This window comes from Lathyrus oleraceus, chromosome 4, assembly GCF_024323335.1.
Source record: "Lathyrus oleraceus cultivar Zhongwan6 chromosome 4, CAAS_Psat_ZW6_1.0, whole genome shotgun sequence".
Lineage (NCBI taxonomy): Eukaryota > Viridiplantae > Streptophyta > Magnoliopsida > Fabales > Fabaceae > Lathyrus > Lathyrus oleraceus.
The window spans coordinates 104,882,181-104,954,269 of record NC_066582.1 but is presented as its reverse complement, the minus strand read 5'-3'; positions in this window follow the sequence as shown (position 1 = coordinate 104,954,269).

Genomic DNA, 72,089 nt, shown 5'->3' with positions numbered 1-72,089 from the left:
CTCCGTTGCTTCACTTTCCAGGATTATCAGTTAGCACCCACTCTGCACCCACTCTTGAGGAGTATTCTATTCTGTTGAATGTCCCGGTCCAGTATCAGGTTCCTTTCTTGGATGTTCCAAAGGAGGTTGATTTCAGGGTTGTTGCCAGAGCTCTTCATTTGAGTATCAAGGAATTGAGTGACAATTGGAAGTCGAGTGGTGATGTGGTGGGTTTACCTTTGAAGTATTTGCTGAGAATGGCTAGAGAGGAAGCAAAGAAGGGGAATTGGGAAGCTTTTCATGCTCAGTTGGCTATCATGATCTATGGGATTGTCTTGTTCCCGAGTATGCCTAACTTTGTGGACTTTGCTGCTGTCACTATCTTCATTGGAGGAAACCCGGTTCCTACTTTGTTAGCTGACACTTACTATGTTATTCACAGTAGGCATGGTAAGGGTGGAGCTATCAGATGTTGTCTCCCATTGTTGCTCAGATGGTTCTTGTCTCTCCTGCCAGTCAGTGGACCTTTCGTGGATGCTCAGAGCACCCATAAGTGGACTCAGAGGGTTATGTCTCTTACCTCTTATGATATCAGGTGGCAATCTTACCGGATGGATGTGCGTAATGTCATCATGAGTTGTGGAGAGTTTCGTAATGTGCCACTTATAGGGACTAAGGGTTGCATCAATTACAATCCAGTTCTTTCTCTTCGCCAGTTAGGGTTTGTGATGAATGGAAGACCACTTGACGCTGAGATAGCCGAGAGTGTGTACTTTGAGAAGCGAAGTGACCCTGCTAGATTGGAGCAAGTAGGAAGAGCTTGGAAGACCATTGGTGTCAAGGATGGAGCTGTTCTGGGGAAGAAGTTTGCAGTTGCTATGCCTGACTACATTGAGTGGGTCAAGAGTAGAGTTGAGACTTTGTTGTTGCCCTATGATAGGATGGAGCCGTTGCAAGAGCAACCACCTTTGATCCTTGCTGAGAGCATACCTGCTGAGCAGTACAAGCAAGCCTTGATGGAGAATCGTCGGTTGAAGGAGAAGGAACAAGATACCCAGATGGAGCTCTATAAAGCCAAAGCTGATAAGTTGAACTTGGCTCATCAACTCAAAGGCATACAAGGTGAAGATGTTAGCAGATTGAAAGGCAAGAAGAGATCCTATGAGGAGATGGAGACCTTGTTGAATGCAGAACACCGGGAATGCTTGAGGTTGCAGAGAGCTGAAGTCAGTTATCAGAAGAAGATAAGAGACTTGGAGAAGCAACTCAGAGACAAAGACATCCAACTGAAGAAGGAAGTTGACTTGAGACATGCATCAGAGAACCAGCTTGGAGGAGAAGTTGTGGAGCTCAGAAGACAACTGAAGGAGAAGCTCACCCCTCTACCAGAATGTTCAGAATGTGACCTGTTGATAGACCAGTGTCAATACCTGAAGACGCTCATTCCTGGAGGACATCTTTCCTAGCTTGTATCTGTTGTTTATGTTGAGAATCACCTCCAGGCTTATTGGATGGGATTCATTATTGTACTCTGATCATTTGAATCTTTGTTGTATGATCCTTGTTGCTCATATCTATAAGGTTGGTTGTTGATGTTTCACCTTGTGCTCACTATCTTGTGTATGTCGCTTCTTTGATTGTATTGCAGGTTGCCATTTCTTGAAAGATGAATCAGGCTCTCGAATGCCTGAGAAATGAACATATCATGTGCATCATACGCATCATTAGCATCATACACATATCATTTTGCATTGCAGGTGTTCTTGCTCGAGACTTCTCACTCTGGTTCCTGTGTTTAGGCAGGATAGCCGATCAACGTCCGTGCCGCTACGCAACCAGACTGAATCAACAGAGGAACATGGACCAAGTTCAGGCAGAGTTGGCTGAGATGAGGGCTAACATGGCTCAATTCATGACCATGATGCAAGGGGTCGTTCAAGGGCAAGAGGAGCTGCGTGCCTTAGCCCAGAGACAAGAAGCTGTACTCCCACCTCCTAGTCGTGCTTCACCAGTGGGTGCACCTGTGACCGATAATGCTGCTGTTGTTGCTCCCGTCAATGATTATGCCGTGGGAGATAATTTGAGGGGTATTCGGATTAATGGACAACCTCTTGCTGTAGAGACTGTTAATGCCAGAGCTACCCGGGCTCCAGTTCGCCATCCTGCTCCGTTGGTTGACAGGCAGGAAGACATGTTCACACTGCTCAGTGAGGATGACGAGGTTGTAAGAGTTGAAGAGAGGGATCGGAAGGTTGATGCCCTAGCTGAGAAGATCAGAGCCATGGAGTGTCAGAACTCTTTGGGGTTTGATGTTACCAATATGGGTCTGGTGGAAGGGTTGAGAATCCCTTACAAATTCAAAGCACCCTCATTTGACAAATACAACGGTACTTCTTGTCCTCGCACCCATGTGCAGGCGTACTATCGAAAGATTTCTGCTTATACAGACAATGAAAAGATGTGGATGTACTTCTTCCAGGATAGCTTGTTTGGAGCTTCCTTGGATTGGTACATGGAGCTGAAAAGAGAATCTATTCGAAATTGGAGGGATCTGGGTGAAGCCTTCTTGAGGCAGTACAAACATAATATGGACATGGCGCCGAGCCGGACTCAGTTGCAGAGTCTATGTCAGAAATCAGGTGAGAGTTTCAAGGAGTACGCCCAGAGGTGGCGTGAATTGGCCGCAAGAGTGCAACCCCCTATGCTGGAAAGGGAATTGACCGATATGTTCATCAGTACATTGCAAGGCGTATTCATGGACCGGATGGGGAGCTGCCCATTCGGTAGTTTCTCTGACGTTGTGATTTATGGAGAAAGGACAGAGAGCCTGATTAAAGCCGGGAAGATTCAGGATGCTGGTTCCTCATCTTCAAAGAAACCATTTGCTGGGGCACCCAGAAGAAGAGAGGGTGAAACCAATGCTGTGCAACACAGGAGAAGTACAAACAGGGGTCAATATCGCCAGGTTGCCGCTGTAACCATTCCAGCACCTCAACCTCGTCAACAACAACAACAGAGGGTTCAACAACAACAACAACAACAACAACAACGTCCGTATCAGCCTAGACAAAGAATGTCGGATCGTCGTTTCGACCCGTTGCCGATGACCTACGCTGAGTTGTTGCCTGAACTGCTCAGATTGGGGTTTGTAGAGTTGCGTACTATGGCTCCGTTGACAAAAATACCACCTGGGTATGATGCCAACGTACGTTGTGATTTCCATTCTGGTGCACCAGGGAACCATATTGAGAATTGTCGGGCTTTTCATCATAAGGTCAAAGACTTAATTGACGCCAAAACTATCAATTTTGCTCCTGTGCCTAATGTTGTTAACAACCTTATGCCTCAACATGGTGCGCATAGGGTGAACAATATGGAGGGTGATAAAGCTGAAGACTTGGTAATTGATGTTGGAGATGTTCAGACTTCATTACTGGTTGTGAAGGGTCGTCTGTTGAATGGGGGCGTATTCCCGGGCTGTGATCAGAACTGTTCAGATTGTGTTCATTCAAAGAATGGGTGTATGCAGATGAGGGCTGGTATCCAGATATTGATTGACGAGGGCTGTCTACAGTTTGCTCGCGTTGTTAAAGATCGTGGGGTGGTGTCAACTGTCACCATTTATTTCAAACCGTCCAAGGGACGTGGCCAGAGAGCTGTCAGTGCGCCTACAACTGTTGGTACTCCTGTTACCATTTCTGCTTCAGTAATCGTCAGTGCTCCCACTACTATTGGTGCTTCAGGAAGAAGGGCTGTTGAGAATAGTAGGGTTGTACCGTAGAAGTATGATAATGCTTACCGCAACAACCGAAGGGCTGAAAGTTAGATCAGGCCAGTGAATCAGTCTCCGGTGACTATTGGAATGCCAGCTAGAACTCCTGTGATTGCAAGTCCAGTTGTGGACAATGTTGGGGGACCAGGAGGTTTCACAAGGAGTGGTCGTCTGTTTGCACCACAACCATTGAGGGATAACAATGCCGAGGCTCTCGCCAAGGCTAAGGCTAAGCAAGCGGTGGTTGATGAAGAATCTGCTCAGAAAGAAGCACTTGAGGGTTCGTTTGAGAAAGATGTGGAGGAGTTTATGAAGATTATAAAGAAGAGTGACTACAAGATTGTAGATCAGCTAAATCAGACTCCGTCCAAGATTTCTATACTCTCGTTGCTTCTTACGCCGGAAGGTCGCAATCATAACAAGGCTCTGCATATCACTATGGAGTGCAAAGGCTCAGTATTATCACACGTGTTGGTGGATACTGGCTCGTCTTTGAATGTGCTGCCTAAGAAGACTTTATGCAAGATTGATGTGGAAGGGGTTGTCCTTACTCCGAGCGATCTGATTGTTCGTGCTTTTGATGGATCCAAACGGTCTGTTTTTGGTGAAGTCACATTGCCGGTGAAGATTGGCCCGGAGGTGTTCAGTATTGTCTTCTATGTGATGGACATCCAACCAGCATATAGTTGCTTATTGGGGCGTCCATGGATACACGCAGCTGGGGCAGTTTCGTCAACTCTCCATCAAAAACTGAAGTATGTCTGGAACGGTCAGATTGTGACTATGTGCGGTGAAGAAGACATTCTGGTGAGTCACCTATCCTCTTTCAAGTATGTAGAGGTGGATGGCGAGATCCATGAAACTTTATGCCATGCATTCGAGACCGTTGCTATTGAGAGAGTGGCTTTTGCTGAGCAGAAGAAGCCAAGTGCCTCAATTGCATCGTACAAGCAGGCAGTGGAGGTTGTAAACTCTGGTAAGGCAGAAGGCTGGGGCAAGATGGTGGATTTGCCTGTCAAAGAAGATAAGTTCGGTATTGGTTATCAACCTCCGCAGGCGGAGCAGATTGAGCAGATAGGGCCGAGTACCTTTACCAGCGTCGGGCTGATGAATCATGGTGATATCTTTGCAACCAGTAGTGAAGACTGTGACAGTAATTGTGATCTGAACAACTGGGTTCGCCCGTGTGCACCAGGGGAGTCGATCAACAACTGGACGGTAGAAGATGTGGTCCAAGTTACTCTTCAAACAGAGTAATTTTCTTTTGTTTTTCATTTTGCACAAAACCCTACGTTCTGCTCAAGGCGTAGTGGTTCATTGTAGGGCCTCATCATGCTTTTCAATGATATCATTAATAAAGGACGTTTTGCAAACAATTTTGTGATCCCTGTCTTTCTGTTTTTGTTTTTGTTTTTGTGGCAAGGAAGAAGTTCAGAAGCATGTGGATGCGGGTTTTCTGTCAGTAACGACGTATCCCCCGTGGGTGGCCAACATCGTTCCCGTGCCGAAGAAGGATGGCAAAGTCCGGATGTGTGTCGATTACCGAGATTTGAACAGAGCGAGTCCGAAAGATGATTTCCCATTACCTCACATTGATGTATTGGTTGATAATACGGCTCAATCCTCGGTTTTCTCTTTCATGGATGGTTTCTCTGGATATAATCAGATTAAGATGGCGCCAGAGGACATGGAAAAGACGACATTCATTACACCTTGGGGCACGTTCTGCTATAAGGTGATGCCATTTGGGCTGAAGAATGTCGGTGCTACCTATCAGAGGGCTATGACGACTCTCTTTCATCACATGATGCACAAAGAGATTGAAGTGTACGTGGATGATATGATTGCGAAGTCGCAGACAAAAGAGGAGCACCTGGTAAATTTGCAGAAGTTGTTTGACAGACTGAGAAAGTTCAAACTGAGGCTGAATCCGAACAAGTGTACGTTTGGGGTGAGATCCGGGAAGCTGTTGGGCTTCATTGTCAGTGAGAAAGGGATTGAGGTTGATCCAGCAAAAGTCAAAGCTATACAAGAGATGCCTGAACCGAAAACAGAGAAGCAGGTTCGTGGGTTTTTAGGGAGATTGAACTACATTGCACGGTTTGTATCTCACCTAACTGCCACGTGTGAACCGATATTCAAATTGCTAAGAAAGAATCAAGCAATCAGGTGGAATGACGATTGTCAGAAAGCTTTTGACAAGATAAAAGAGTATTTGCAGAAACCTCCAATCCTCATACCTCCAGTTCCTGGGAGGCCTCTGATAATGTACCTATCAGTGACTAAGAACTCGATGGGGTGTGTATTGGGACAACATGACGAGTCTGGTCGAAAAGAGCATGCCATATACTACCTTAGCAAAAAGTTTACCGACTGTGAAATAAAATATTCACAGCTCGAGAAAACTTGTTGTGCTTTGGCCTGGGCTGCTCGCCGACTGAGGCAGTATATGTTGAACCATACCACTTTGTTGATTTCTAAGATGGATCCAGTGAAGTACATCTTTGAGAAGCCGACTCTCACTGGACGTGTTGCCCGTTGGCAGATGATCTTAACAGAGTATGATATCTAGTACACGTCGCAGAAGGCCATCAAAGGTAGTATTCTGTCAGACTACCTTGCCGAGCAACCGATTGATGATTATCAGCCGATGATGTTTGAATTCCCTGATGAAGACATCATGTATCTGAAGATGAAAGATTGTGAAGAGCCTCTTGTCGAGGAAGGACCGGATCCTGATGACAAGTGGACACTGATGTTTGATGGGGCTGTGAATATGAACGGTAACGGTGTTGGGGCCGTGCTTATCAATCCAAAAGGTGCACATATACCTTTTTCTGCCAGGCTGATTTTTGGTGTAACCAACAACGAGGCCGAGTATGAGGCTTGTATCATGGGGATAGAAGAAGCCATCGATTTAAGGATCAAAACTCTTGACATTTATGGAGATTCCGCTCTAGTGATTAACCAGGTCAATGGAGATTGGAATACCAATCAGCCGCATTTGATTCCTTACAGAGATTACACCAGAAGGATACTGACATTCTTCAAGAAGGTGAAGTTGTATCATGTCCCCCGGGATGAGAATCAGATGGCTGATGCTTTGGCTACTTTGTCTTCTATGATCAAAGTTCATTGGTGGAATCATGTGCCACATGTTGCGGTGAACCGACTCGAGAGGCCTGCGTATGTGTTTGCAGCCGAGTCTGTTGTTGATGAAAAACCGTGGTACTATGATATCAAGAACTTCCTCAAGAGCCAGGAGTATCCTGAAGGTGCGTCGAGGAATGATAAGAAAACCCTGAGAAGGCTAGCTGGAAGCTTTTATTTGAATCAGGATGACGTGTTGTACAAGAGAAACTTTGACATGGTTCTGCTCAGATGCGTGGATAGACACGAAGCAGACATGTTGATGCAGGAAGTGCATGAAGGATCTTTTGGTACCCATGCTGGTGGTCATGCAATGTCTAAGAAATTGTTGAGAGCCGGTTATTATTGGATGACTATGGAATCCGATTGTTTCAAGTACGCTCGGAAGTGCCATAAGTGTCAAATCTATGCTGATAAGGTGCATGTACCACCAAGCCCTCTGAATGTCATGAATTCGCCTTGGCCGTTCGCGATGTGGGGCATCGATATGATTGGGAAGATTGAGCCTACTGCTTCGAACGGACATCGCTTCATCCTGGTTGCGATTGACTACTTCACCAAGTGGGTGGAAGCAGCTTCCTATGCTAATGTTACCAAACAAGTGGTTGTCCGGTTCATTAAGAAGGAAATCATCTGTCGTTATGGAGTTCCTGAGAGAATCATCACTGATAATGGTTCGAATCTCAATAACAAGATGATGAAAGAGCTTTGCAAAGATTTCAAGATTGAACATCACAATTCTTCTCCTTACAGACCGAAGATGAATGGTGTTGTAGAGGCGGCAAACAAGAATATTAAGAAGATTGTGCAGAAGATGGTCGTGAAGTACAAGGATTGGCATGACATGCTGCCTTTCGCTTTGCATGGGTACCGTACCTCAGTACGTACGTCGACCGGGGCAACCCCTTACTCCCTTGTGTATGGTATGGAAGCAGTCCTACTAGTTGAAGTGGAGATTCCTTCTCTGAGATTCCTGTTGGATGTCAAGCTTGACGAAACCGAGTGGATTCGAACGAGGTTTAACGAGTTGAGCCTTATCGAAGAGAGGCGGTTAGCAGCTGTGTGCCATGGGCAGTTGTATCAGAGAAGGATGAAGAGAGCATTTGATCAAAAAGTGCGTCCTCGAAGCTATCAGACTAGTGATTTAGTTTTGAAGAGGATCCTTCCTCCCGGTACAGATAACACGGGCAAGTGGACTCCTAATTATGAAGGTCCATACGTTGTGAAGAAGGTTTTCTCTGGTGGAGCCTTGATGCTTACAACTATGGATGGTGAAGATTTCCCGTCCCCTGTTAACTCAGATGTAGTCAAAAAATACTTCGCATAAATTGACCCGTTGGACAAAAAGAATAAAAAGAGTCCAGGAAAAAAAGGGCATCCCGGCGAACCAAAAAAAAAGAGAAAAGGTTCGGGCAAAAGTTAGGGATAAAAAGTGAAAAGAATTTGTACACCCGGTAAGTCGAAAACCCGCAAGGGCGGCTTAGGCAAAAATGGGTATCCCGGTGGATTGAAAACCCGAAAGGGCGATCCAGGCAAAAGAGGGATTAAAGCGAAGACTACAATCTGAGTTATCTGTACTTCATCGCGCTTTATCGTCTACCATCTCGAAGGGTATGATCGGTCCAGTCGTTCTTCTCAGAAAGCAAGGACTGGGAGAAAATTGATGATCTGTGAGTCATAACAGAATTGGGAAATAGTGGATGTCGTGTTTACATTGCCATTAGGATAGATTTTTCCTTTTGTGCGCAATTACCTCTTTCTAGGAATTGCTTCCCGATGTATTCGCCTTTCCAGGCCCATTTTCAATCAATAAAAGTCGTTATTCAGATAAATTGCTCTCTTGTTTTTATTTTTACTATTTTGTTTGCAAAAACGTCCGAATTTTTGATAAACATTGCATATAAAAACGTGAAGGCTGGACAATAACGTGCAGAAGGATAAAACATTTGAAAATCATTTTGAATGTTGAGGACACTTGAGCGTATCTTGTCCATGCAACCCCCTGGGGGAATATATGTCGTGCTGTTTTGCAGGTTGTTACCTTCGGTTCTTGGCTGAAGCAGAAAAGCCATGGTTCGTTCAGGGATGTTGTCAGCACTGTCCAGTAGTGCAAGAGGATGGGGATGTTCCCAGCAGGTGAAGCAAGCTTAAGGCTTGTCTCCAGCATAGTCAAGATCAGGGATTCCCCGGTAAGCTTGATTGAGGATGTTTCCCCAAGCAAGTCTGAAGGTTATCAGAACTATTCTCCCCTACAGAGACGTCCGTGAATGGTGTCCCTCAGTAGCAGGTCCAAAGGCTATTCTATCCCCGGCAGGTCTAAAGTTTTAACTCCCCGGTAGGCCTGGAGGTGGTTTATCCCCAGCTAGTCTGAAAGCTGCCAAGTTCCCCACTGAGTCTGAAGATTTTTAATCCCCACCGAGTTGGAAGGATGTTGTATCCCCAGCGGAGGTGTCAGTGAGTAGTTTTATTCCCCAGCAGTCTGGTTGGAAGTACTGCTGTCCCCAGCGTGGTCGTGAACGCTTTTCCCCGGAAGGTTTGTGGATGCCTATCCCCAGCATGGTCTGGTATGTTACTTCCCTAACAGAGTTATGCCTTTCCCCATCAGGGTGTGGAATGTTTTCCCTTAGCGGATCTCCCTAACAGAGGGTTTGTGTTGATAGTTTTCCCCAGCAAGTTCCCCGAGTGGATCAGGTTCGGCGAAAATTATCTCCAGCAGAGTTTATCCTACCTGTGGATTGGCAGCCCTCCCCAGTAAAGTCGCCATTGGTTGTTTCCCTAGCAGAATCCCCGAGTGGATTGGATTCGGTGAAGGTGGTCCCCGGTGGGATCTATTCTCTCTCCAACAGCAATGCTATTCCTCAGCATGAGTGAGAAGTCGGTGCTTTTCCCCACAGAGCATATTCCTCAGACAAAGTCTCCCCACAGAGTTGGAGAAGCTATCAGTTTGTGTGCTCGGCAGAGCAATCTGTTTGCTCCTCAGCAGGAGTTTCTATCATTTGCATCTTGCATGTAGTAATCATTGCATCCTCAAAACGCGTAGCATTTCCATTCAATATGGAGCATTGCGCCATAGAAAAATTCAAACATATGCATTCATGTGTTAAACCTAATCAGACCATATCCCCGGCAGAGGCGGATCGTTGTTCAACACCTGTAGGGCACATTTGCTACAATTGCTCCCGACACATTCAGGATTGATAACCCCCCAGAGAGGTTTATTTCCTCACGCGTCCGTGAAAGGAAAGCTTGATTCTCCCCAGTGAGATCCCCAGAAAGTGTTTAGTCTTGCCTTGACATATTGAAGACGTCGTTCTTGTGATACCGGTAAGTGTCATGTTTGTACCCGGGTGTGTTCTTTTTTTGTGTCGGTAAACACCATTGTTTCGGTGTCGATAAACATCGAGTCCCATTCCAGTCATCGGTAAATGTCTGGTCACCTTTCTTTGATGTCGGTAAACATCATCTTTCGATGTCGGTAAACATCGAGTCTCATTCCAGTCATTTGTGGATGTCTGGTCGGCCCTTTATTGATGTCGGTAAACATCATATTTCGATGTGTGTAGCATCTATCTCTTTCCCCAGTTCATCCGCTGATGTCTGGTCACCTCTCCGTTGGTGTCGATAAACGTTGAGTTTTTCCTATTCGTCCGTCGACGTATAGTTGTATCCCTTTCCCATTCATCCGTTGATGCCTGGTCACCTCTCCGTTGGTGTCGATAAACTTCGAGTTTTTCCCATGCGTCCGTTGACGTATGGTTGTATATCTTTTCTTTCCCCCAGGTCATCCGCTGATGTCTGGTCACCTCTCCGTTGGTGTCGATAAACATTGAGTTTTTCCCAGTTCGTCCGTTGACGTCTGGTTGTATATCTTTTCTTTCCCCCAGGTCATCCGTTGATGTCTGGTCGTCTTTTGTTGGTGTCGGTAAACATCATCTTTCAATGTCGGTAAACATCGAGTCCCATCCCAGTCATCGGTAAATGTCTGGTTGTTCCCCAGCCAAAGATCCCCAGTAGAGTCGTTGGTAAACGTCCTGTCTAGGTTTCCGGTTGCAAGTACCTTTTTTCCTTCCCTAGTGAAGTGTTCACCTCTCCGTTGGTGTCGATAAACGTCGAGCTTCTCCCGTTCGTCCGTTGACGTCTGGTCGAGTCTTTCCCAGTCATTCGTTAATGTCTGGTCACCTCTCCGTTGGTGTCGATAAACGTCGAGCTTCTCCCGTTCGTCTGTTGACGTCTGGTCGAGTCTTTCCCAGTCATTCGTTAATGTCTGGTCACCTCTCCGTTGGTGTCGATAAACGTCGAGCTTCTCCCGTTCGTCCGTTGACGTCTGGTCGAGTCTTTCCTTTGATAAAAATCAAAATCCCCAGTAGAGTCGTCGGTAAACGTCTTGTCTGGTTACTGTTGCAAATGTCCTGTTCTTGATCCTCGCAGAGTGCAAATTTCTACGGTTCTTGGTATTCAATCCCTGTTTACCTTGAAGGTCTGACAGTCGTTGCTCTCATCCGTTCAGGTTCCCAGTTGATTGAATAGGGGCAGTTGTAGCACCTCAAATTTGCACCTCCCATTTGTATATACATTTCATTTTTAGGTCATTAACATTGCATTGTCATTGCATAGTCCATTACATCTCATCAGGCAAGACTGGTCAGGAGATTCAACTGTGCAAGGCAACCAGAGCATTTTTCATGAGATCAAAGCCCTAGGGTGGTTCCAATGAGCTTACATGTCCCAAGGATCACTTTGAAGTAGTTTGGCCAAGTGTTGAAGGCTCGGAATTCATCAGTGCATGTGCAAATCATCTGAGGCCCACAAAAGTCAACAGAAGTCAACTGCACAGTCCACCATGGATTTGAAGGTGGGAAGTGGTTAGAGAGGCCTCATTCATGTGTAAACAAGTCTCATTTGACATCTCAAACACCAACATTGAAGGATTTGAAGTCAGATCAAGACTTTCCAAAAATAGCAGGAGACCTGTAATTTGAACTTTCCAAAAATGGAAAGGTTTTGGACCAACTTCAACTCAAGATTACATCACCAATAAAGCTTCAAATGAAATTTTGTCCAACATGAAAGTTGAAGATCTTTCTCTCCCATTTCCAAAAAGTCCAAGATCATGGATTTCTCATGTGTGGTTGAGGAGATATGGTCCAATCATGGCAAAGTGTGGTTCAAACTTCAAATGAGCATAACTTTCAAACCAAAACTCCAATTTGAGTGGTTCTTTTTGCACTTTGATCCTTGTAACATGTATTTTCCAAGCATACTATCACTTGGCATGAAATCTCATTGCATGGTCATTGGTGCATTCATGAAGATTTTTTGGGAAAAATTTCATAAACTCATTTTGGTTGAACATATGCATACCAAACCAATTTCAAACCTTGCATGGGATGTTTTTAAGTGGGTTTTGGTCCAGAACATGCACTGTTCACGTGCATGAAGGTGCATGAAGTAGAAAATGCATTTTTTCACTTACACCTTAAAAGTGATTAACCTCATTTGCATTTGCCCTAAACCTTTCTTAAACATGATTAGCATGGAGTATATATGCTTAATCATAATTGTTTTGATCAGAATCATCAATTCTAGATCTAGAATCACCAAATTCTCAAAATTTTCTCTCACTTTTTTTTTGCAAAATTCTTCAAACACAAGCACTTTTCATTGATCCATTCATTATCATGAAGCATAATTGAGCACTTTTGGACGTGGAAGCAGAGGAAATCGTGGCTGTTTGAGCTAGGTGCAAAGAGTGAAGCATTCATGGCAGTTGGAGATTCAGCTGAATTCATGAGCATTTGAGCTTCCATTTCATCATCATTCATCTCAAGAAGCATATTGGAGAAGATCTGAAGCGTGGCAAGGCTTGGAAGCAAGTGAATCCAATTCTGTTCATCAAGAGGTACCTAAGTTGCTTTGAGTTCTTTTGAACTTGCTTTTGCTTTGCTTGGTTGCTTAACCACTGAGGTATAATTTCTCTGACTTCATGTAGTCTGGAAGACCTGTCCTGTTATGTGGGCAGGCACCTGTCTGAAGCCCTCCTTAAGAGGCAATGCTTGTGAATGTTTAAATTTGTGCCAAGCAGGTAAAGACCTCTTAAGAGGCAATTGGCAGATAAAAGGGATGTGCAATCCATCCCCTGCTATTCAGTTGTGTCATTCACCCTGCTCACACCATTGTGTTGATGCATTGTGGATAATAACCCAAGATCTTTGTTGTGTCAGTCATCTGTGGAGAAGAGTTCCTACATTCTGAACTCCCACACTTTCATTTGTCTGAAGCTCTCCCAGGCCAGGGATAAGAGCTGTGAGGTCTTACCCTCACTTACCATTTCATCTGCTTCACCCTAACTCTCAATGTTAGGGTTAAGAGCTAACCACACCCGATTCCAGTTGGCTTGTGTTTCACAGCCTAACCTTGTATGAGCCCCATTGTTTGCATATAGTGTGTGTGCTTGCTTTTTGTGCTTGTATGTATTTGCCTGTGCTGTTTAGGATAGCTTGCTTCCTGTGCAAGTTAGATAGAAACCTTAACATAGGGATCATATGCATGACAACTTCTAGGCTCGAGTCGTAGTCTCCTTAGTAGTTTGTGTCTCCCTTTGTATCTGGTTAGGCTAGTCCTTTTTCCCTGTGTAGGGGAACTACGTCGCCCTGATCCTCATACCAGATGAGGTACGTATGCAGGAGATGAGCTGATCTCTCCGGGCGCCCTTTTTCTTTTTTCAACTCCTTTGTGTGTGTTTGGAGTCTGGCATAAGTCCAGCGATTGACAGTCGGTTTCCTGTGTGTGTGTTTGTTGGTTCAGAGTCCGATGTAAGTCCAGCGATTGGCATTCGGTTTCCAGGTTTGCCTGTTTGTGTGGAGTCTGACGTAAGTCCAGCGATTGGCAGTCAGTTTCCTGTCTGTGTTTTGTTTGGCGTGCGTTAGCCGAACTACGAGTGCTCTGATTCTTCTCCGGTTAGAGAAGATACGTATGCATAGGATGCGACATCCTAGCGAGCACGTTTCCCCTGTCCCGAACTACGTCGACTCTGATGTCTGTGTCTGATAGACTACGTAGGCCCAGGATGCGATATCCTGTCGAGTCCAGTTTCTCTTGTCTTTCTGTGTTTCCTTCCAGCCTTGTGTGCTGTTTGTGATCAGTTTTTAGCAACCTTATCCTTTCTTTCGTGCGTGGATCCCGTCGAGTACGACGGATGCGTAGGGGTGCTAATACCTTCCCTTCGCATAACCGACTCCCGATCCCATCATTCTCTGGTCGCGAGACCATGTCTTTTCCAGGTTTACTTCGAGCGTTTCCTTTCCCTCTTTTGGGATAAATAACGCACGGTGGCGGCTCTGTTGTTTCATTTTCCCGCCGGTTTTTCGCGTAATGCGACACACATAAATACCCATGGCCTGAATGCCGCTCACCAATCTGAATACTGGAAATGACTTCGATCTGAGCATCGGACGATACTTGATTATTAAACATCGGTCTGAACACCGGGAAACTGGCCTGAATGCCACTTCGGTCTGAATACCGGAAATTTGGCCTGAATGCCACAAGTTGCATGGACCTGAATGTCGGAAACTTCTTCGATCTGAACATCAGAAGATATTAGATTATCAAACATCGGTCTGAACACCGGGAAACTGGCTTGAATGCCACTTTGGTCTGAATACCGGAAAACTGGCATGAATGCCACAAGTTGCATCGACCTGAATGCCACTTCGGTCTGAATACCAAAAACTTTCATGCTTGTCAGCATTGGCAGAAATAGGGAAAATGATAATTGAGGCGGCGCGTGGGCCAATGACCCTTGCTGGGGATAATAAAGATAAGTCATGAACAATCTTCAGTCTGAGTATTGGAAACAACTTCTGGCTTATCACTTGGGATACCGAGAATGCCTTATGCTTTACATGCGTATGTTTGAATTTTTCAATGGCGTAATGCTCCATGAAAATGGAAATGCTACGCAATTTGGGAGGATGCAATGCAATATGATTCTACATGCAGGGATGCGAAATGCTTGATTAGAGAGAACGCCAAGCTGAGGCAAGGAATTCTGTTGGGGAAATGATCACCATCTTCTGGACCCTGGCAAGGTTGTTGGAGATGCACAGCACAAAGAACTCTGTGGGGAAATGACCCGCCACACGGTGTTCTGGCAAATAACAAAATACCGAGGCTCTGACTGGGGAGAGAATGGTACTGAAAGCTTGCTGCTGAGGAAAGCGACAGTGGTTATGGCAACCATAATCTGCGAGAGAGACGACTTAGCAGGGGAAGCAAACACCAATACGGTACCGAGATTCTGCTTCAAGGAAAGAGGCCATGGTTCTAGCTTCGAGATCATCGATCTGGCATCGAACTCTAAGGAGCAGCCGCTTCTGCTGGGAAGATACAGTCTGGCACTGTCAACTCCGTTGGGGATATACAGTCTGGCACTTTTGACTCTACTGGGGAATGTATAATCTGAAACAAATGCTTGGGGAAGTACAGCAGTGAGAGCCTACTGGGGATTGAAGAATCTAACGCTCAGACCAGCTCTGCAGGGATAAGATATCAAATTCCAACTGTTGAGGAAAAACATTCGCGATCATTTGATGGGGACCTTAAGGAAATGCCCCGAGTGTACCTGTTCTGAATAGACGATCCAAAGCACTTAAAATTTATAGCAATTTTCAATGTTTATTAAGCATGTACCTGTAAAGCTCTTATGTTTCATGATGCAATGTTTATCAAAAATTCGGACGTCATTTTTGCAAACAAAACAGTAAAATGAAAATGAACACAGAGATATACTGAATAACATGATTTTATTGATTGAGTGGCCTCCGAATAGGCATTTACATCAGGAAGCAATCCCTGGAAAGAGGTAATTGCACAAGAGATAAAAACATAAATTAATCTAATGGCAATGTGAAATGGATTTCTATCGGGTTCCAATCCTGCTATGACTCGCTCGTCTTCAAGATCCTCCAAATGATCAGCTTTCTGAAAAAAGGTGATGGGCATGTTTCCTATCCTTCAAAAGTTTCGAGTTATCGACACGAGATGAGATTCAGAACTACTCAGAACGCAGCCATTCGCTTAATCCCTAACTTTTGCCTAGATCGCCCTTTCGGGTTTTCAATCCACCGGGACACCCATTTTTGCCTAAGTTTCCCTTTCAGGTTTTCAACTTATCGGGTGTACAATCTTTTCATTTTTTAATCCCTAACTTTTGCCCGAACCTTTTTCATTTTCTTGGTTCGCCGGGATGCCTATTTTTTGCCTGGACTATTCTTTTTATCGTCCAACGGGTCTATTTTATGCGAAGTATTTTTTAACTGCGTCTGAGTTCACAGGGGAAGTGAAGTTTTCACCATCCATAGTTGCAAGCATTAAGGCTCCACCATCAAAAACCTTGGTGACAATATACGGTCCATCATAGTTAGGAGTCCACTTGCCCCTGTGATCTGTTTGAGGAGGAAGGATCCTTTTCAACACCAAATCTCCGACTTGGAAGCATCGAGGACGCACTTTCTGATCAAAGGCTCTCTTCATCCGACTTTGATACAACTGCCCATGACAAATGGCTGCCATTCGCTTCTCTTCGATAAGACTCAACTCATTGAACCTTGACCGAACCCATTCAGCTTCGTCTAACTTGACATCCAACAGGACTCTTAGAGAAGGAATCTCCACTTCAACAGGTAGGACCGCTTCCATACCATACACAAGGGAGTAAGGGGTTGCCCCGGTCGATGTACGTACTGAAGTACGGTACCCATGCAAGGCGAAGGGTAGCATCTCATGCCAATCTCTGTACGTAACGACCATCTTCTGCACAATCTTCTTTATGTTCTTATTTGCTGCCTCTACAGCACCGTTCATCTTAGGACGATAAGGGGAAGAGTTGTGATGTTGAATGTTGAAGTTCTTGTATGACTCCTTCATCATTTTGTTATTGAGGTTAGAACCATTATCAGTAATGATTCTTTCGGGAATCCCATAACGACAAATGATTTCTTTCTTGATGAATCGGGCAACCACATGTCTGGTGACCTTCGCAAATGACGCTGCTTCGACCCACTTGATGAAATAGTCGATGGCAACAAGGATGAAGTGATGCCCATTGGAAGCAGTCGGCTCAATCTTTCCAATCACATTAATGCCCCACATAGCAAACGGCCACGGCGAAGACATCACATTCAAAGGATTCGGCGGCACGTGCACCTTATCAGCATAAATCTGGTATTTATGACACTTCCGAGCATATTTGAAACAATCAGATTCCATGGTCATCCAATAATAACCCTCTCTCAACAATTTCTTAGCCATTGCATGTCCTCCAGCCTGAGTACCGAAGGAGCCTTCATGAACTTCCTGCATTAACATGTCTGCTTCGTGTCTATCCACGCATCTGAACAAAACCATGTCGAAGTGCCTCTTATACAGCACATCGTCTTTGTTCAAGAAGAAACTGCTTGTCAATCTTCTCAAAGTCTTTCTATCATTGTTGGATGCCCCTGCAGGGTACTCTTGATTCTTCAGAAAGCACTTGATGTCGTGGTACCAGGGCTTGTCATCAACTACCAATTCAGCAGCAAACACATACGCGGCCCTATCAAGGCGCATAACATCGATCCTGGGAGCATAGTTCCACCGAATCACCTTGATCATGGAGGACAGAGTAGCAAGAGCATCTGCCATCTGGTTCTCATCACGAGGTATATGATACAGCCTTACTATTGTGAAGAAAGTCAACAGTCTTCTCGTGTAGTCTCTTTTGGGGACCAGATTAGGCTGGAGAGTATTCCAATCACCATTCACTTGATTGATCACTAGAGTTGAATCTCCGAAGATGTCCAGAGTCTTGGTTCTCAAATCAATGGCTTGCTCGATACCCAAGATACAGGCTTCATACTCAGCTTCATTATTGGTGCACTCAAAAGTCAGACGGGCGGTGAAAGGCATGTGGGCACCTTTCGGAGTGGTAATGACAGCACCAATTCCACTTCCTTTGGTATTGACGGCCCCATCAAACATTAAAGTCCACTTTTCATCTAGATCAGGTCCCTCCTCAACAACTGGCTCTTCACAGTCTTTCATCTTGAGGAACATGATGTCTTCATCCGGAAAATCAAACTTCATCGGCTCATAATCATCAATCGGCTGCTGAGCAAGATAGTCTGACAGAATACTCCCTTTGATGGCTTTCTGGGATGTATACTGGATGTCGTACTCTGTCAGTACCATTTGCCAACGAGCTACCCTTCCGGTGAGAGCTGGCTTCTCAAATATATACTTGACTGGATCCATTTTGGAGATCAGTAAGGTCGTGTGAGTCAGCATGTATTATCTCAATTGCTTAGCAGCCCATGCAAGTGCACAACATGTCTTTTCAAGCATTGAGTATCTCGACTCGCAATCTGTGAATTTTTTACTCAGGTAGTAAATGGCATGCTCTTTCCTACCTGTCTCGTCGTGTTGACCGAGAACACAACCCATGGAATTATCGAGTACTGTCAAATACATAATCAGCGGTCTCCCTGGGACTGGAGGTATAAGGATAGGAGGATTCTGCAAATACTCTTTTATTTTTTCGAAAGCCCTTTGGCAATCATCATTCCACCTGATGGCCTGATCTTTTCTCAACAATTTGAATATTGGCTCACACGTGGCTGTTAGGTGAGAGATGAACCTTGCAATGTAGTTCAACCTTCCTAAGAAACCACGGACTTGTTTTTCTGTTCTTGGCTCAAGCATTTCTTGTATCGCTTTCACTTTGGCCGGATCCACCTCAATCCCTTTTTCACTAACAATAAAACCCAGCAGTTTTCCAGATCTCACCCCGAAAGTACACTTGTTCGGATTAAGCCTTAGCTTGAATTTCCTCAAACGCTCAAACAGTTTCTGCAAATTCACCAGATGTTCTTCTTTCGTCTGAGATTTGGCAATCATATCATCAACATAAACCTCAATTTCATGATGAATCATATCATGGAAAAGAGTTACCATAGCTCGTTGATATGTTGCCCCAACATTTTTCAGACCAAACGGCATCACCTTGTAGCAGAAGGTGCCCCATGGGGTTATGAAAGTTGTCTTCTCCATGTCTTCTGGTGCCATCTTAATTTGATTATAGCCAGAAAAGCCATCCATGAAGGAGAATACCGAGAACTGAGTCGTGTTATCCACCAAAACGTCAATGTGAGGTAATGGGAAATCATCTTTAGGGATAGCTTTGTTCAGATCCCGGTAGTCAACACACATCCATACCTTTCCATCCTTTTTAGGTACTGGAACGATATTTGCAACCCATGGCGGATAATTTGTAACCGCTAGGAACCCTGCATCCAACTGTTTTTGCACTTCTTCCTTTATCTTGACAGCCATCTCTAGTCTTGTTCTTCTGAGCTTCTGCTTGACCGGAGGATAATCCTCTTTGAGAGGCAAAGGGTGTACCACAATGTCTGTGTCAAGCCCTGGCATGTCCTGATAAGACCAAGCGAAGATGTCAACATACTCTTGCAGCAATTCAATCAGCCCCTTCTTCACATTATCTTCCAAAGCAGCCCCTATCTTGATTTCTCTCTTGGCGTCCTCGGTGCCGAGATTAATCACTTCAACAGACTCTTGATGCGGTTGAATGACCCTTTCCTCCTGTTTTATTAACCTGGCAAGTTCTTCAGGGAGTTCACAATCTTCATCACCCTCTTCTTCAGCTTGAAAGATTGGATTTTCAAAGTCGAAGCGAGCCATAGCAGAACTATTACCAATAGGATCCGGTGACATGCATCTGCATGAGTGATGGTATGTGCTTATGAGTGTGAACAAGGAGTGAAAACTAAACAAAACATTTCCAAATGTATTTTTTTTTTATATTTTTGATTTTTGAAAACTGCAAAAATAGAAAGACAGTGAAAAAAACATTTGAATGCAAAAAGACGTCCTTTATTTATGATAAAAAATGCAGGTATCCACATAGATGAGCCCTACAATGAGTCATCACGCCCTGGGCGGAACGTAAGACTTGGATATGCATGAGTAAACAAAGAAAATTACTCTTCAAGAAGAGTGACTTGGATAATCTCTTCAGAAGACCAGTTGCGGAGAACTTCACCCGGGACCCTTGGACGCACCCAGTTGTCAATGTCGCAATCACTATCCCCATCTTCTTCGTTGATTGTAGAGATCTGGCCAACATCTTTGACTGATTCGACTTCTCCTTCGACCATGTTAATATTTCCTCCACCATGCTGCGGCATGGGATTGTTGACAACATTAGGAGCCAGCGCAAAGTTAATGGCCTTTGAGTCAATAAGGTCCTGAACTACGTGCTTAAAAGCTTTGTAGTTCTCAATAGTGTGGCCAGGTGCCCCAGAGTGGAAATTACACCTAGCATTGGCGTCATAACCCACTGGAAGCCTGCCAACGGGAGGAGCCAAAGTGCGTAACTGCACAAGTTGCAACTGTTGAAGGTTGGGAAGCAACTAGGCATACGACATCGGAAGAGTGTCGAAACGCCTATCCATCATCCTCTGTCTCTGTTGATAAGCAGGTCTGTTACCCTGTTGTTGTTGGTATTGATTTTGTTGACGTTGAGGTTGTTGTTGTTGCACTGGTGCTGCAGCCGGAATGGTCACAGCTGCAACATAAGGTTGTTGATGGTAATTCTGAAAGTTATTCCTATGGTTACCCCTGTTCTGATAAGAAGATATGGCATTTGCATCCCCTTCTCTCCTCTTCTGTCCTCCTAAGAACGGCTTCTTTGACCCCGAAGATGATCCAACCCCATTTTGGATCTTACACGTCTTCAAGTAGTTCTCCATCCTCTCACTGGTAGAGACCACATCAGCAAAATTCGAGGCGTTGCAACCCACCAGACGCTCCAAATAAGATCCAGGCAGTGTGTTCATAAACATGTTGGCCATCTTTTTTTCCAACATCGGAGGCTGAACACGGGAAGCCAACTCTCTCCAGTGTTGAGCATACTCTTTGAAGCACTCGTTGCTCTTGAGAGACAGATTCTGGAGCTGAGTCCTGTCAGGTGCCATATCCGTATTGTACTGATATTGCTTCACAAAGGCCTCAGCCAAGTCTCTCCAGCAGCGAATATGGGCTCTGTCCAGCCTCATATACCACTTCAAGGATGCCCCAGCTAGGTTGTCCTGGAAGAAGTACATGAGCAGCTTCTCATCATCAGAATACGCGATCATCTTGCGGAAGTAAGCTTGTACATGAGTCTTCGGGCAAGAGTTGCCATTGTACTTATCAAACACGGGGACTTTGAATTTTGGCGGAACTCTCACGCCTGGGACCAGCCCCAAGTCAGCAACATCCACACCCAGAGCATTCTGCCCTTCCACAATTTTCAACCTCTCTTCCAGTCTCTGAAACATAGGGTCCATACCATGGCCCATGCCAAAGTCCTCCTGAAGAAGGGGGAATTGATCCTCCTGATCATCATGGATGGGTTGTTGACCAAGGTTGCCATGTGGGATTGGGATAGGCCCCGGTCCATTGGGTCCATTATCCTCTCCAGGGGGAGGATCAGCCACAACTAAAGGTGAGAAAAACAAGAAACGGGGGTTTGAATTGTTTTTGGAAAATAAGCGCTTTTGCAAAATAAGAACACACAGAATTTTATACTGGTTCGCTTATAACACAAAGTTACTCCAGTCCACCCGGCCAAGGTGATTTTGTCTTCAAAAAGGACTTAATCCACTAATCTTGAAAGATTATTACAACCAAACGTCTAAGAGAAAGATCTCTTAGTCCTCCCAAGTATACAGACTACGCAGAGTCACTTAAGGAACAAAATCAATTTAACAGAAGGAATTGTAATCTAAGGTGCTTCTAAGATCAAGCGAATATTACAGCAAATAGAGCAAGCAAGTGTTTTCACGTATGAGCAACAGCTCGTGAAAAACTAAGAGAGAAGGTAGAAAAATGTATGTGCGTTCAGGTGTATCTCTCACTGAAGTATGTTGTCCTTCATATAGTGGTGAAAGGACCGTTGTAGTGATGGCAGAATATTTGTCTTTGATGAGAGTTTAATGCCATTACTTCTGTGTTTCTTGCCATAACCAATTTGTCTCCCTGAATAACTTCTTTCCAAATATACTTTCTTTCCATTTGAAGTTGTTGTTTCCGTTACTCTTTCTGGATTTGGAGAACCTTCGTCAGAATCTTCGTTATCTCTGTCAATCGGAGATTGTGTTGAAGTTACATCAGAGCTTCTAAGAGTCTTGGTCTTTTAAATCATCAGAGTTGATTTCTGTTGAGGTTAGAGCTTCTGGTATTCTGTTGTCTTGGTTTTGCTCAGAGTCAGAACTTCTAGGGCGCACTTCTTTTTCAGATGCTTCTGATCTTCTAGTACTTGTATCTGATTAGAGTTTGTATCTGATAAAGCGATCAGATTCCTTTGTTCTTGTTCAGAATTCTGCACACTTAGAGAAATTTCGTTAGGGTGCCATTTTTGGTTTCATCCTTTGTTATCATCAAAATCCTGGAATCTATTGTAGAACTAATTTTGTTCTTACAATCTCCCCCTTTTTGATGATGACAACAATCTTAATTAATAGATGAAACATTCAGATATAAGAATTTATCAGATCAAATAGAAGTGAGCTCCCCCTGAGATAAGCCTGGGAGTTCAGAAGTTCTTACCATAGCTTCCATGAAATGATGTTTCTATATACTCTTCTGCAAATATCTGAGTCAAAGAGGGTTAGATAGATTTTTTATTGAATAAAATGTTTGCAGAGTACTGAAGGATTTAGATATGTTTTCATCAGAGCTGTTTTTATTTCTCCCCCTTTTTGTCATAATCAAAAAGACTTAGCAAAAATAAAGGAAAAAAAGATATATATTCAGATATTAAGCATAAACAGCAGAAAGCCAAAACAAGCAGAAACAAATCGCAACAAGCAAAGAAAAAAATCCTAGGTGCCTAAGGGTTGGGTGGTGGAGGCATCCTCTGAAGCAGTTGGGTCAGCAGATTCTGGATGTTGACGTTGACTGTGTCCTGTTGATCCAATCTAGCTCAGACTTCCTTCTGCTCCTTCTGAAGCTCTTCAAGAGTCTTAAGAACCAGAGGGACAAAGGTGGAAGACTCCCCCTGAGTCAGAGCATTCGGTTCTTCAGCACGGCGAGCTTCAGCTTCAGCAGCGGCTTTAGCTTTAGCTTCAGCAACAGCTTTTGCTTCAGCTTCAGCAGCAGCAGCGTCAGCTAGAGCTTTGGCTTCAGCTTCCTTAAGCCTTTGAATTTCTTCTTGCCTAGCTTTTTCTTCTTCTTCTTTTCTGGCTTTCTCCTCATCTTCTCTGGCTAAGCGCTCGTGTAGTCTTGCTTCAGCATCTGTGATGAAGTCGTTTTTGACTTGCTCAGAGAGGTTCTTCAGCTTAAAGACCTCAAAGGTCATCCAGCCAATAACTCTGTTCCAGTGTGTCCTAACAGCTGAAGGATCACCACTGATACCAGAGTTGATGGTCAGAGACTTGACCTTGTCAACTGAGGCTCCTATAAACAACATTATTGCTTCCTCTAGGATAGGCAGGGTGTTGTGTGGTTCAGATGGTGGCGGTGAAGAAGTGAGAGGGCTTAGGTTGAGAGTTTGTGGTTCAGCGAAAGTGTTTGGTGGGGGTGTGTCAGAGGTGTTTGGTTCAGAAGGTTGAAAGTCAGATGGTGTTGGGTTTGGTTGTTTTGCGGGTGGTGAGGTAACTTTAGGTTCAGGTGGGTTTTGTTGTGGTTGTTGTGAGGCAAGGTTATGAGTTTGAAGTTGGGCTAGAGTGGGAGAAGAGGGGTCAGAGGGTTCTGTGTCAAATGAGATGGTGAAGTAAGGGGGTGATTCTGGGGAAGAGGATGAAGAGGTGGTTTCATTCAGCCTTTCAGATTCATATAGGGGTAAGGTGGTGGTGGCAAGGTTGAATTTCTGGGAAAGTTAATGAGATGTTCTGGTGGTTAAGGGATGGGATTCAGATTGAGTGTATATGGGTGTTGGTTAAGGGATAGAAGAAGTAATTGACTGTGTTTGTGCAGAGGGAGCAAGAGAGACAGATTTACCAGAAGGCTCATGCAGAGGTGTTAGAGGTCTTGATCCGGAGGATTCTCCTAGTCTTGCTTTCTTCGCTTGCGTTGTCTTCTCAGAGGGACCTTTTTTATGCTTCATGAAGTTCGGAGGCTTATCTGGTAGATCGCTTAAATGGAAGTCTGAGATGTCCACTCCTTCGTCCTTCAGACCTTGTAGATAATAGAGGATTACATCTCTGGGGTCTTCCCTTGAGAACAGATATAGACCATGAGGGATTTCCCTCTGATCTTTTAAGGCATCCCATGAAGTGTCCAGAGTAGGTTTAACTTTGACCTGATCCAGAATCCCCATGCTCTTCAGATTCTTGGCGTTGAGAGGTTTTCCAACGTCGATCGCCACATCCTCCATGAGTCTGAACTTTAATAGATGGTCCACCAGGCGACTTTCAATCAGAAAGTCAAAGATTAGCCTTCCCAGAGGGATGTAGGTTCTTGGCTTCATGTGATTTCTGGTATCCCGCACAGAGTCTCTGAGGTACTTGAAGAGAAGTGCTGGAAGGCAGAGCTTCAGACCCTTGTGGATGCAGTACAGAATGCATTTTTGATCTGTGTTGATGTAGTCTGAGGAGTTTGACGTTGGGCGATGATGGATGGTACCCAGAATGATCTTCAGCCAAACCCGGAGGTTCTGATGTAGCTCCTTATTCTTGGAGGGATTGCCTTTTTGAAATTCTGGTGTAGTCAGAATTCAGATGTTCTACTCCACGTCATGACATCTGATCTAACATTGTAACTAATACAACAAGATAGTTATTAATCACTGTACTAATATGCACAAGTTCACAGATGTCACGACATCTCATTCTATGTCACCCTAGAATGTATGAACACCTGGTTCTGTGCATCAGGAAGAAGGACTCAACAGAAATCAAACCTAGCTCACTTCTGTTGTTTTCTTCCACAGTTATCAGCATGATGTCTTGCTGTTGTTTGTGGACATCATCTGTTACATTGTTCCAGTGTGTATATCTTTTACTTGTATTTCCTGAATTAAAGGTTGAACACGTCAATCTAATTTCCACTTATTAGATTGCTAACAACTAGGCTATTTGTTAGGTTCATTAATTGAAGGTTAGTAGTTGGTTTCCTGGTTTTTCTCTAAGCTATTGAATCCCTGAAGAATAGCCTGAGAAAAATACTGAACCAGAAAGAACCAATCATCCTACACTTTAGCACCTGCTGTTGGGAATGAATGTCACAACATTCAGTTCGACATCCAGAACATATGCTGAGTCTGTTATGTTCCTGGAAACGTGCTGTGCTAAGTTTGCAATACTGTAAAAGACCAACTAGTCTCTACTTCAGTATCATCCTTCAGTATCAACTGTCAAAACATCCAGTTTGACAGTTTCACTATGATCCTTCAGCCAGGTCTGTTATCCTTGAAAAGAACAGACTTAAATCACTACTGAACTAAAGTTAACCTACTTATCATTCAGTATGCACTGTCCCTGATGAATGTTACAACTTTCTGATTGACATTCAAACAGAAGGCTATATGCCAGGTCAGTTATCATCTAGATAAGCTGAGTGGAATACCTGCTGAGTTATGACAGTAATAAACACATGCTGAAGGAAAACAAACACAGGAAATTGTTAACCCAGTTCAGTCCAACATGACCTACATATGGGGGCTACCAAGCCAGGAAGAAGATCCACTATTAGTAGTATCAATTCAGAGTTAAACTCACCCGTTTACAACTCATCACTTAATCCCTACCCAATGCAATCTATACCTAGGAACTCCTAGATAGAAACCTCCAGTTTCCATTCCTATCACTACAAATACAATGTAATGTTACCACACCTTGAACTTGCTTCACAGCTTCATTCAAGAACAAAATCACTCTTGCCTACAGGCTTTGAGTTACAAATACTCTCAGCTTTTACCACTGAGAAACACATGGTAACCTTCCCACAGATTGGGAGGTTTACCTTACACACACCCCTAAAAACTCATTCTAAGAGGCTTACAAAAACTAGGTTACAATCAGCTATTTATAACCTAATCACCCAACTGGATTTGGGCCTTCAGAAATTGCAGCAGACTTGTTCTTTGCTGTTACAACTTCAGCAGAAAAATTCTGCTACAAACAAGGTCTTCAAGTTCCTAAACTCTCTCCATATATATCTCCATATTTAGAGCCTATATATATTCTGATTTAGTCTTCAAGACCTCCACAAGGGAGTTAGGATATTCACCAGATATCCTTGCTGATCCCAGAATATATACTGAATTAATTAATTCAGTTTTCTACACATGTGCGATGTCACAGACCTGATGTCGTGACATCGTACATGACATGTTGGTCCAGATGTTGAATTTCTTCAACCCAAGATATTAAAACAACAGAGATGATTACATTATTTGTTTTCTAAAATTACTGCCAATCCTAAGGAATCAACAATCTCCCCCTTTGGCAAATTTTAGCTAAAACAAATAAACAATACACTGGACAAAACATCCCAATTTGGGAATGCTCTTCATCTCCGTCATTGGCTCCACCACCACAAACACCAATGTTGGTGTACATGGGGAAGAAGAGGGACAAAACTTAGTTGTACCAGAACCCTTCCCCTCAACCGGAGAGCTTCCTGAAGAATATGTAATGCTGAGTACATAGACAATGTAACTCAGATCACAAGGCACAACTGTCTTCTTAACTCAAATCACAAGACACAAGTGGTAAACCCAGTTGGTGGATTTTGTGCCTGATGCCAACTTCTGTTTGCTGCCACATTCACAGTTGGCTTTCTTCTGGTACATTCTCAACCCCAGGACTATATTTCTCTCCCCCTTTTTAGCTAAACATTTGTAAAGGCACCCTTCACAAAACCAGATCCAGGCGCAGCTTGCCCAAACCTTAACATACCCCATGATTCTGAGAATGGAGTGTTTTTCTTGTGAGAGGAAAAGGGTTATTGCATCCTTTAAATAGCCCTGTCCGTGCCTAGGAATTTCCGGTAGAAATAAATGCTTGGTCAAGATGCATTTATTTTTGCTGAGAAACAGTCAGAGAATCACCAACAAAATCTCAGATTATCTTTGAATACCTTTTATAGCTCTTGACTGTTTCTTTTCCAAAACAGCCGTTCCAGTGCATGGAGACTATTCCATATATGCAGTCAGACACGTTGCACGCGATGTCTTAACATTTCACGCGGCTTTTTCCTGCATTCTGCTAGTATTCAACATTTTCCAAGGTTCCTGTCATACCTCCAGTAGGGACTTGACATCTGGCACTGATACAGTCAAATTCCCACACTTCAGCAGATGGTTACTCCCCCTGTACCACACAGCTGTAGCCATCTGGCTTATTCTGATTTACCAGGATTTGACACATCACCTTCATAATTCCTACTGACTAGCATTGTCCAGGGCAATGTCATGACATCCGGTCAGACATTCTTCAGCTCACTCAGTCTTGACACAGCATCCTGATGACTGACAAGGTGCCATACCTAGTTATCTGAGTACACATAGACCACAAGCTTGATGATTACTTGCAGCTTCAAGGACAGAACTCCCCCTGTCATGGATGCCCTACTCTCCTCTTGAAACTTGGAGGTCACACATGAGCATATCCAACACCCCAAAGTTGGACCTTCACATACTTCCTGATTCAAAGAGAATCCAGACCACTTGATGAATGGAAAACATAAGATGCATCTTCATGTCTTCAAGAGCACACCCTCTGTTCAACCCTCTTAGCTGAACACATTCACACTCTGTGTCAATATCTCTTCTAACCAGAACAGAAGACCACTTCACAAGATGTTCTAACATCAGCTGGGACTTCCTTCACAACATAACAAGGAACACCATCTGATAGTCTGAGTCACCAGCTTGATCAAGAAGAACCCAGACATACATTGGGACATATACATTTTCATCCCATTACAAGAGATAATCTTCCATAGATAGCTCAGAACTCCTACCACAAGCTCCAAGGGATGAATAGAAAACACCTCCTTTAGTCTTCAACTTACTACTTTTCTGCTCAAAAGTAATTTGTCTCAGACTTTCCTCAAGAATAATCAGCTGCCATATGGATTATCTTGATTCTTCGAACTCACTTCTGAGATAGACCAAATGCCACTGGTTGATTACCTCCTTCATGAATCCTCATATGAAAAGGTCAAATGCTGCTTTTTGACCTCCCCAAGTTTATCAGACTTCTCCCAAAGATATTCTGACCTTCCAAGAGAGATTTGAACTTCAAGTTACATGTCAACCAAGGCTTAGGGTCTTTTAGACATGATCATGTAACATCTTCTCCAACCAGCAACTCTTAAGAACTGCAATGAGAACGATCCTTTTGAAGTATCCAATCTACAACCCTGTAGACCCTTCTATCTCAAGTTGATATGTCACTTCACTAACTAAGACTCTGATGTTGAACCAAATGTCACAACATTGTGTTTTGACATCTAGCTGTTGAATTCAACTCTTTCTTCTGCCACTTGAAAGAACTTCCTCCCTTCACAGAACAAGAGTTCAATGTTCTCATAGACTTGATTGTGGAACCAAGTTTGAGTAAACAACCTCCATCCTGCAGGTTTGCAGTTAAGTCATCCAAGCTCACACCTTGAAGAATCCCTGCTTCTTCTCCAAAGACATCAGACACTCTGATGCATGAGTCTTCAGAAGGACCAGTTAGAAACTAACCCTTCAGCTATACCAAGGATTCCACATCCTAAAGCAAGGCTGTTTCCATGATGTCAAGACTGCTGCCACTTGTTCTTGACTCCACAGTGTGCATAAGCTAATGCACTTCCTTACCTAGATCAGAAATAAACTGATCCAAGTAGCCACCATCAAGACTATGATGTCTTCTTCTTCTTGTACATACCAAGGCTGAATCATGTTTCTTGCCAGGAAACCTTTTCAGAGATCATATGCTTTTGCTGCCACCAAATGGATAGATCATAAGTCAATGTACTATCCTTCCTGTGATTCTTCACAGGGTCTTGAAGAAGAGATGTTCCAACATCTTTAAGAACATCAGTTGTCTTGAGCTCCAAGGATAATCAATTAAATACTTGTATTTGGCACAAGTAGACATTGATCTTAAATCCTTTCCCAATTTTCCTTTCAGATACTACCACCATAAGAATACTTTGAAAATACTCTTCTAGTGTCAACATCTTCTGCTTGCAAGCACCTCAACAGTCTTGAGACTCTTTCCAGATTAGATTCACCCTTAGGAATGAGAGAGCAGAATCCTTCCTTGCAAATGTGTCACACAGCCACCAGAACCCATGTGACACAGGTCAACAGCCAACCAGACCCTTGGCTGACCAAACTTGAGGAGGTTAACCAAAACTCCCCCCCCCCAACTTAACAATCATGGAAACTCCACACCAATAACCATGCATTGTATACAAATGTCTCAACATGACATCCACCATCCCTTACCAGTGACAACTACCTCCTCCACTCACACCAATCAGACTCCAGCTGACCATAAGTACTCGTGTGATAAACAACACCAGTCAATAGTAGATATGCATTGCCAGAGCATATTACCTCAACCAACCTCTGGATCTTCATATTCTCACACCTTGAAAGAACTGCCACTTCTGAACGTGGTGTTTGAATAACAAGATTCATGGTTCCAATCCTCTTACATGATATAGCAATCAGGGTACCCCATTATTGACTGCTAACATCCAGGGGACTTGTCTTCCAACATAGTACTTCAGGGAACAACTATCCAACCCTGATCAATCTACAGGAATATGCCAAATAGCAAGAGATTGCACAATGTCACATCTCAACCAACTCAACTTATAGAGATCAGACTTCTAAAGGTGACCTTCTTGAGCACACACACAGTTGACCTTTCCCTTGTCAACGTAGCACACACAGATGTCTCCTCTTCCAGGTCAGGAGTAGGTTCCAGCCAAAGTCTCCCTTTGGTTGACACCTAAAAACATCTGCTCTTCAACCAGTAGTCAGAATTCAGATGTTCTACTCCACGTCATGACATCTGATCTAACATTGTAACTAATACAGCAAGATAGTTATTAATCACTGTACTAATATGCACAAGTTCACAGATGTCACGACATCTCATTCTATGTCACCCTAGAATGTATGAACACCTGGTTCTGTGCATCAGGAAGAAGGACTCAACAGAAATCAAACCTAGCTCACTTCTGTTGTTTTCTTCCACAGTTATCAGCATGATGTCTTGCTGTTGTTTGTGGACATCATCTGTTACATTGTTCCAGTGTGTATATCTTTTACTTGTATTTCCTGAATTAAAGGTTGAGCACGTCAATCTAATTTCCACTTATTAGATTGCTAACAACTAGGCTATTTGTTAGGTTCATTAATTGAAGGTTAGTAGTTGGTTTCCTGGTTTTTCTCTAAGCTATTGAATCCCTGAAGAATAGCCTGAGAAAAATACTGAACCAGAAAGAACCAATCATCCTACACTTTAGCACCTGCTGTTGGGAATGAATGTCACAACATTCAGTTCGACATCCAGAACATATGCTGAGTCTGTTATGTTCCTGGAAACGTGCTGTGCTAAGTTTGCAATACTGTAAAAGACCAACTAGTCTCTACTTCAGTATCAGCCTTCAGTATCAACTGTCAAAACATCCAGTTTGACAGTTTCACTATGATCCTTCAGCCAAGTCTGTTATCCTTGAAAAGAACAGACTTAAATCACTACTGAACTAAAGTTAACCTACTTATCATTCAGTATGCACTGTCCCTGATGAATGTTACAACTTTCTGATTGACATTCAAACAGAAGGCTATATGCCAGGTCAGTTATCATCTAGATAAGCTGAGTGGAATACCTGCTGAGTTATGACAGTAATAAACACATGCTGAAGGAAAACAAACACAGGAAATTGTTAACCCAGTTCAGTCCAACATGACCTACATCTGGGGGCTACCAAGCCAGGAAGAAGATCCACTATTAGTAGTATCAATTCAGAGTTAAACTCACCCGTTTACAACTCATCACTTAATCCCTACCCAATGCAATCTATACCTAGGAACTCCTAGATAGAAACCTCCAGTTTCCATTCCTATCACTACAAATACAATGTAATGTTACCACACCTTGAACTTGCTTCACAGCTTCATTCAAGAACAAAATCACTCTTGCCTACAGGCTTTGAGTTACAAATACTCTCAGCTTTTACCACTGAGAAACACATGGTAACCTTCCCACAGATTGGGAGGTTTACCTTACACACACCCCTAAAAACTCATTCTAAGAGGCTTACAAAAACTAGGTTACAATCAGCTATTTATAACCTAATCACCCAACTGGATTTGGGCCTTCAGAAATTGCAGCAGACTTGTTCTTTGCTGTTACAACTTCAGCAGAAAAATTCTGCTACAAACAAGGTCTTCAAGTTCCTAAACTCTCTCCATATATATCTCCATATTTAGAGCCTATATATATTCTGATTTAGTCTTCAAGACCTCCACAAGGGAGTTAGGATATTCACCAGATATCCTTGCTGATCCCAGAATATATACTGAATTAATTAATTCAGTTTTCTACACATGTGCGATGTCACAGACCTGATGTCGTGACATCGTACATGACATGTTGGTCCATATGTTGAATTTCTTCAACCCAACATATTAAAACAACAGAGATGATTACATTATTTGTTTTCTAAAATTACTGTCAATCCTAAGGAATCAACACTTTTACGTTCTGCTTGAAGATTGTTGGGTTAATCTCTTGGGACAAGTATTTTGCCCTGGGATTGATGTTGTAGATTCTTCTGCCTCCATCCTTTTCCATACCTAGAAGAGCAGCAATAGCCTTCTCAGTTATCACAATCTTGACTCCCAAAACATAGGAGACAATGAAGTGATCATCAGCGTCTGCGAATCTCCAGAATTCCTTCACAAGATTTGGGTAAACTGGACCGTAGAGACATTGGAAGTAGTTTCCCCAACCTTGTTTGTTGAGTTCTTCAGTGAGGTCTATGCCATTCCTTTTCATATTGTCAAAATCCACCAAGGATTCACATAAGACTTCCAGTTTATCAAATGGCGTTGCAAGATGAATATGAGGCTCACGATCGAGAATGTGAGGTTCCTTGTAGATTGGTGTTGTGGCGACGCCTGTAACTGTTGGGTTGCTTGAGCTTTCAACTTGTTCGCTTGAACCCATTTGTTGTGAGAAGTTGTACACAGCTTGTTGTTGAGCATCCATGAAGTTGTTGAAGAACTGAGATGAAGATGAAAACTGCTTGCAGAGATGCCTGAGAGAACTTGAGGTTTTAAGGGTGCGTGAGAGTGAAAAGTGTGCAATGTGTGAAATGAATGTGTTTAAATACCCAAATTAGGGCGCATGCAAAACGACACACAAATCAGAGTTTAGCACAAAAACCAAGTTACCACGTTTGGAGGGAAAAAATGATTACATCTCATAAATGATGTCTAATCCCAACAGCTAGTACACTGCTCGAGGAGATTTCAAGGGACTGTTCCTTGATTACTGCTAGACAGATGTCTAGAAGTTCCAAGGTCAGACGTAGGGCACTCCACGTGTTTGCTTTATCTGATCTTCAGGAATACCAAAGGATTGGTTCCTGGAGAATTCTAACTCATATAACTTCTAACTTGGTAGAAGTATCAGAGTCAGAGGCAGAATCCGTTGTGTTTACATCAGAGTCTCATTTTACAATTTCAGAGGCACATATTATTCAGGGCAGTTTTGAATGTTCAGATTTTCTAAAATAAAGCGGAATCTATCTTCAGCTAAGGGTTTAGTAAAGATATCGGCCCATTGATGATCTGTATCAATGAATTTCAATGTTACTACCCCTCTCTGAACATAGTCTCTGATAAAATGATGTTTTATTTCAATGTGCTTAGCTCTGGAGTGTAAAATGGGATTCTTACTTAAACAAATGGCAGCAGTATTATCACAAAAGATAGGAATGTTACTCTCAAAGATTTGCAGATCCTCTAACTGATTCTTCATCCAGAGCATCTGAGTAGTGCACAGTGATGCTGAGATGTATTCTGCTTCTGTCGTGGACAGGGCTATAGTTGATTGTCTTTTGCTGGCCCAGGATATCAGATTGTTTCCCAAGAGCTGACAATTTCCAGATGTGCTTTTTTGTTCCAATCTGTCTCCTGCGTAATCTGCATCACAAAAACCAGATAGTCTATACTCTGATGTTTTCTCATACATCAGGCCCAGGTTAGGAGTTCCTTTCAGATATTTGAAAATTCTCTTAACTGCTGTTAAGTGAGTTCCTCTAGGATCTGATTGAAATCTGGCACAGAGACAAACACTAAAGAGAATATCAAGGCGAGTAGCAGTCAGATAGAGAAGGGAGCCTATCATACCACGATAGAGCTTCTGACAAACCTTTTTACTGACTTCTTCCTTTTCAAGAATGCAGGTTGGATGCATGGGAGTCTTTGCAGAGTTGCATTCAGCCATATCAAATTTCTTCATAACGTCTTTTATGTATTTGCTTTGATGAACGTATGTGACTTCTGAAGTTTGGTTGATTTGAATTCCTAGAAAGAACTTTAGTTCTTGCATTAAGCTCATTTCAAATTCTGCCTGCATTAGCTCAGAGAATTCTTGACATACAGGGGCGTTAGCTGAACCAAAAATGATATCATCAACGTATATCTGGCATATCATGAGATCATTATTAAGGTTTTTACAGAAGAGTGTGGAGTCAACTTTCCCTCTGATAAAATTATGTTCCAGAAGAAAATTACTTAAACGTTCATACCAAGCTCTGGGAGCTTGTTTAAGTCCATATAAGGATTTCTTAAGTTTAAAAACATGTTCTGGATAATTTGGATTTTCAAAACCTGGAGGTTGGTTGACATACACTTCTTCTGATATATAACCATTAAGAAATGCGCTCTCGACATCCATTTGATACAATTTGATAGAGTGATTTATAGTGAATGATACAAGTAAGCAAATAGATTCTAACCTGGCGACTGGAGCAAAGGTTTCATTGTAGTCAATACCTTCTTGTTGATTGTAACCTTGAGCCACCAGTCGAGCTTTGTTTTTGACAACTTCTCCTTTCTCATTCAGCTTGTTTCTGAACACCCATCTGGTTCCGATAACGTGAGTGCCTCTGGGCCTAGGAACAAGATCCCAGACGTCGTTCTTTGTGAATTGATCTAGCTCTTCTTGCATGGCTAGAACCCAATCGCTATATTGAAGTGCCTCATCACAGGACGTAGGCTCGATCAGAGATACTAGTCCCAGAGGAGTTTCTTCAGAGGTCTTGAAGGTGGACCTGGTTCGGACAGGTTCGTCCTTATTTCCCAGAATCAACTCTTCAGATATGTTGAGGCGACTTTTAGCTTTCTTTGGGATTACTGGGAAGTTAGTTCCTTCTAGAGTTTGAATGGTAGTTGCTTCTGGAGCTTCAATCTTCTCGTCAGATCTTGCAAGGGTGATCTCTAAATCTGCAAATTTCTCAACTAGTTTTGACTTTTCAGGGTCAAGCTTATCATCAAACCTGACATGAATTGATTCTTCCACAATTTTCGTTTCTGTATTGTATACTTTGTAGCCTTTAGAGCGTTCTGAGTATCCTAACATAATACCTTTTTGTGCATTGGAATCAAACTTGTTCAGATGTTCCTTAGTATTCAAGATAAAACAAGAACATCCAAAAGGATGAAAATATGAAATGTTTGGTTTTCTTCCTTTACACAGTTCATAGGGAGTCTTTTCCAGAATAGGTCTTATGGAGATTCTATTCTGAATGTAACACGCTGTATTTACAACTTCGGCCCAAAAGTGCTTAGCCACATTTGTTTCATTGATCATAGTTCTAGCCATCTCTTGGAGTGTCCTATTCTTCCTCTCTACAACTCCATTTTGTTGTGGAGTTCTAGGGCAGGAGAAATCATGGGATATTCCATTAGAGTCAAATAGTTCCTCAAAAAATTTGTTTTCAAATTCCCCACCATGATCACTTCTGACTCTTACAATTTTAGAGTCAAATTCTTTTTGCACTTTGGAATAGAAGCTAGTGAATACAGAGTGAGACTCACTCTTGTGCTTTAGGAATTTCACCCATGTCCAGCGACTGAAATCATCAACAATGACTAGTCCATACTTCTTTCCATTGACTGATGCTGTTTTCACAGGACCAAATAAATCAATGTGAAGAAGTTCCAGAGGCTTAGAGGTAGAAACAATATTTTTCTTTTTGAAAGATGTTTTTGAAAAATTTCCTTTCTGACATGCTTCACACAGAGCATCTGAAGAAAACTTCAGCTTAGGTAGGCCTCTGACTAACTCGAGTTTATTTAGCTGAGATAATTTCCTCATGCTAATGTGGCCCAAGCGTCTATGCCATACCCATTGCTCTTCGTGAACAGACATCAGACATTTCACATTTTGTTCTTTTAAATCAGAAAGGTTTATTTTATAAATATTGTTTTTCCTCTTGCCTGTGAATAGGACAGAACCATTGTTTTGATTTATGGCTTTACATGTTTTTTGATTAAAGATTACATCATAACCGTTATCACTTAATTGACTTATGGATAACAGGTTATGCATTAATCCTTCTACATATAGGACATCAGATATAGAGGGAAGAGTGCCATTACCAATAGTTCCGGAGCCTCTGATCCTTCCTTTCTGATCTCCTCCGAAGCCTACGAATCCAGCATCTTTAAGTTCCAGGCTTTGGAACATAGACTTTCTTCCCGTCATGTGTCGCGAGCATCCAGAGTCCAGGTACCATGACTGGTGTTTGAACTTTACTGCATAAGATATCTGCAACATAAACAATCTTATCCTTTGGTACCCAGAGTCTTTTGGGTCCTTTGTGATTAGTTTTCCCAGAGCTTCTTAACACTTTGGGTTTTCTAGCATTATCAAATTTTTGCTCTTGTGTGTGTGTAGTGATATGAAAATGGAGATTTAGGTTGGTCATTAGTAGAAGTTTTATCTTCACTAGGATCATACCCAATTCCTCTACTATTGTTTTGACTGACTCCATAAATCATGGATGCCATTATACTCCTCCTTATCCCATTTTTCAGAAACTTTTGAAAAGCTTTTTCATATTTATAAATTATTGTGTTTGAAGTTTGTGGAGCTTGAGATAACGCTTCTTCAAGTTTTGAGCAATTTTTCTTTGTTGCATCTCTTTCTAATGTCAAAGATCTGTTTTCATCTTTTAGTTCTGAAATGGTTTTCTCAAGTTTGCCACATTCTTCAAATGTTTCTTCAAGAACGCCTTTTATAGCTTTAAATTTTTGTTTTAGTTTCTGATATGAGCTGAGAGTTCCAGACAAACATGATTCTAGGTCAGATCGAGAGAGTTCAGAAAATACCTCTTCTGATTCAGATTTTTCATCTGAGGTGTTCTTGGATGTGGTAGCCATGAGCGCCACATTAGCCTGTTCATCAGAGTCAGATTCTGATGAGTCAGATTCGCTATTATCCCAGGTAGCCATCAATCCCTTTTTGGTTCTGACGGAATTTTTCTTGAAGCTCTCTTTTCTGGAACTGTCTTTCTTTAACTTGGGACACTCATTCCTGTAGTGACTTGTTTCTTTACATTCATAACAAGTAACATCTTTGTTAGTTTTACCTTTTGAGGTTGATTCTGATCGATCCCCTCTGGGTCTTGGTCTCCTGAAGTTATTATTCCTCTTTTTCCAGAGTTGTTTTACTCTTCTGGTTAGGAGGGATAATTCTTCTTCATCATCAGAATCTTCCTATTCAGAGTCACCAGCATCTTCTGTTTCAGCCTAGAAGGCTTTGTTTCTGTCAGACTTGCGCCTTTCAGGTCTGGACTTTAATGCTACAGACTTGTTCTTCTTCTGAGGCTCATCTTCCTCCAGTTCTATCTCATAACTTCTGAGTGAACTGACAAGCTCCTCAAGGCTGATGTTGTTCAGATCCTTTGAAAGCTTTAAGACAGTGACCATGGGTCTCCACTTCTTTGGTAAACTTCTGACTATCTTTTTGACATGGTCTGTAGTTGTGTATCCTTTGCCTAGTACTTTGAGACCTGCAATAAGAGTTTAGAATCTAGAGAACATTACCTCTACAGCTTCGTCATCCTCCATTTTGAAGGCTTCATATTTCTGGATTAGATCCAGAGCCTTTGTTTCTTTGACCTGCGAGTTTCCTTCATGAGTCATCCTCAGGGAGTCGAGTATATCTTTAGCTGTTTCCCTGTTGGTGATTTTTTCATACTCATTGTAAGATATGGCATTGAGAAGTATCGTTCTGGCTTTGTGATGATTCTTGAAATCGCGCTTCTGATCATCTGTCATCTTACTTCTAGGAACTTCAACTCCAGCATCTGTTACAGGAGGTTTGTATCCATCTGTGACAATGTCCCAGAGATCAGCGTCATAGCCTAGAAAGAAACTTTCAATTCTATCTTTCCAGTAATCGAATTTCTCTCCATCAAAGACAGGAGGCTTAGCATTGTAACTGTCTCTTTCATTTGTGTGGGCCATAGTTTTTCTCATTCTGGATCTCTCTACACGGTTAAGTTTTTGATTAGAAAATCAATAATAGAGCCGAAGCTCTGATACCAATTGAAGGTGAGAAAAACAAGAAAGGGGGGTTTGAATTGTTTTTGGAAAATAAGCGCTTTTGCAAAATAAGAACACACAGAATTTTATATTGGTTCGCTTATAACACAAAGCTACTCCAGTCCACCCGGCCAAGGTGATTTTTCCTTCAAAAGGGACTTAATCCACTAATCTTGAAAGATTATTACAACCAAACGTCTAAGAGAAAGATCTCTTAGTCCTCCCAAGTATACAGACTACGCAGAGTCACTTAAGGAACAAAATCAATTTAACAGAAGGAATTGTAATCTAAGGTGCTTCTAAGATCAAGCGAATATTACAGCAAATAGAGCAAGCAAGTGTTTTCACGTATGAGCAACAGCTCGTGAAAAACTAAGAAAGAAGGTAGAAAAATTTATGTGCGTTCAGGTGTATCTCTCATTGAAGTATGTTGTCCTTTATATAGTGGTGAAAGGACCGTTGTAGTGATGGCAGAATATTTGTCTTTGATGAGAGTTTAATGCCATTACTTCTGTGTTTCTTCCCATAACCAATTTGTCTCCCTGAATTACTTATTTCCAAATATACTTTCTTTCCATTTGAAGTTGTTGTTTCTGTTACTCTTTCTAGATTTGGAGAACCTTCTTCAGAATCTTCGTTATCTCTATCAATCGGAGATTGTGTTGAAGTTACATCAGAGCTTCTAAGAGTCTTGGTCTTTTAAATCATCAGAGTTGATTTCTATGGAGGTTAGAGCTTCTGGTATTCTGCTGTCTTGGTTTTGCTCAGAGTCAGAACTTCTAGGGCACACTTCTTTTTCAGATGCTTCTGATCTTCTAGTACTTGTATCTGATTAGAGTTTGTATCTGATAAAGCGATCAGATTCCTTTGTTCTTGTTCAGAGTCCTGCACACTTAGAGAAATTTCGTTAGGGTGCCATTTTTGGTTTCATCCTTTGTTATCATCAAAATCCTGGAATCTATTGTAGAACTAATTTTGTTCTTACAATAACCTCCGATTGAGTAGTAGAGGGATTCCCTTGTACCAAAAATCTAATCTCCTATTGTCCCTGAGCCACTCCTTGGACCACTTCCATGAACTGATTCATGTGAATCCTCATCTCAGCGAGCTCTGCTTGTAAACCTTCCATTGCTCTCTGTTGATTCCTTCGGGTACCGTATCGGTGAATGCATGAGTCAGCTATTCTAATAATGGAATACCAAACAAGATGAGAACACTGCGGCGGTACCTGTTATGCAAGACATGCTAATGAATATGCAAATGCAATGACATGTTTATCAATTTCAAAGGGTATTCTACCCCTTGATTCCAGTCTCACATTAGATAAACAGTGTAAGAAAACCCCGACTAGAATCAAGAAGAAGATATAAACCCCTAGGAATAGATAAACATGATGCATGCAATGCTTATGATTTAATTTTTATATCAGAGGAACTTTAGAGTCTTATTTGCAAATTTTGGAAATATTAAACGTTTATCACATATGGAAATATCACGTCAATTAATATTTGGAAATGTTTTTACGCCAAAGAAGTACAGTCTTGGTAACCAAATACAATACAAGAGAGAAGGAAAATGAACATCCTATGGATCCCTAGAAGCAATCGTCCAAAGCCCTCGAGACCGGAAGATAAGCTGCACGAAGCCTCTTCACCTCCCGCTCATAGGCTGCCTCCATATCTGCCTTCTCTTTGGCAAGTCGATCATACTTCCTCTTCCAAAACTTGGAAGACTGAGGAAGTAGAGAAGTCAATGCGTCATCAGGATCATCAATAACCTGGTGCTCAAGGAACTCTATCAAAGCATCCTTCTCTCTGATCTGCTGAAGCAACTCCTCTCGTCCACGGATCCAAGCACGCGAACGGTCTTCGTCTCTCAACTCCTCTACTCCTTGGCTAGGGAGGGTTGAAGGCCCAGCCACAACCAAAGGTGTGGGTCTTGGATACTCATAAGGCATGAGGTACTCGGAATCTCTCCTCCTAACCCAAGAGGTATAGGGTTCCAAAGCGATACAGTTTTTCGGACCTAGCTCCTTCCTTCCTTCCTTTCTTATGGATCTTGCGCCAAGCGCGGACCATCCTGCTCTTCAAACCTTGGGGATCTTTACCCTCCTGAAAGAACACACCCTCTAACAGAATGTTATTAGGTTTATCCTTTAGGGGGAACCAGAGCTGACGACGTGCCAAAGTAGGGTTGTAGTTAATTCCACCGCATGTACCAAGAAGAGGTACATTAGAGAATTCACCACAAGAGTCGATAATCTGCACACCATCATATACACGGTTGTACCAAAAGATATCATCATTAGTGAGAGACATAAGTCTCGTGGACCACCGTAGACATCTTTTGTTCTCCTTGAAGGCGAGCGTCTGAGGCAAGTGCGAAATAAACCACTTGTAAAACAGAGGCAAACAACACACAATGGTACCATCGCCCTTTGCATTCCTCATATGCAAAGATAAATAAGTGTCACCCAACAGAGTAGGAACGGGATTAAGAGTAGAGAAAATCCTAATGGCGTACACATCCACAAACTTGTCGATGTTGGGGAATAACACTAGCCCATAGATGAGAAGTACAAATATGGCCTCAAAGGCGTCCTCACTCATGGCCTTCCCAAACATAGTAGCTTGATCAATGAGGAAATCAGACGGGAGACCTTGAATTCCACCTTTGGTAGTCATATGAGCATCAATAATAGATTCATCTATACGTAACAGATCAGCAATCTCTTGAGAAAAAGGAACTCTCTGTTGGTGTAAGCCCTAGAGGCCAATACTTTTGGTACTTGTATCGAATTATTTATTAATAATAAAAGGCATTTTCTTTATTATGGTTGATTAATAAAGTCCCTAGAATAGATAGTCCGTTTAATGTATTAAGTGTGACTTAATCATGAGAACACATTAAATATAAAGACACTATTCTTAAAGTATCCGTAGTCGAGCTTTAAATGTGAAGTGGGATAACATTAAAGCATTAAGACTATTATGTTTGTAGACTGATGATCACATCTCATGGATCATGGATAAAGAGTTATCAAGTCTTAAACATAGGTATGAATATTAGGAGTAATATTTATACCGGATTGACCCGCTATGAGAATACTATATAGAAAGTTATGCAAAGTGTCATAAGTTATTCTCATGGTGATGATAGTGTATACTACTCTTCGACCTGAAACCACTATGGATCCTAGATGTAGAGTTGAGTGCTTTATTACTGATCAAACGTTATCCGTAACTGGATGACCATAAAGACAGTTGATGGGTACTCCACGAAGCATGCTGAGGGACATGAGTGTCCTAGATGGAATTTGCCAATCCTGCTTAACAGGATAAATGTCTATGGGCCCAATATTGAACTGGACAAGGATGACACGGTCTATACCTTGTGTTCAATATAGACATAAGGGCAAAGGGGTAATTATACACATAATTATTATCACAGGAGGTTTTGTCAGATCACATGACATTTTCGTGACTTGGGTAGCAGTGATGTGTTGCTAGATACCGCTCACTGTTTATTATGTTAAATGCATGATTTAATATAATTGCCAACGCCGCGAAAACCTATAGGGTCACACACAAAGGACGGATTGATGAGAGATAGAATAATTAAGGAACATCGTAAGGTACGGTGTACTTAAGAAGAATACGAAATATGGTAAAGTACCAAATACTTAAGTGATTTTGGCATATTCTGAGATATGGGCCAAAATGCACTTAAGTGGGCTTTTTGGCTTGAAGCCCACACAAGTGGTTCTATAAATAGAACCCCTTGGGTAGAAGCATTTACACTCCAGACAACACAACTGAAGAGTTGGAATTTCGTATCTCTCTCTCTCTCACACTCAAAGCCTTCACTCACAAACAGCTAGCACTGCGATTGAAGGAATCCGTTCGTGTGGACTGAGTAGAGACGTTGTCATCGTTCAACGTTCGTGATCGCCCCGTGGATCTGTATCAAAGGTTGATCATTGTCAGAAATCTGCACCAAAGGTTTGAATCTCCACAAGAGGTAACGATTCTATCACTGATCATGCTCATTCGTAAGGATCATTAAAGGAGAAATTTTTATATTCCGCTGCGCCTTGGATGGCTATTCTCCTTCACTCTCTCCAAGCCACTGAACGGCAACTGGTCTAGGATAGGTATGCCCACAAGATAGGCATACTCCTCAAGCGTGGGCAAAAGCTGGAAATCCGGAAAAGTGAAGCAACGGTACAAGGGATCATAGAACTGCACCAACACACTCATTAGACCTTCATCCATTTGAGTAGCCAGAATAGACATAAGCTTCCCATGACGAGCCTTGAATTCCAAGGGATCTAATACATAGGATGTCAAACTCCTTAACTCTTTCAAGTCGGGTTGTCTGAAACTGTACTTCTTCGTATTCCTTCTTTGCTTATCCATGTCTGAAAATTTGCAAATAGACCTCTTAAGTTCCTTGAAAATTTTCTCATTGTTGATGATATGGATGTGTATGAATGCATGAATGCATGGATGCAACAATCACACTCAAGAATCAAGCAAATCACACCACACAAAGGTCATGGGATAGATCAAGTCATCCTTAATATCAATCATCCATTTTGGTGGATTATGGTTTACACCTTATCAACACCCCAGTTCCATTGATATTAAGGATACACAAGAACGGATCAACCACGAATCAAGGGTTTGTTGCGAGTCGCGAGCATGGAGTCTTGGTTAAGAACCATCCAAAGGGAGTGTACTATGGTTAAACCTGACAATCATGTTCTACAAGAGGTTCCCATAGTCATCATCCCATCTTTTGGATATTATCGGATAAACGACTACTCGTATTCCAAAAATATTCTCAAGAGAGACTCTTATGAGTGTAGTATCGCATAACAATCGTATCAAATCTTACACTTGAACGATCTTCGCACTACGTCCTAAAAATAGGCCAAGATGTGTGTGGTAAACTAAGGTCCTTGGCTTCTAAGGCATATATTGGAAAGAGTAATGCCTAACCACGACTACTCGTGTGACATTATTGATCCCAACATAACCTCCACCAAGTGAATGGGCTTGCAAGTCAACTTGCTAAGGAATAACTCCACACAAGTCAACAAGACTATGCCATTCTCCTATCCTAAGTGCACTCGAGTTCGGGTATAGAACTCATCTCACAGAGATCACCAAGCATACAAGGAATTAATATTCAAACAATTCAATCATTACATACAATACAGTAATCCCAAATTGCACACAAATATGTCACAAAGCAATATACCATACAATACAACAAATATGAAAAGTAGGCAAAACCCACTAGGCAAATGTCCCCAGCAGAGTCGCCACTTTTCTGTAGCGGGGTATTCGTTACCATTAGAGATATTGACTAAATCCAAGGTAAAACATACAAGTCGAGTCACCACCGCACTTCTATTTATCCAAAGGAATGGTTAGAAAGCGAACAAAAACCTAAAAGTTTTATCGAATCAAAAACTAGTAAAAATGTCAGAGATCTGGGTAAGGGGGTTGGTTATGCAATGGGAAGGTTTTAAGCACCCAAAACATCCTAGGTACTCCTAGGGATCCCTTTTCATAAGTGTTGTTCTAGTCTAAAGGGTGTAGGTATATCTAAAGTACTATTTACTAAAAGGAAGGTTAAAAGAAAATGACTCGCAAGGATGTCGCATCCACTGCCTACATATCTCATATGAGTATGAGAATCAGAGTCTTCGTAGCTCGGCTAGCTAGGGGTTAAGGATTGCCATCTGAACATGGACTTACAAAAGAGGACACCAGCTGTGTCAAAGGAGGGTGGGCAGTGTGTTCAACGTCCTAGCAGTAGGTGTTGCAGCTCGCTGAATCGAGTCTTAGGCAGTTACCTCTTTGCAATAGAACGGACTGACATGCCACAAGATCGGAGACGCACGGAAGGTCTAAAAGTGGGGAAGCTCTGCTCTAGAGTTTTCATGCAATATGGACCTATGTGTTAGGATTTACAAAGGGGAACATCTACCTAATGTTAGCATGCAAAGAATAGGGGAATTCTACCTATATTATCATACAAAGGGTTCTACCTAATGGGTGCTACCTAAACGTAACAAGAGTCGACGGATGGAGCGCGGAGAGGAGTTACGGATAAGGGTAGATGGCGATGCCGGAGGCAATTGACTTACAGGTAGATGGCAATGCCTGAGGCAATCGACTTACAAGAGGATGGATGAATGCGTGCTGGTTCTGTTAAGTTTTAAAAATGATTACTCGACGTTGGATCGAGCTTTTGATCTTATTTTGAAATGATTATTGAACGTTCGTTTTAATTCTTGTATTAACAGATGAATCAAGAATGAATGGGGATGGTTCATGGCAACCAAACAATAAAAATAATATGCCTCATACATCATACAAGTAGGCAACAGTTATCAAACAAATCAGATAATTAAACAGGTATACAATCAAATCCAAGAATCAAATAATGGAGCATTAAAAAATGCACGGGAGTATGAACATGTTAAACAATCAAGCAATAGTGAACATGGATGAAAGAAACAAGTTCAAAAGATAACAGATGAATCAGACAGGTGAAAATAAGCACAAAAGGTCCACTGAATAATTTAATCAGGAAATGAGGTAAGGACCAAATAAAATCAAGGTAAAAGCCCTCTAATACATGGCATATGAGATGAACAAGGGAGGATCAAAAGATCTCTTCAATTGCCCTAAGCAATCCCTAAGTCAAACATCAATCATAAGAAAGTCAACTGAAAATTCAAGTCAACTTAAAAAATATGAAATAAATAGCAAATTAATCAAGAAAATTATGAAAAATTAAACTAAATAAGGTGGGGTCAGGACATCATCATCCCCCAAAAAGATTTTAAAAATAAATAAAATTAGTACATAAATTAATTGAAATAAAATAGAGGTCAAAACAAAAGTCAACCAACAAGACTAGGTTAGAAATAAATCAAGAATAAATAGAAAATTAATCAAGAAAATTATGAAAAATTAAACTAAGTAAGGTGGGGTCAGGACATCATCATCCCCCAAAAAGATTTTAAAAATAATGAAAATTGGCATGTGAATTAATTAAAACAAAACATAGGTCAAACCAAAAGTCAATTAATAAGACTAGGTTAGAAATAAATCAAGAATAAATAGTAAATTAATCAATAAAATTATGAAAAATTAAACTAAATAAGGTGGGGTCAGGACATCATCATCCCCCGTTAAGATTTTTTTAAAAATAATGAAAATTGGTATGTGAATTGAAAATGTGAAATAAAATCCCAAGAAAAGGTCAGGTTGACCATGAGACAGTGGTCAACCTTCATCCCAAAAATCAAATGCTAACAATAATTTTAAGTCATAAAAATAAAATTAATAAAAAAGAGTGTGTTAAAATGGACTATTTAGAATAAAAAATTAAAATAAAATATTAATATTAAAAAAATACGAAAATAAAAATTATATAAAATTAAATAAAATGTTAGGAAAAGTGAAAAATATTTTTGGGTAATTTTATGGACGAAGAAAATATTTTAAATAAGAAAAAGAAATATGAAAATGGAAGGATTAATGGTGATGACCATGGTAAGCAAGCGCAGATATATCAAAACATGGCCATGGAAGAGATGATTACCTAATGGAAAATAGAAGTGGAATGGAATCTGATATGTGATGAAGCTTTGCCTCCTTGCCACGAAATTCCAATGCTCCTTTAGGGTTAGGGTTTCAGCTTCTTAAATAGGGTGGATTAGGTGTTCTCATGGGCTTTTTAATAAGTGATTTATCCATAAGAATAAAAGTGTGAAGAGAGGTGTAAAATGTTGTTATTTTGGGCCAAACTTAAGTGAATGGATGTCCAATGCATGGCCAAAAGAGGTAAAAAAACGTGACTGGTTTGTGCAGCATGCTTAGAAAATCTAATTGGGTCAGCCAGGCCCAAAATCTGCCTAGAATATCAAGTCATGGTGCCCACTTTAAATGAATGTATCTCTCAAACCATGGATCCAAATGAGATGATTCCAAAAGGATATGAAAGAGGACATGGTAAGGTAAAATTGTTGTGAAGAAAGTATTTCCAAATAATGCCTTGAAGTACAAGAAAACTGGCCAAGAAGTCTTGACAACTTTTGAAGATTTTGGACTTAGAAATTTTTCTAAGTGTCCTAAAAAAATGTCTCACTTTGACTAAGCATAACATTCTCGATTCTAATCCAAATGGAGCAAACTTTATATCTCTAGAAAGCTTGGAACAAGAGGAACAACTTTCATGTTGGAGAAATTTTCAAATGGAGCTTTTATCTTGATGCCAAATGGGCTTAAAGTGAGTGCAACGATCATGAAAACTTGCCCTAAATGGAAAGTCAACCATTTCCAAATTAAGTAACTTTTCCAATTCCTGATTAAATGATGAATCCATGATCCAACCTTGACCAAATTTCACATGTAGGATCCCCTTGGCATGGATTTTGAGATTCCACTCTCAAAATGTCAGGAGTTGGCTTTTCTGGCCCCACAGTTGACTCTTCCCAAACTGTTTGATTCCCGATTCCATTGATCAATTGAAGCACTTCTAGCTCAAATAAAGAGCTGATTTTTTTGTATGTAGACCCTTGTGGACATATGGAGGTTCATGGAAAAGAGTTTCACCCAAAGAATCAGAAATAAACTGATTTTATACCAAACCCTAGTTTTAGGGCAAAATGATCAGGAACTGATTGCACTGATTGCCAATGGATCTTTCTGAGATAATCGTGAATCTTCCTAGGCCAAGATGCCTCTCTAATAATGACATGGATGAGATCCTCTACTTCCAACCAAACATTGCCTGTTGCAGGTAGCCATGAAACCCTAATTTCTGATTAAATCCAGATGAACACTTTGATAGCTTTGAATCCTTCACTGATGAACTGAGGACCATAATAAGATACTTGGACCCCCCTGAGACCCTTGAGACTTGTATACTTATAAAATGAAGTCCAATTCTCAATATTGCTTTGTATGGGCTCCTTCTATTAAGTAGTGATCGATCAAAACCTGATCTCCATGTCACTAATGCAGTATGCAATGAGTATGACCTAATATGATGCTAATGAAGTGTAAAACATAATCCCATGCTTCCAGGAAAAATGAAGGGTAAATTTTGGGGTATTACAGATAGCACATATAAAAGTCTTCCAAAACGATCTCAGAAACCCTTAGGATCATCTACAAAAGATGCTACCTTCGTTAATTCCATGAGATTGGGACATCTGAAACTGTATTTCTGAGTATTCCTTCTTTCAAAAGCCATGATCAAAATATTTGTGATGTTTGCAACAATAGTCTCTAATTTCCTTGAAAACTGAGTAGAATTCTTATGAATTCCATGAGTGCATTATGTAACAATCACAAACATGGTCACGCAAAGCACGCAAATAAGGTCAAAAGGTTCGAAGTCACGAGCATGGAGCAGAGGGTAAGAACCAACCCACAATGTATGTACTAAGGATATAATCACCTGTAGAACAAGGTTCTAAAAAGTTCCCAAAGTCTTAATTCCATCTTTTAGATATTATCAGTTTATACGAATACTCGTTAACAAATAATATTCTCAAGAGACACTCGTACGAGTGTAGTATCGTGTAACAACTAATTCAAGTTTACATTTGAATAGCCATCGCACTACGTCCTAAAAGGCCAAGATGAGTTAAGGGTTCTAAGGTCCTTAGCTTCTTGGGCTCCCAGGTCGGAAAAAGTAATACCAACTACGACTACTCGTGTGACATCAGTAATCCCAAAGGGGCCTCCACTGAGCGGGGGATCTCAAGTTAGCTTATTAAGGATTAACTCCACATAAGCCAAACATGACTATACCACCCTCTTATCATAAGAGCTCTCAAGTCCAGGTATAGGACTTATCTCACCACACAGATATCACCAAGCACCAGACAAAACAAGTAATAATAAACAACAGCAAACATGATACATATACAAAAACAAAGATGGGCTTAACCCACTAGGGACTACTCCCCAACAGAGTCGCCACTTCACTGTAGCGGTAAATTTTTTGAGATTAAGTTATTGATTAACTTAACTCATAAAGCAAGAGTCATCACCGCGCTTTTATCGTTTCCAAAGGAAAAGGTAAAAAGTATAAACAAAACCCGAAGAAGTTTTAAAATAAAACTAATAAAAGAGAACAAAGGTTTGGGGGTTAGTTATGCAAAGGGAAGGTATTATCACCCTAAACATCCATGGTACTCCATGGGAACCTCTTTGAAAATATACATTTTGGTTTGAAAAAGGTGTTGTTTGTTAAAAGATTGGAGAGATGAGAAAAGAAGCATTTTTTTTATTTTTGTTTATGTTTGCCAAGACCTTTAAAGTCCCATGCCTACGTACCAACAAAGTGCAATGGAGGATCAAGACCTCGCAGTTCATGGTAAAAATAATAAAATGAGTTTGTTTTAATACATTTTTATGGAAAATACATTTTGTAATTTTAAGGAGAATACTCAACTAGTCACCCACAAGTATGAGAACTTTGCATCATCATGAGAAGGGATCCAACTTAGATAAGGATCAACAAGTATGCCACTAGCTCCCACAGATGGAAAAGAATTATCATCAATACTATGGAGATAGGATAATTATATATCAACTATGGAAATGACTTATGTTTATACCTTGACAAAAGTTTTAAAAGGAAAAATGCACAAGGGCACAAAATGGTTTGAATGAGTTAGGTATTTTTTAATCTTTTAAAATTGGTCTAAATATGCTTAAGATGAATTAGCATTTATTAAGAAAAAAGGTTTTTAAAATCACTTGAAAAAAGTTAATGTTTGTTGAGAAAAATGATTCAAGTTTGAAAAACAAGAAGGTTTTGAAAAAAGAGAGATGATTTTGAAAATTAAAGAAGGGAGGATAAGAAGAGACTACCCTAAAGCATAAAGTAAAAGCTAAGGAGGAAAGATATAACCGGGAAATAAAAAGTTTTATGACATAAGTCAAGCAAGTTTTCCCTCCTTTGGATTAAGCCTCAAACAAGCCAAAATAAGGAAATAATAATCCATGTGTCAGATGAAACCAAAGTAATCAAGCCAAGTCTTCACAGAGAAGTCCATAGTCATAGGTGTCAGGTCTCAAGTCACAAGTCTCAAAGCAAAGGTCAAGATCCTAATTCTAAGTCCATAACTCTACAATGATGCCAAGGATAGTAACCATAAGTCCATGAGTTAGGATAAAGACGTTTCTTTTTTTTTATTAATGTCTTCTTAAAAATGATATAAAATAAAGGTCCAAATGGACAAAGAACAAAATAACATAATCACAAACAATATGATATGAAATGCTAAATGTAAAGTATAAAGTAAATGACATAAAATAAATGAGCATAAAGTAAATGAATTTGAAGTAAAAGTTAATACAAGTAAAGTGTTAGTAAAAGATGTTAGTGAAGATGAAAAGATGTTTTGGTCATGTTTTGGAGAACACTCAACTATCCACTCACAAGCATGAAAATATAAACCTATACATCATTTATGAGAAGGGCTCCAACTAGGATAAAATCAACAAGTATGCTAGCTCTCATAAATGGAAAAGGATCAACATTTTCATACAATACCATGAGGAATATGAGACTTACAATCTCACTTATAAAAATGCCTTTGCTTTCGGGACAAATTCAGCATTATGTTAAGCAATTATAATTGGACTTATGTAGAAGTCACAACTATCTGAGGTTGGTCAATAATAATGTTTGTGTTAATACATCCTATAGAAATGATATGTAAATCATTCTCCTAAAGCCATGCCACACAAGAAAATAAAAAAAGGGAGATGATCAAGCACAAAGGCTAGAAGGATGGTCCATTACTTCAATCTACACTTCATGACACTTAGGACAAACTTATGCATCAATCTAAATTACCTTAAATGATTCATGATCACTTAGAGGGTAGATTTGAAATGATGAAAGTTCATTAAGTACCAATTGAGACATCATGAACAAGATGGACACAAACCATCCAATTGATCAAAGGGAAAAGAAAGAGAAGGATAAGAGAGACACAAGAGAAGTCACACCCAAATTGGATCAAAGTTTGATCAAGTCATCATCAAAATCAATCATCCATTTTGGTGGATTAGGGTTTTCACCCCATCAACATCCAAGATCCATTGTGTTTAATGAGACTTGAACTCCAAACCATCATGATCCAAGGCCAACAGAAGTTCGCAAGGTCACACAAATATAAAATGCAATTAAATGAAATAAAAATGCATCAAAGGTATTTTTAAATAATTTTTAAAATACAAATCAATCGAAAATCCATAAGGTCCTCTAAAACACCAAATAAATGGCCAAGAAAATTATGGAAGGTTGGAAATAAAATAAGAAACATATAATAAAATTTTCAGAATTTTAAAATACAGAAAAGTATTTTTAAACCAATTAAAACAAAGGAGAAAATAGAAAATTCATGAAAAATAGAAAATCAGTGAAATAAAATGTAGAAAAATAAAAATAAAATAAAGAGAATTTTAGAAATTATTTTGGGATTTTTTGGATAAAAAATGAAATTACTATGAATTTTTAAATAAAAATAAATTAAAAATAATAAAAGAAAAAGATTTAAAATCAGAAAAAAATACGAAGCATTGGATCATACCTCATTAATTGACATGGCAGATCCAACACTCCAAAGGTTAGGATGCATGGTGGAATACGCTGCAAGCCAAACACAGGATCCAGTTTAAATTCAACCAATCAAAACATTTCAATTTGCCAACGTGTCTAGTTCAAACTAAGACCACTTGAGGAAAACTTCGATCGTCTTCTCCGATGAGCTCTCACCGGAGTTTCATCATTTAGAAAATTCAAGACGCGAGACCACCACCATTGTGATCCTCTTCTCATCCTGAATTCAACCTTATACTCCAAATTCATTTATGTGAACTGAGCAAAGGGAATTTCAAAGAAGTTTCATAAACAAGCAAGCCACGAAAAATAAAATTAAGTTAGGGGAAAGCATCAGAGAGTGAAGGACTACATTGTGGTAACTTGTTTGAGTTCAATGATGCTCAGAACTACCTTGTCCAGAAGGTGATCAGAAGTTGATGAAACTCGATCTAGTTAGAGCACTTCAGGATGTCTCAGAGCTTGGGAATTGTTGGAAAAGTTTCAGAGGATGCCGATGGAGCTAATGGAATCAATAAATTGGATTGAAACAAGTTGAAACTCAAAACACGATAGTAAAATTTTCTGGAAAAGTTTCAAGTTGCAGCAGGGGTTTCTTAGTTCTCCAAAGCTTGAAAATGAAGGCAATAGATTCCTCTATTTATATAGAATGTGTTTGGATACAAATACATGTGGAATGATGTTGAATTCGTGCAAAACGAATTTGATCCAAGTGTGTGAAAAGTGTGACTTGAAACTCCTCAAAACTCAGCCAAATGATGCGTTTTAAGTGTCAATTAACTTCTGGAGATGTGTTAAAACATTTTTAGGACCAAAACACTTGCTAATTTGGCTTGGAATTGAGATTAGTCATGATCAAATTTCGGGCAATGGTGATTTCTTTAGTCTCAAGTAACCATGTTCAACTCAATGGGGCATCCTACTCAAAAGGCTTTTTGATCCCATTCTTTTTGCAATGTGTTAACATCATGGTCAATATTACAATGTGCCAAGAAAGGTTGCATTTGGATGTTTGAACACAAAGTTATGGCATGTTGAAGTTGGCATGAAAAACTGGTTATGTAACTTAGAAAATTTTGAGTGCTTCATGGCTGAAAATGACCTATAATGTCCCAATGAATTTCATGGCCTTCCAAGCATATTTTGACCTTGGTCTTTAAGAAAACTTATAGAGGGTACCACCAATGGCATTATGCATAAATAATAAGCTTCATATGTTGAAAATTGATGAAGTTATCATCCTTGAAAGTTGGAAAAAGTCACTTGAAAATAGGTCAAATTTCACTAAGTCCACAAATGACCTATAATGTCTCCAAACTTTTGATGATCCTCCAAGCATAATTGGCTCTCGTTATGTTAAGAGAAATTGTAGAGGATGTTGAGAAGAATCATAAGCAAAAAGGGGAATTCAAAAATGTTGATAATTGAAGCATTTGTAATCCTTGGAACCTTGACTTCAAAATATTGACTTTTAGGTCAAACACTTGGAACAAGCTTGTGTATTTGGACTTTCCTTGCATTTCAAACCACATGAGTGATCATATGTGTTGGTGTAAGCCCTAGAGGCCAATACTTTTGGTACTTGTATCGAATTATTTATTAATAATAAAAGGCTTTTTCTTTATTATGTTTGTTTAATAAAGTCCCTAGAATAGCTAGTCCGTTTAATGTATCAAGTGTGACTTAATCATGAGATCACATTCAACATAAGGACACTATTCTTAAAGTATCCATAGTCGAGCTTTATAGTGAAGTGGGATAACATTAAATCATTAAGACTATTATGTATATAGACTGATGATCACATCTCATGGATCATGGATAAGGAGTTATCAAGTCTTAAACATAGGTATGAATATTAAGAGTAATATTTACACTGGATTGATCCGCTATGAGAATACTATATAGAATGTTATGCAAAGTGTCATAAGTTATTCTCATGGTGATAATGGTGTATACCACCCTTCGACCTGAAACAACTATGGACCCTAGATGTAGAGTCGAGTGCCTTATTGCTGATCAAACATTGTTCGTAACTGGATGACCATAAAGACAGTTGATGGGTACTCCACGAAGCATGCTAAGGGACATGAGTGACCTAGACGGAATTTACCCATCCTGCATAACAGGATAAATGTCTATGGGCCCAATATTGAACTGGACAAGGATGACACGATCTATGCCTTGTGTTCAATATAGACATAAGGGCAAAAGGGTAATTGTACACATAAGTATTATCACAGAAGGATTTGTCAGATCACATGACATTTTCATGTCTTGGGTAGCAGTGATGTGTTGCTAGATACCGCTCACTGTCTATTATGTTAAATACATGATTTAATATAATTGTCAATGCCGCGAAAACCTACAGGGTCACACACAAAAGGACAGATTGATGAGAGATAGAGTAACTAAGGAATACCATAATGTACGGTGCACTTAAGTGAATTGTAGAACATCATAAGGTACGGTGTACTTAAGTAGAATACGAAATATGGTAAGGTACCACGCGCTTAAGTGATTTTGGCATATTATAAGATATGGGCCACATACACTTGAGTGGGCTTTTTAGCTTGCAGCCCACACAAGTGTTTCTATAAATAGAACCCTTGTGTAGAAGCATTTGTGCAGTTGCAATTTCGTTTCTCTCTCTCTCTCACTCAAAGCCTTCATTCGTAGCAGCTAGCACTGAGATTGAAGGAATCCGTTCGTGTGGACTGAGTAGAGGCGTTGTCATCGTTCAACGTTCGTGATCGCTCCGTAAATCTGCATCAAAGGTTACAATCGCCACAAGAGGTAACGATTCTATTGTAGCGGTGTATTCGTCGCTATATGATTTATCGATTAAACCATAAGCAAAGTATACAATGAAATTTTCGAGTCGCCACCGCACTTTTATTTATCCAAAGGACTGGCTAAAAAGCGAACAAAAGCCTAAGAAGTTTTACACGTAGAAAACTAATAAAAAGATCAGAGAGTCTGGGTAAGGGGTAAATTACGCAATGGGAAGGTGTTAGGCACCCACTACGTCCTAGGTACTCCTAGGGAGCCCTTTTCACACTTGTTGTATTAAATTGTTATTTGTTATGACATAAGTATTGTGCAAACATGATTGGGATGATGAGAAAAGAATATACAATTTTATTATTTTTGTGTTCGAACGGATGAACCCGCTGCCTACGTACCTTCCATCAAAGGTAAGGATCAAAACGCCGTAGTTCGGCTAAAAGATTTCCAAAAGTTGGTGGATTCAATTTTAAACAATAGCACTGAGGCTTTTCATTATCAATGGGAGAAAACTCGACCAAGAACAACATCCACCATGTGAGGATAGCTTCGACGCACTAGAGGGGTTAACCCTGTTTTCAGTACGGAAGTCTTATAGTCGACTCACTAAGGATAGGCAAGATTTACATCAACCACAATGATAATTGAAACCAATGGCTAATGTGAAAAGATTAACAATGGACAAAGCCAAAACAAGTGAATGGGTGAAGTTAATTGATTGTGATTATGAAAGTAGAGTCAAAGTATGATTAAGATTGATTCAAAAGAAGTATTATGAAATGAGTTTGAAAAAAGTCAAGGACTTGGGTCCAGGTTTTTAGTTAGAAAAGCATGAAGATGTTTGCACAACACTTATGTCAAGTTTGAAATCAAAGTGTGAAAAGGTTTAGGACATAATGGGGATGAATGGATGAAGATGGATTGTAAAACTTCTTAGAAGGTTCGCCTCTTAAAATCATATAGAAGATGATTCAAGTGTGTCCTTTGGAATGAGCAATGGATAATACCAAACAAACAAGAAAGTCAATAAAATCGGATATCGGACGCCAATCACTGGGCTTATACCAATCTCCTAAAACAGACCGGGATATCAGAGGCCACTCAATGGTCTTACACTAATCTCCTCAAAAGAAAAACAAAGATGAAATATGGAAGTCAACTGCCAATCTATCTGGACTTAGGTTAACTCAACAGATGTTCATAGGAAAACCAATGCCACATTACAGGGACTTACAATGGATCCTCACATACAAGAACAAAAGCAACATATGTTCACAGGAAAGCAAATGCCAACTTACAGGGACTTACAATTGTATCCTCACCTACAAACAAACAATGCAACAAGCAAAGATAAGATGAGTGGCCAAGGTGATGGTCTTATACTCACTTCCATATCATAGGAGCAATGGCCAAAGAAATGGACTTACACTTGTCCTCAATGGGCAAACAACAATGACAATATCACAAAGACAAATGAGATGATTATGCATTGATGAGCAATTAATGATGATAGATGCATAGAGCATACAAGCAAACATGTGCATATGAAGCAAGCAATCAATCAATGAATATCAAACAGCACACTCTATAACCAAACAAGGAGGCTCATACAAGAGGGTTAGGCACTAAGGCCAACTGGAATAGGGTCAAAGATTGCTCTTAACCTTGCCATTGAGAGGCTAAGGTGAAGCAGATGAAAGGATATGAGGGGTGTGCCTCATTGCTCTTATCCCTAATCAGGGAGAGCATATCAGAAAGTGTGGGAGCTCAGAAAGATGGAGCTCTTTCCACATTTGACTCTATAGATCTTGGGTTTTGATCTCAATGCTACAACCATGTAATGGGAGCAAGGAGAAGACTCACTGAATAGTAGGGGATAGGTTGCTTATCCCTTTGATCTACCAATTGCCTTACTTGAAGGACTTTTCCTGCTTGGGACAAAAATTAAACACACACAAGCATTGCCTCTTAAGGAGGACTTCAGACAGTTTGCCCGGCCAAGTAACAGGCCGGGTCTCCAGACTACATGAAGAAAGAGGGATTACCTCAAAGCAAATTGCTAAATAGCAAAGCAAAGCAAGTTCAAAGAACTTAAGCAACTAAATGGTACCTGAAATAGTCAAACAAATCAGTACACAGTTCAACAATTTAAATCAGAAGGAAATGAATCAACAGTCAACACAGAGGGACCAATGTGCAAAGCACAAGACTCAAACTATATGAGTCATACCACCTACAAAACAAAGGTTAGCACATGATAAACAATCAAGCTCAAACAAATTTGTATGATCTTTGAGGCATTGGTGCTTAACCTGAAACATAAACTCAACCATAAGCCCAAAAGACCACTAGGACAAGCCTAGGGTCAAAAACAAAAGGAAAAGTCAAAACAGCAAATGAAAGTCAACCAAAGTCAAATTCAAACATTTAAGAAGCAATCACAATTGGTCTCAAGTTCATATCATGCATCATTGTCATTTCATAAACCAAAGAAGGCAAGGCATGGCAAATGAAAGCATATAGAAGTCAACAGCAAGACTTAGTTCAAAAGCAAACATAAACCATTCCAAAAATTACCAAATAATTCATGGTCAATCACAATCCACAACATGACATGCATATAAAATTTCAGCTCAATTGGATCATGGGAAGATGGTCAATGAAAATCAGAAAGTCAAAACAATTTCAAACATGCACAAAGAAGTCAAACAATCATGTATCAACTTCAAAAAATCATAACTAAATGAAAACAGATGAGAAATGGATGGGATCAACACCAATGCAAATCTCAAGATGTCTATTATGCACATGTAAAATTTCATGATCATCCAATAAGATATGAGAATTTCCCAAATGAAATGGCAACATGTATCACACAAAGTCAACAATTGACTAGGCAGGGAAGAAAAATCTCAAACAATTAGGAAATGGCACAAATAATTCCAGGAAAATTCACACATCAACTGGACATATAAGAGATGGCTCATACAAAATTTCACATTAATTGGAAACCAGGAAGCATGTCAACAAAAATCATGAACTTGCATATCAATGGTGTGACACAAATTGTCACACCCTACTTCAAAAATTCATATCTCACAAACCACATAAGATAAATTCAAGAACTCTACATCAAAACAAACATGAATGAGTGTAGAATAACCACAAAAAATTTCAGGGGCATTGGATACATCCTCATCATTTCACAAGGTTTTTGGCAAAAGGTATCAAATAAGCATACATGACAAGAAACCTAAAGCCATAAAAAATCCAGCCACACAAAAAATAATCAAAAATCATGATAAAATAGTGGACATTCTCATGAACATGATGCAAAAACTTTCATGATTTTTGGATGTGAAATGAGTGAATTGTGAATTTTGGAAGTTGAGGTAACAAATTGGAATGGAAAGAACAAAAGAACATGGTTTTAATAGGTTAACATTGACCGAGTGGCAAACTTGTGAATATGTACATCACTTATCAAAACGCAACGTTTCAGCCAGGGAAATGGAATATTCTGATTGGTTGATACCAATGAAACAGTACAGCACGCAGCAAATACCAAGTTTCTGGAAATTCTAGGGCTTACTACAGTAACACGCATGTTCATCTTCTCCAGGAATCATGGAAAATGAAATCACCCAGAACACGAAATCGAGCACATTATTCTCATCAGCAGACCAAGCATAATCATAATCCAAACATGGTTTTCATGAAATCATCATCATCAAAGCAAATCGACTAAAAACATATTTGATCATACAAAAGAAAATCCAGATTTCTCACAGCATAGTTAATCATTTTAAGTGAGACAAGTTGCAATGGACTCAGCATACTAAGCTCTATCTAACACATGGCATGGTTTAGAGAAAGAAGGTGGTCGAAACCTTACTTGATTTGGAAGAAAAATGTGAAACCGTTGTTGTTTTGATGATGTTGGCTCGAACAGATGATGCTGATGGTTGATAATGATGACTGCTTGAAGGAACTCAGCTCAACCGACCCAAATCCATCTTAAATCAAAACTTGCCATGGAAATGTCTTGGAGAAACAGAACTTGAAAATGGACTTCCAGCTGGTGCTTTATGGTTCAAAGGGCTCTCAAATGCTGGCCAGATGATGGAAGAACCAAAGGGTGCTCGAGGGTTTTGGAGTTTTTGCTCAGAAAATGCAAAAGTGTGAAAATGGAAAAAATGAGAGAGTGAGAGTTTCTGTGCGTTTTCAGGCTGCTGCTAGGGTTGAGAATGACAGAAAAAACCCTTTATATTTGCTGTTTAACCTTGCTTAATGAAGTGGTAAACTTGTTTAACTCAAATCAACTAAAAATGCCATATTGCTAATTTTGCACCAAGGGCAAATGGAGGTATGGTTCTGGTCGAGTTGGGCCTCAAACATGTTGCAAATAACATTCTAAACAATTCCCAATTGGCCAAATGGTTTAAAAATCACTAATTCAAAAAGTCAACCTTTGGTCCACACTTGAATTTAAATGAGACAAGTCAAAAAATGCCATTTTGATTGGCAAGGTTTTGGTACATGATGAGTGCATTTTTGGAAAGAGGGGAACAAATGGAGATTGTAGGAAAAAACCCCACTAAAATTGGCCTTGTGGTTCATGAGATATGGCTTGTTGAAGTTCAAAAATTTTGTGAAAATGAATTGATCATATCTTGCCAACCATACATGGGATTTGGGTGTTCTTGGACTTTTTGAAAATGGGAGAACAAGATCTTAAACTTTCATGTTGGGCAAAAATTCATTTGAAGCTTGTATCATGATGTAAGTTTAGGATCAAGAAGTTTCCATTTTTGGCAGTTGAAATTACAGGTCAAGTTTCTATTTCTGGAAATTTTCTGTTTGACCTCAAATTCTTCCATGATGAGGTTTGGCATGATGTATGAGGCTTATATAAGCATGAATGAACTCCTTCAAATCAATTCCATCCATCAAATCACTGATTAAATCCACAGTTGACCAAGTTTGACTTTCTGTTGACTTTTCTAGGGTTTTGGATGACTGAAGCATTTCTGATGAATTCCAAACCCTAATTCCTTGAGAACTTGATTCCAAATGATGTCCCAAGTCATATGAACTTTTGATTATTGATCATGGTGCCCAAATTCTGCAAGAATGGCCACCATCCATTGCTTTGACTGACTATTGACTGTCTTTGACCTAATTGCTGATGATTGCTTCAACTGCAAGCAACAAGGTTAAACTGACAATATTTTGTACTTTTTGATTAGTAAACATATGAAAAGCAAAGATATACAAATGCAAAACATGCTTGGTGATCAAGAATCAACTCACAAGGCAACCTACCCACTAGGAGGGAAACCAGGGCATGCAATGATCCTTGAGGCCATGATATGATATGGTATGGGCCATGAGGGATCTTAGGGCCCAAAATTGGGGTCTTACAGATGCCCCTATTTAAGGTCATTCTAGCCGGAGAAGTGAAGTTTAGAAATCTTCATCTCGACGCGGTAGAATGGGCTTAAATAACAGTAATGAGACAAATTTTGGTCCCTAAGAGACCTCATGATGCAAATGTATGTATGCAAAAGACATAAATTCTGTGGGGAATATGGTTCACACAGAAGAAAAGACGATCCATCGGAGTAATACACTCCCCAGGAACAGAGACTCTAACAAGATTCTTGTTGGGGATAGACAAAACTGATATAACGTGAACAAGACACGACTCTGATTAGGAGAAAACAGAAAATCAGACTGGAGATCCCACAGGGGAGTGAAGGACTCACACTGGGGAAAAGAAAATTCCAAAGGAAAATAAATCCATTGGAGAGACACAAGCTAACTCCTGGGGAGAAGCAAAAGGAAAACTTCACTGAGGAAGCACCAAAGATACGAGGTGTTACCGGTATAGGGTAACAAAAATCAGGAAGGAACACCAAGGATACCGGGTTGTAGGTATGTAACAGGTGACCGACCAAAGACGTGAATTGGTGTGTGTTCCAAAACACTCATCATCCTGAAGAGAGCGAAAGCAAACTTGTTTATAGGATGGATATTTGATTCTATAAAGAATGCAAATCTTACTCAGTGGGGAAACAAACAAAGTGTTCGACAAAAGAGTGCATGAGATATATTATCTATAGCCGTCAAAACGTAGATAATATACTCGCATGGAAAGTTATCCTGAACCGGGTTGTAGATTGTTTGTAGGATAAAATCCGAGATCGTGAGTTGGTTTGTGTTCCAAGACACTCTTCACCCTGAAGAAAGCTAGAACAGCAGACTTGTTTATAGGATGGACATTCAATTCCACAAGGAATATGAATCTTACTCGACTGGGGAAGATCAACAAAGGATTCCGACCAAAGAGCGCATGAGACATATTATTCATTACCGGCAGACCGTGAATAATATACTCGAAAGGAAAATTATCCTGAACCGGTTACTGGGTTGTTTATAGGATAAAAATCCGAAGACGTGAATTGGATTTCACTTCCAAAACACTCATCATCCTGAAGAGAGCGAAAGCAAACTTGTTTATAGGATGGACATTTGATTCTGTAAAGAATGCAAATCTTACTCAACTGGGGAAAATCAACAAAGGATTCCAACTAAAGAGCGCATGAGATATATTATTCATTACCGGCAGACCGTGAATAATATACTCGAAAGGAAAAGACACCAGAGATGCCGAAGCATATAATAGGTGACCAACCAAAAAGAGAGACAATCGATACCAAGCATCCGGGTAAACGAAAGACAACTCAAAGGGATAAATTGCAAGCATCCGGCAATTATCCGACAAAAAGAAATATTCAATTCCGCAAAGGGAAAATGACAAATCTTACTCAATCAGGGAAAACACGAAAGGCTTCGACTGAAGAGTGCATGAGATATATTATTCATTACCGGCAGACCGTGAATAATATACTCGCATGGAAGATTATCCACAACCGGTTACTGGGTTAATAAAGGATAAATCAACCGAAAAGAAAGGCATCGGGATACCAAACTAGGTATATAATGATGACCATTCAGAAGGGAGCAACAGACATTACCAACAAAAGGGTAAATGAAAGGCGATCTGCTGAGGATAATTTGCAAGCATCCGGCAATTATCCACAGGGACTAGCTGGGGATGCATTGGTATACAACCAATGATCCGGGGAACAAATCACTAGCAAACGGTGAAAGGACCCATTGGGGATAAAATTGCTAGCATACGGCAATTATCCACAAAAGACTTGCTGGAGATATAAGTGCTGACCTGAGCAACTTATCCAAGCAAAGGAAAATCAACATCAAATATTGAATGAAGATAACCACGACATTAGGGTTTACATCTACCGAATACGGGGTAGAAGACCAACAACTCCACGTGGGGATAGAACAAATCACAAATCCGCACGGGAAACCAAAATAGGGTTATAACAAACCACAAACTGCTGGAGAGCAGGAAAATAGGATTTACAACTACCGACTGTTAGGTAGAAAACCAAAACTCTGGCTGGAGAATAAAAGGTGTATAACCACAAATTCTGTCAAGAAAGCCAGGAAAGATAGGACTTATAGCTACCGGTATGAGGGTAGAGGCCCAAAAACATTCCGCTGGGGAACAACCCACTGGGAAGCACAAGACTTTTGACAAATAGCCAATTCGGGAATGATCCGAAAAGACGGACTGAATCAAGACATGTCCTAATGAGGATATAACTCAAATAGGAAAATCCACCCCAATATATGTGTGGGGAGGAAACGGAAGAAACCGTCATCCACGAGGATATATCTCAGTGGGGAACTGCAGAAGGAAAGATAAACATTTTCTGCTTATGGGGCTGACTCTACATAGAGAGATTTAAAACACCCGACATCTGCTTGGGGAGATCTGTAAAGAGATCTATATCACCATAGCAGGAGACACGACAAACAAAGGATACATGGCAAGAAATGCAACATGAATATCTGAATGTTTTATGAATATGCATGAAAATGCGTGATTTATGTTTGATGAATGCTGACAAAACAGACAATTCTAACACAAACAGGTTCAGGAATCAAACGTCCGGTATTATACTTCCAGGGGAAAAACCAGCTGGAGAGCCAATCTGCGGAGATCTATATGCTGAGAAGCAAAGATCTGCGGGTACTGCTGAAGAAGCAGAGAGTCAGAGATATCAGGAAACAACCCAATCCAGGTACAGAAAGTCACAACGGGCAAAACCGCCACCAAGACAAATCTGTAGGGGAACAAGAGAAGTCCCAAAGCATCTGCAGGAGGTCCCAGTGTCAACTGAGAAACAAAAAGTGCGTTGTACAAACACAAACTGCTGTAGAAGCAACTCCAAATAACTCCGCTGGGGGATAATCCACTGAGGGAGAATGATATCATCCAAATAGAATCTAACTGCATAAGCAATTCTACTGGGGAAAACTGTTGGCTACTCTCTTGGGGAACAACCCACTGAGGGAGGACAGATCAAACAAATAGATTCTGCAACGAACCACTCCACTTGGGGAGAATATGCATAGCAAACTGATCACGACAAGTAGATTCTGCAATACAAGCCACTCTACTGAGGATCACAAACAGTCAGGAGATCAATCCGTTCTCTGGAGGCTAGAGCCATCATCCGACCATACTGGGATTGAAGGAGTATTCAGCGGGCAAAACTGCCACAACAAACATTCTGCAGGCTATGCTGAGGAAAAGATGGTTGAAAAATTGGGATATCAACCCAAATCATCCACTGAGTAGGAAAATAAATCCTGCTCCGCCGAAGAGATAAAACTCTGATGGAGAGATAGCAACAGTTTCACAGACGACTTCGCCGGGGGAAAAGGTAAAGTACCGGGTATCAAACCACTGACTTACCGAGTCCTTAAAAGAAAGCGATTGTGCTGAGGAAACAGACAATTCCGCTGGCAACTGCATTGGGGAGAGTGATAACAACTCTACTCGCGACTCCGAGGGGAAAATCAATCAACAGCTATACTCATGACTGTGCTGAGGAGACAAATAAAGTCTGGGGCAAGCGACCCACTGGAGAAAGTGACGGGGCACCAAGATGACAAACCATCAACCGCCGAAACTCACAAGGAAACACCCATGCTGGGGAAAACTGCTGCTGGAGAAAACGAAGTCTTCAACAACACTCTGCTTGCGACCATACTGGGGAACAACCCCAACAACAACTCTGTTTGAGGAACAACCTCAACAAAGATCTGAAGAAAGAAGATACCACCAAACCAGGAATATGAACCAATGTCTTACCTGTTGGAAATCATGCCACCCTCGGGAGAGCACTGAGATATTCTTGAGTATCCTTTCAATCTTGTGGATGTTCACTTTGTTTAAAACAATGTTTTGAAAAATTTGATTTGTTTAAAACAATGACATTTTATCAACTTTAAAACATGCAAAACATTTGTTGAGTTGAAACAAAATAAGAGTGCAAATAATTGGATAAAAAGCTCAAATTTATTTGATGGAATGGTAGCCTGCAAATGGCAAGACTCCATAGATCTGTACAAATTTGAAATCAGTGATATATATTGAAAGAGGGCTACATTGAACATAATGATCATTTCTCTACCAATTTGAATCTCGATGTATCCGAAGCTTCAGTTGACGACGAATCGAGAATCTTCTGACGAAATGATGACTGATGAAACAGAAAGTCTTGTCAGGATGCAGTTACTTGCCAAATCCCTAATTTTTGCCTAGATTGCCCCAGAGTGAGGTGCTCAATCTAGCGGGATGCAAATATATCTTTTTTTCCAAGTCTCTAATTTTTGCCTGGATTACCCTTGCGGGTTCTCCACCGAGACGCTCATTTTTGCCTAAGCCGCCCTTTCGGGTTTTCAACTTAGCGAGCTATTCTTTTTTTCATTTGCATATACTTCTTTTTTTTTTTTTCTAGGCAAAGTATCTCTTAACTGCATCTGAATTCACAGGACGAGTGAAATCCTCCCCATCCATTGTTGTAAGCATTAAAGCACCGCCTGAAAAGGCTCTCTTAACAACATATGGACCCTCGTAGTTTGGAGTCCACTTGCCCCTGGAATCGGGCGCGAAAGACAAGACTTTCTTGAGCACGAGGTCACCTTCTCGGAACACACGAGGCTTGACCCTTTTTATCGAATGCTTTCTTCATTCTCTGCTGATATAACTGACCATGGCACATGGCAGTCAATCGCTTCTCTTCAATCAAATTCAGTTGGTCATAACGACTCTGAATCCATTCAGCATCTGTCAACTTGGCTTCCATCAAGACTCGCATTGATGGGATCTCCACCTCTACTGGGAGAACAGCCTCCATGCCATAAACAAGAGAGAAAGGGGTTGCCCCTGTTGAAGTGCGTACAGACGTACGATATCCATGCAAAGCAAATGGCAGCATCTCGTGCCAATCTTTGTACGTGACAGTCATCTTCTGGATAATCCTCTTGATATTCTTGTTAGCAGCCTCAACAGCCCCATTCATCTTAGGTCTGTAAGGAGAGGAATTATGGTGTGCAATCTTGAATTCAGCGCATAATTCATCCATCATCTTGTTATTCAGATTGGATCCATTATCAGTAATGATCCTCTCTGGCACACCATAACGGCAAATCAAATGATTCTTGATAAACTTCACAACCACCTGTCTGGTTACATTCGCATACGAAGCGGCTTCAACCCATTTGGTGAAGTAATCAATTGCTACGAGAATAAATCGATGTCCGTTGGACGCTTTCGGCTCAATCATGCCGATCATGTCGATTCCCCACATAGAGAAAGGCCATGGTGATGAAATCACATTCAGGAGTGTCGGAGGAATGTGAATCTTATCCGCATAAATTTGACACTTGTGGCATTTCTTCACATACTCGCAACAGTCAGACTCCATTGTCAGCCAATAGTAGCCTGCTCTCAACATTTTCTTAGCCATGGCATGTCCATTGGAATGAGTACCAAATGAACCCTCATGGACCTCAGTCATCAACAGGTTTGCTTCGTGTCTATCCACGCATCTGAGCAAAACCATATCAAAATTTCTTTTGTACAGCACTTCACCGCTGAGGTAGAAACTGCCCGACAACCTTCTCAAAGTTTTCCTATCTTTCACAGATGCCCCAGGCGGGTAGACCTGGTTCTGGAGGAAATTCTTGATATCAAAATACCAAGGCTTGTCATCTTTTACGTCTTCAATTGCAAATATGTGAGCGGGTCTGTCCAAGCGCATCACAGTAATGTTGGGAACATCATTCCACCATCTGACTACAATCATGGAAGCAAGCGTAGCAAGAGCATCTGCCATCCGATTATCCTCTCGAGGAATATGATAAAATTCAACTTCTGTGAAGAAAGTTGAAATTCGTCTTGCGTAATCTCTGTATGGGATGAGACCAGGTTGATTCGTCTCCATTCACCCTTGGTCTGATTGACAACCAAAGCTGAGTCACCATAGACATCAAGATATTTGATTCTCAAGTCGATGCATTCTTCAAGTCCCATAATACAGGCTTCATACTCCGCCATATTATTCGTGCATTTGAAAGTTAGCCTTGCTGTAAACGGAATGTGTGAACCTTGAGGAGTAATGATCACTGCCCCAATTCCATTTCCATATTGATTAACAGCGCCATCAAACACCATCGTCCATCTGGAACCAGGTTCTGGACCTTCGTCAAGTGTAGGCTATTCGCAATCTTTCATCTTCAAATACAGAATTTCCTCGTCAGGGAAGTCAAACTGAACAGACTGATGATCTTCAATCGGCTGGTGCGCTAGATGGTCAGCCAAGATACTACCTTTGATAGCTTTCTGAGCTCGATACTCGATATCATACTCAGACAACAACATCTGCCAACGGGCAATCCTCCCAGTTAAAGCAGGCTTCTCGAAGATATACTTAATTGGATCCATTCTGGATATCAACCAAGTTGTATGATTTATCATGTACTGGCGCAAACGCTTAGCAGCCCAAGCTAAAGCACAGCACGTCTTCTCAAGCGTAGAGTACCGAGACTCACAATCAGTAAACTTCTTACTGAGGTAGTATATAGCGAACTCATTCTTCCCTGATTCATCTTGTTGACCGAGTACACAACCCATTGAGTCTTCAAGAACTGTTAAATACATAATCAGAGGTCTTCCTTCCACAGGCGGAGACAATATCGGAGGTTCAGACAGATATTCCTTGATACTGTCGAAAGCTTTCTGGCAATCCTCGGTCCAATCATGAGGCTGATCTTTCCGGAGGAGCTTGAATATCGGCGCACACGTGACGGTCATGTGGGATATAAATCTGGAAATGTAATTCAAGCGGCCAAGAAAACCTCGGACTTGCTTCTCAGTTTTGGGTGCGGGCATCTCTTGTATTGCTTTGACCTTTGCAGGATCAACCTCAATACCTCTTTCACTTACCACAAAACCCAACAACTTGCCGGAACGGACTCCAAAAGTACATTTGTTCGGATTCAGGCGAAGTTTGAACTTCCTCAAACGCTGAAAAAGCTTCAACAAATGCTCAATATGCTCAACTTCCGTTCGGGACTTAGCGATCATATCATCAACATAGACTTCTATCTCCTTGTGCATCATATCATGGAACAAGGTAGTCATAGCTCGTTGATACGTGGCTCCAGCGTTCTTCAAACCGAAGGGCATCACTCGATAACAGAATGTTCCCCAAGGTGTGATGAATGTTGTCTTCTCCATATCCTCTGGTGCCATCTTGATTTGATTATATCCGGAGAATCCATCCATAAAGGAAAAGACTTTGAATTTAGCTGTATTGTCTACCAACATGTCAATGTGTGGTAGAGGAAAATCATCTTTTGGGCTAGCTTTATTCAAATCTCTGTAGTCAACGCACATACGGACTTTTCCGTCCTTCTTAGGAACAGGCACAATATTGGCCACCCATTGAGGATATGTAGAAGTCACCAGAAACCCCGCATCAATTTGCTTCTGAACTTCCTCTTTGATCTTCACTGCCATATCTGGATGAGTTCTTCTGAGCTTCTGCTTCACAGGCACGCACTCAGGCTTCAAAGGCAGGAAATGTTGCACAATATCTGTATCTAAACCCGGCATGTCTTCATAGGACCAAGCAAAGATATCTGAATATTCTCGTAGCAGGCTGATCAAATCTTCCTTGACAGACCCTTCAAGAAGTGCCCCAATCTTCACCAGACGAACACAATCTTCAGACCCCAAGTTGACTGTTTCCAAGTCTTCGAGATGCGGCTGAATGATCTTCTCTTCGTGCTCAAGGAGACGGGTGATCTCATCAGGAATCTCTTCAACGTCATCTTCCTCTGCCTCAAATACAGGGAATTCAAAATTGGGAGATGGCGTTGGATCATTATGTTCAATGGGTTTTAGGATCAACCTGCATAATGATTTTGGTTAAGAAAAAAACTTTAGAATTTAAACAAACAAATCATTATGCAGATGAAAAATGTTTGCTTTTATTTTTGTTTTTGTTATGGGTTTTTTGTGATCACTGATTTCATGCAAAAAGCAAAAAGTGAAAACAAAGGAAAAACAAATGTTTAAACAATGCAATTAATTGAATGAAAATATCATTGTATATATGCTTTGCCAACAATGTCATCACTTCTCCTTTTGGCATGGGAGAAGGGTTTTAAACAAAGTGAACAATTACTCTGATCTATGGATGACTGTAGGAACATCTACAGCGACCCAATTGTGGCAGACACCACCAGGAATAACAAAATTGTTCAAATCTTCTGCGTCTTCTTCTTCAATGATAGCAGCAGCTTCCTCTTCTACAGGTTGATCAGCATGGATGAATCCTCCACTTGTGAACAAACCTTGCTCATTGCATGCCCCAGAACCATAGCCAATGCCAGCCCGGGATCGATTATCTTCAAGTTCAAGCACTTTCCCTAATCCAGCAACTGCACCACATTCGATGGCCAGCTTAGCATCTCGGTAGGAAGTGAATGAAGGAGACTTCTTCTCGATTGGTTCATCAATAGATAAAGCTTGGAACTGAGTTCCAACTTCATCCTCTGCGTCAATGTACGAGAAAGAAGACAGATGGCTAACCAGGAGAGCCTTTTCTCCCCCTACTACGACCAGTTTCTTGTTCTTGACAAACTTCAGCTTCTGGTGTAGGGTGGATGTCACGGCGCCAGCCTCGTGAATCCATGGTCTGCCTAAGAGACAGCTGTATGATGGGTGGATATCCATTACTTGGAAAGTAACCTGGAAATCACTTGGTCCTATCTTGATTGGGAGATCAACTTCCCCAATCACGGTCTTGCGCGACCCATCAAAAGCTTTTACAACAACCCCACTCTGCCTCATAGGAGGACCTTGATATGACAGACGAGAGAGTGTGGATTTTGGCAATACATTAAGAGAAGATCCAGTGTCCACCAACACATTGGACATTGCATCAGATTTGCAAGTCATGGAGATATGTAAGGCCATGTTGTGGTCTCTTCCCTCCTCAGGGAGATCAGCGTCACAAAAACTCAAAGTGTTGCAAGCGGTAATGTTTGCAACAATGCTATCAAATTGTTCCAGGGTGACGTCGTGATCGACATATGCCAGATCCAAGACTTTCTGCAGAGACTCCCTATGAGGTTCTGAATTTAGCAATAGAGAAAGAATGGAAATCTTGGAGGGCGTGTGTAGAAGCTGGTCTACAATGTTGTACTCACTCTTTCTGATGAGCCTCAGCATCTCATCAGATTCTTCATCAATAATGCTGCTCGGGCCACCTGAAGAAACAGGAGTCTTTTGTACGGACGAGAAGGGTTTGGCGGCATCAAGTGCCGGATTCTGAACATTCACAGCGGTCCCCACAGGACGTTCAACAGATTCAGAAGCAATAGCCTTTGGAGGCGCAGAAAATACACGACCGCTTCGGGTCAACCCACTGACATCAGCAACAGTGGTTACGGAAGTTGAAGGCAAAGGCACCTCGACCCCATCCTGGACAGCAACAGGATTATACCCGAATGGTACAGCTCGTTCAGACGAGTAAGGCACAGAGCCTGCCGGTTTGATGATCAAAGCAGGGGAAACCTTCGGCTTGTTGCTATTATAACGGATAACAACGGGCTCTGGCAACTTGAATACCGGTGATATGACATTCACCTCAGGTTCAACTGTATCCATATTGCGATTCTGCAGAATCTCAATGGTACCTTCATTCAACAGCTTTTGAAGTTCTCTGCGTACTTGGTCGCAACCCAAGCGGTTAACCGAACAGACGCGGCACTTGTCGTGGTTATGCTCCAAATAGCTGTACTGACACAGCATCTTATGCAAATCAACCAACGATTGCCTGATGTGGCTGACATACTTAACCTTGTATTTCCCAAGGTCCTCCTGGATCATGTTCACAGACTTCCCATGCGACGGCAATGGGTTCTTGGTGACGTTCGGGCTAGAGTCTTCAAAACTCAGGATTCCACTTCTCATAAGGTCTTGAACCTTAGTCTTCAGCTGGAAGCAATTTTCTATGTCATGGCCCGGAGCGCCAGAGTGATAGACACAGTGCAGATCAGGCTTATACCACCACTGAGGGTTGACCGGTATAGCCGGAGGGTCTCTCGGAGAAACCAACTTCCGCTCTATTAGAGAGGGATATAACTCCGCATACGACATAGGAATCAGATCAAAACTGATCTTCTTCCTTTCGTAACCCATGTTCGCTTGATTACTCGTATTCCCACGAGGCTGGTAAGCCTGTTGCTGTGGACGAGATTGTTGGGGATACTGTGGTTGCTGATATTGCTGCTGATGTTGATATTGTTGAGGTTGATATTGCTGACGTTGAGGAGTATTGTCCTTGAAAACAGGTGCTACGTGAGCCACCTGGTGCTGATGACTGGAATGTCGTGCAGGCTTCCTCTGAACAGAGGGTCTTCTACGTTTGGGCTGAGATTGCACGGCATGCGCTTCACCTTCTTTCCTCTTAAACGCCCCATATCGTTTAGAGGAAGAACCATCATCTTTCGCCAACCGTCCTTCTCGGACACCTTCTTCAAGACGCATCCCCATGTTCACCATCTCGGTGAAATCAGAGGGAGCGCTTGCTACCATTCGTTCATAATAAAATGAACCAAGAGTTTTCAGAAAGATCTTGGTCATTTCTTTCTCTTCCAGCGGTGGAGTGATTTGAGCTGCCAGCTCACGCCATCTCTGGGCGTACTCCTTGAACGATTCCTTGTCTTTTTGGGACATGGACCTGAGTTGATCTCGGTCAGGTGCCATATCGACATTGTACTTGTATTGCTTGACGAAAGCTTCGCCAAGATCGTTGAAAGACCGGATGTTGACACTGTCCAGGCTCATGTACCATCTGAGCGCGGCACCAGACAAACTGTCTTGAAAGTAATGGATCAAGAGTTGATCATTATCAGTCTGTGTTGACATTTTCCTGGCGTACATGACCAGGTGAGCCAATGGACAGGTGTTCCCCTTATACTTTTCAAAGTCTGGGACCTTGAACTTGACTGGTATCTTGACACCGGGAACTAGGCACAATTCGGCTGCAGACTTGCCGAAAAGATCTTTGCCTCGAAGAGTCCTCAATTCCTTTCTCAGCTCAAGGAATTGATCGTTCATAGCGTCCATCTTTTCGTGAACATCTGAGCCCTCAGATGCCTCAGAGTGATAGATGGTGTCGTCTACCCTAGGCATGGTATGCACGACAGGAGGAGCGGGAACAGGGACCGGGCTAGATGTCGGCATTTGAGCAAAGGTAGGAGCTGGCAGATCAGGCATAAAGCCTGGAGGCATCCCCCAAGGAAAACCGGGAGGCATGGCATTAGGCTGATGGGTGCTAACTGGCACTGTTGAAGTAGCCACTTCAGAAATAACCGTCCGCTGAACGGGAGTTGCTGGCTGTTGAGCAGGTTGGTTCTGGGCAGCAAGAAGTTGCTCCATCAAAGCGCCAAGTCTGGCGACCTCTTCCCTTAGATCTCGGTTCTCTTGCTCCAACTGTTCCATGATTCTGGCAGAGTTGACTCTTGTATAATACCGGTGAGTCAGCTTGTCTTTAAAATAAATGAAGAACAAAGGTTAGAACCAGAAGACCAGAAAAGGAGTACCTGCTTATGCAAGAATGATGCATGAAATGCTTGTGCAAATGCTTTGTTTTCAAGGAACCCTTAGGGTATTATTTGCAATATTTTGAATATTTAAACATTTTAATTTGCTCATGGAAAATATTTCATTCAATATATCAAAACAAAGAAATACAGCATTTTTGATTAATTACAAAGAGAAAAGGCAAATGACATCCTATGGATCCCTAGAAGCTCGGGATGCTGGAAGACGAGAAGTGCACAACTTCTTGATCTCTCTCTCATAGGCAGCCTCCATATCAGCTTTCTCCTTTGCAAGTCGATCATACCTCCTCTTCCAGAATTTGGATGACTGAGGAAGCAGAGAAGTCCAAGCGTCGTTCGGATCGTCGATCACTCGGTGCTCGAGAAATTCAATCATAGCATCTTTCTCCTTGAGCTGCTGCAGCAATTCCTCCCTCTCACGGATCCAGGCACGCGAAAGGTCTTCTTCTCTCAACTCCTCTACACGTTGGGTAGGGAGGGTTGAAGGCCCAGCCACATCCAACGGTGTAGGTCTTGGATAATCATATGGCATCAGGTAGGTGGCAGCTCTCTGTCTGACCCAAGAGGTATATGGTTCCAAAGCAATGCAGTTCTTTGGACCCAACTCGTTCCTACTCTTCTTGCGGATACTGCGCCAAGCACGGACAAATCTGGCTTTCAGGCCTTGGGGATCTTTACCCTCCTGAAAGAACACACCTTCTAACAGAATGTTATTAGGTTTATCCTTTAGGGGGAACCCAAGCTGACGTCGTGCGAGAATAGGATTGTAGGTAATCCCACCACATGTGCCAAGAAGAGGCACATTAGGGAATTCACCACAAGAATCGATGATCTGAACGGTATCATACACGCGATCATACCAGGTGATATCATCATTGGTGAGAGACATGAGTCTCTGAGACCACCGTAGACATCCCTTGTTCTCCTTGAAAGCGACTGTCTGCGGCAAGTGCGAAATAAACCACTTGTACAGCAGGGGTAAACAGCAGACAATAACTCCTCCATTCTTCATATTCCTCAGGTGCATGGAGACATAGGCGTCGCCCAACAAAGTCGGAACTGGATTAAGAACTGAGAAGATCCTAATGGCGTTCATGTCCACGAACTTATCGAAGTTGGGAAACAGCACCAGTCCATAGATGAGCAGTACGAATAGAGCCTCAAAGGCATCCTCACTCATGGCCTTCCCATAAAAGGTAGCTTGGGCAATGTCATACCCCAAAAATTACCCATCATTTTTCCTAAAAAAAAAAAAAAAAAAAAAAAAAAAAAAAAAAAAAAAAACGAAAAAAAAAAAAAAAAAAAAAAAAATAATTAAATAATTAAAATAAATAAATAAATAAAATATAACATTCCAAGCCCATTACCCACGAAATTAGTCTATAAATACTGAAGCTTCAGACTTGGAGTTTACACACAGACACTGGGAGATTCACTTGAGAAAGAAGGAAGAGAAGCAAAACACTCTGAGGTTTCCTTGGAACAAAACCCTGAGGAAAAAGATAGTGAGAGAAAAGCCAACAGAGTTCAGAGCAACCTCCAAACCCTGAAGGGAACTCCACTTGTAAACCTCACGGGTGCAACTCAATTTCAATCAAGCTCTCCAATCAGGTTTGCCCTATATCCATCATCTTTATGCCTTTTATTTGAATGCTCTAAATGTATGAGGTATTATGGGTGAGTTTGATACCTTTTTGTGAGCCTTTTGTGAATTTTGATGGAATTATTCATGTGGTTACATTTTGATTTAGGGGCAACTCTGGGTTACCCTATTTTGTTTATTCTAACCTGTCTTGTGTTTCCATGGCATTGTTTTCTCTTGATTTCATCCTGCTGCTCTAACCCTTTGTCGAGTTTTGTGAGGGCTCACATGGCTTTCGCAGAGACACTCGCGTGGTTTCCCACTTTATTTGTGGGATACCCCCTGGAGTTTTATTCTGATTATTCGTGTTGACTGATTTCCTTTGACGGTCCAGCTGGAGACATTTCAGGGTTTCTTGCCCCTTTAACTGCTATAGCTTCGGATCT